Below are 72,089 nucleotides of genomic sequence, written 5' to 3'. Positions count from 1 at the left end.
GGCAGCAGGCGGGGGTCCGGCCGGCATTGAGTGCGTTGAGGGCGGCGGCGTCGTAGGTCTGTCGGGTCGTCTTGCGTCGGTGGGGGCCAGGGGTCCTGGCACTGGGCATGGTCCAGGCGCGGACAGGCGCAGACGGGCTTGCCTTTGGCACGCCTTTGGCGCGTAATCGGCGCGTCCGCGCGGTCGCCATTTATGGCGAAGTGGGAGGGCGGGAGGAGCAGCTGGGAGGCGGGAGCGGGGAGGGCACAGAAGGAAAGGGGGCGTGGCCGCTAGCACGGCGGCGGGAAGCGGGACGGGCAGGCACAGGGGGGGTGGAGAGACAGAACAACAGCACAGGTAATAACAAAAAAGCAAGAACAGCAAATGGGAAACAAAAACAAGATTAACAAGATGCAGGAAAAACAAAAAGGAAACAAAATATAATCTACAGTACACGCAAATGCGGCGGGGGCGGGATCGGCGAGGCAGGCTCAGCGGGGCTGCGGGCAGCAGCAGGGCGAGTTGCACACACAACAGCTGGTGGCCGTGCGGCGCGGGGGTGTCCTGAGAACAGGTCACACTCACCTGCGCCGCGCGGTCGCCATTTATGGCGAAGTGGGAGGGCGGGAGGAGCAGCTGGGAGGCGGGAGCGGGGAGGGCACAGAAGGAAAAGGGGGCGTGGCCGCTAGCACGGTGGCGGGAAGCGGGGCGGGCAGGCACAGGGGGGCGGAGAGACAGAACAACAGCACAGGTAATAACAAAAAAGCAAGAACAGCAAATGGGAAACAAAAACAAGATTAACAAGATGCAGAAAAAACAAAAAGGAAACAAAATATAATCTACAGTACACGCAAATGCGGCGGGGGCGGGATCGGCGAGGCAGGCTCAGTGGGGCGAGTTGCACACACAACAGCTGGTGGCCGTGCGGCGTGGGGGTGTCCTGAGAACATATGTCAATATATGAGCATTTAATGCAACTTGAGCTATCGCTACCCATGATGTTTAAATAGTGAAATTTCTACGCTAAATTCACCAGAACACTAACTTAACAATATAAAATCAAGGTTTGTTTTCCCCAAATAAGGATGATCATTAGTTTGATCAGTTGAAGCCCAAATATAACTCTTATATCACATCTGCTAGCTAATTAGCTGGCAAAATGGCTAACGCGTAGGATCACCCCTCTGCCGACCAGGACAGACCAGGGAGACAGAATTCTGCTGATGCCTCCACCGGATCCAGATCAATTCATGGAGGGCATGTAATGCTCAGTTTGAGCTTTGTGCTCTGCCTGCTTAAACTGGGATCAGAGTTTGCTGCCACAGCTTCTGTACTCCCTGCGTGCAGAACCGGTGGTGATCCCATGACAACCCAGGTGTTTTGAGGTCTCCTCCTCCAACGTTTAGCTGCTGCAAATGGAAACCCCTCTGTTTATTGGGTTCGGGCTCCCACACCATGGCACTGCAACTCCTTCTTTGCTCGCCCAGTGCACCTTGCAGGATTGTGGAGGCAGAAGGGTGAAAAACTCTCATGGATCTCAAATCAGAAGACAGAGTTTGTTCCTCTTGTCCTCTCCACCACATTGCAATCTGCCCACAAGGTCCTTGATAATCTCTTCAAATCTTCTTGGCTCCACCACTCTACCACTCCACCACTCTACTTATAGACAAGGCTAAGGGCCTCATTATGAGGCTGGTGGTCTTGCGGTGTGTCTTCAGGCTGCCTCACTCCTTGTGGTCTGACCGCCACATTACGACCCTGGTGGTTGCACTACCAGAGGAGCGCCGCTACCATTAGGAACATGGTTCCCAGCAGCCTGGTAGCAGTCGGATGTGTGGCCAGCCGCGGTGGTCCTGAGTTCAGGACCGCCATGCTGATCACAAGTGCAGTTTCTGTCAGCCTTTTCATGGTGGGCACACCATCACTGTTGTGTGCGGCACCATCTACAGCACGAATGCCTGGCACAGAAAGAGATAAGATTACTTTTCACTTTGAACTGCACTCAGTTAGACTAGAAGGCCAGTGCTTAATTTGTGCTGGTGGCTTCTGGTGTGGAGCACCGGCTGGAACTAATTTTTCTGCCTCAAACATTTACTGTGAGCGAAAGACTCATATGGAAAGCCGGAGAAAGAGAAAAACGAAAAAGCATCACAAAGGGAAAAAGAAGAAAGCAGCAAGAGTGAGCTGAAGGGGCAGGAGGTGGCCGTAAATAGATTAAAGAGGCCCGAGATAGCCTCAGTAGACAGTGCTCGTGCATTTAATTGCAGCCACTTGTTTCAGAGCAGAGCTTGCGGCACCGGTACCTTTTTTTTCACAAATTCAGCATTGCATAGAAGGCAAATGTTACAGTCTCATCAATGCAGCACCCCAAAGTACAGCGTTTAAGAGACAGAACTTACCTCCCTCCCCTTTGAAGTGACCTCTTGTGTAAAATCAATGAAGGCTTTTCAAGGTCCATGCCCAGCTGTCCATTTGCAAACATGCAGGCGTGTCGGCACACACACCACACACATATTCAAATAAACACAACACAAGGCCTGCACTACACAACAAGGGCCCTCTTGTATTTGAGCAGTTTGCTTCACTGATGTCTACCTTTGGGCTCCATAGTCACCTGCGTCTACACTGGGTGCAACGTCCTCAGAAGCAAATCGTCAATGCACATAATACACTGAACAGGGAACCCAGACATGTACAGTGAAGCAAAGAGACAAAAGCTGACACAAGGAAGTGATAACTCGGTGAGAGGAAGATAAACACATGGGTTGAGGGAGCATATCAGTGTGGTGCAGAAGCAGTACAAACAAGCATTTGCAATGCAATGATCTTGCATTTGCTTGATTTAGAGCTATTGGCATTGTATATTCATAACTGGACTTTTCTTGCCACATAAATTGGTCATCCCTGCCTCATAATTTCGTCTTTTCCTGCCATATCATTCTGGTGGCCCTGCATATAACTAAAGAACTTCCAGTTACCTTCTTCTTCTATATGCAGCAAAAAATGAAAATGTTGCCATTTAGCATCCTAATTTATATCTGCAATGCTAATTCCAATAGAATACCACTTTCACCACCTCACCATCAGAGTTGCTTGCTGACTAACACAATTTGCCCAAAAAGACATAAGAGAGCCACAGAGGAGAAATAAACTAGAAGGGTCACCCAAACATATCAAGAGTGTTCAAAAACTCACAGTGAGTATAAGGATATTAGGTTGGCATGAATTATAGTCATAATTGTAATAAAGAGAGATTATTAAATCATATACAATTATAATTTAAACCTTTATCAGAATTCAACTTTTGGCATTAGACTGTAGACCTAGAGGGCCCCACAACAAAAATATCATTTGCAAGAAACATGGTCACGTAACCATATTGTTAGCCCCTAGAGAACATTTTGAAAGCTAGCAGGTCTATTGCAATGATATTACAAACAAGGCCTTTAAAACAAACATTCTCCTAGCTATAAAACAAAAGTTGTCGATATGAGAAAGCTTAAAAGACAATGGGCCTCATTATGACCTAAGCGGTCTTCAGAGAAGACCGCCGAGGTCCCGCCAGATCGATGACCGCCCGTGTTAACGGTCTTCCGCCAACCATATCATGACTGCTGGCGAACCTCCGCCATATTTTGGTCAGAGAGCCGCCAGAAGCCATACTGGCGGCCGGCGGTGCAGTGGAGGTTGCTCCTCCGTCATCGCCACATTATCAGAACACCGCCCACCGAATTATGTTTCAGTATTCGGTGTGGCGGTGTTCTGGTGACGGGGTGCTGGCGGCAGAGCAGCCCCCATGAAACCCGTTCCCTCCTGGACGAGCACAGAGTCAGGTAAGGTGATTGTCCGACAGGGGAGGGGGGTGAGGAGTGTTGTCTGGTGTGTACGTGAATGGGGGTGTGAGTGTTTAGAGGGGGGGTGTGAGTGCGTGTATGTATGCGGGGTGTGATGTTTATAGTGGAGATGTATTGTGTATGTATGTGTGCATGTGTGCATGTACGTGCGTGTGTATGTGTGTGAGTGGTGTGTGCGTGCATGAGTGGGAGTGTTGGGGGTATGTCTGGGGGGGGCCCATGGAGGTCGGGCAGGGGAGGGGAGGAGGCCCTACCACCTTTGGGAGTGGCAGGGGGTCGTGGCTGTTGGGGGAGGACTCTGGAGAGGGGGGCATGGGAGACCCATATCAGTGCAAGGGAAGGAATTCTCTGGCACTGATAGTGCCTACCGCCATGGTTTTTGTGGTGGAACAAAAACCTGAAAACCATGGCAGTATGCGGGTCAATATTCTGAAGGCGGTCTAGTGACGGCCGCCGGGCTGGAGACCTTTGTCTCCAGCCTGACGGTCATTACCGCCATGGCGGACGGTGTGGGACATTGGCGGTTTGGCATGTGCCAAACCGCCAATGTCATAATTTGGTGGTAATTACCGCCAGTCTGCTGGTGGTGCTACCTCCAACTTAACACCGTCTGCCAAGGTTGTAATGAGGGCCAATGTATGGTTGGAGGGGTTATTATTTTCGGTCCCCTCTAACAAAGTTTGAGGACATGGTGATGGTATAGGCAGAAAGAGCACATTGTGATAAATGTGTTGAAAGTGGTCCCATTATTCTAGGACCACCACAGGCTGAGTCATGATCAAAATAATGTTGTTAAAGTAATGCCCTGCACAGCATTATGGGGCAAGTTTCAGTGCCACAAATATATTTTAATATGTTGGTATGATTGTAATGATTAGTATAGCCCCTAGAGAACACCACAATGAAAATAGCATTTGTAAAAAACAGTCATGTAATTATATAGTTAGACTGTAACGGGCATAACCACACAAAATAAAAACAGCAATAAATAATGCAGAGGCCCTATATATTTCACCCCTAGAAGACATAGTACATTACATAATTTCAAAGGTAGCAGGCCTATAGCAATGGTATTACAAATAAGTCCCTTAAAACCCAAGCTATTCCCAGCTGAAAACAAAAAAGTTCCAGCCATGAAAATGCTTAAAAAGACACTAAATGGTGGGAGGGGCTGTTATTTTGGGGTCTCCACTAACTTAGTGTGTGGATCCAAAGATGACCTAGACAGTAAAAGAGTGTTGTGGTAAACATTTTGGTGGTGGTCCCATTGTCCTAGGACCACCACAGGCTGAGTTATGGGCAAAAATGTTGTGAGAAAGAATGCTGGCAAAGCATTATGGATCAAGTTTTCCCGAGTGCAGTAAATATTGTAATATTGGCTATCCCGCTGTGTCAGGAGAGCCACCTTTGCTTTGATGATTTCTGTTTTATGTAAAGCATTTACCAATTTCAAGTGTTTTAAGGGGAGAGCCACAAGAAATGACTCTGATTAGGTAATTGTGAAAAATATGACCTGCACTTCAATACAACTGATCGAGTTCAATATTTTGTGCCTGTTCGTGCTGTGAGCACCATGGCCGCCATGCAGCACAAAGGGGACAGACAAAAAAAATAGTTCACCCACGCTGAAGTATATTGGCAATCGGGCAATAGTCCATGTAACAGGGACTGTCTGCAAGGCGTGACAAAAACAGCCTCAAGGCAGAACAAACGTAAAGCAATTACTAATTACATTAAGTAATTTTTGTAAGGCAAGCCCATAAACGAGTGAAAGTGATGGGCGTGAGGTGGGCGTGGTTCTAAGCCCACATTACTTACAACAGGTCAAAGTTCTTGCACGCTCAACCTAAACATTTTATAATGTCTGTTTTTAATTTAATAAAACAAACATTATTATAAAAAATTTCAAATATTTGTAAGTCAGTTACTTAGAAAAAAAAGACCAAGGTGAAACCGATTGGCTTTGTCAATACTTGTTCCCCTTATCACAGTTTTCTTTTTCTCCTTTTTCTCCCTTTTCTGCCTTTCCCTTTTGCCCTTCGAATTCATGGCCCTGATTTCGAGTATGTCAGAATTCAGGTGTTTTTTTATTGCACCAGATAAATAACGATATCCAGAGGTACATTATTGATAGAGTGCGATCAATTGCACCTATTACGTCTTTCTGGAGATTTACATGCAGATTTTGGTGCTTACTGCAGTAAAATACACATAGCAAGGAAAATACCGTACTCTACTCCCCTGTTAAATTCCAGCAGGAGTGATCTGCCGAAATGCAAAGAAGGGTGAGATATTGAATGCATCCTGTAATGACCAAATGCTGTAAATAGCACACAACTCGTTATTTTGGCCCCTCGCAAGTGGGTTCACTCAGGATTTTAAAAAAACAGGCCCACTCGTAATCAGGGCCAAAGTGTGATGAAAATAAAGGTTCTGGACTTCAAAAGAGAGGTGTCTATGCCCACCACATGTAATTACCAGCACAAATTAATACCTTTGTGAACCTCCATGTCACACTCAGCCTCTTTTAGTAGTTCCTTGAGTGACATCTACCGCAATGATGTTTATTGATTTCAAAATGCGCGCAAAGGTTGCAAGGTGCTCTGATGTACTTAGGAACTACCTCAACCTAATGTAAAAATGTCAATAAAAAATACATTTGGGAGACAACTCAGTAGGAGAAGGGGCAGGTGCAACCTTTCACCCATTTAATTTTAAAAAGTGGACAAAATCAAAATGACTGCCTCACAGTATGTGTGTGTGGTCTCAAGCTCTTTTAGAAAGGGTCAGCCTTGCTCACTAACAGTACATTATGACAAAAAGATTAGCAATTACTATATGTGGTCTCGAACGAGCCGAGCTCTCAGTCAGCATATTTGTGTGACCTTGGGCACAGAAAGAGAAAGGATGTTCATCTTGCAGCTCTCTTCTGTATATAGGACCATACCCCCCACCCACATCTCTTTCTCTGGCTCAGACTGTCTCCGCTTCCTTGTAATTTCCAGACTTGTGCAATGCACCTTCCCACCCTCCTCTGCTCCGGACAGGCTGACGTGAACCGTGGTACCACTGCCAGTCACGGGGCCGGTGAGTCACACTTCACCCTGGAAGCGCTGCTTAGTCTGGAGATAGCTTCACCATGAGTCGATGATGGGCGTGGAAACGGGGAAGGGCAGGCGGCATGGAGAACTGGCAAAGAAAGGGAGGGCAAAAAGTAGCTGGGGTTGAGAAAAGCCAGCCACAAAAAAAAAGGCATTTGGAATGGAATGGCCTTGTGTTTGCTCTAGTTAGAGCTCTTAGCGTTTTAAATTACTGACTGGACTTTTCTTGCCACACAGACTGAAAATAACAAGAGAAAGAGCGAGCGCAAGCTGGCACTGGAAAAGCCCCCCTCTGCTGTTGGTTTATGTTTACAGAGGGAGCTGGTGAGAAGGAGGGACTGAACACACACCCACAGTATAAGACAAATAGGCAAATACCAAAATAAAAGTCCCTTACAGAAGAGACAAACAGGATATAGTGTAATTCTACAGTACTTTGTGCTGCTCCAAAAGAGAAAAAGGGAGGACAGCCCTACACAATGTCTGTTTTCTGTTCTGAACAAAACATGGACAACTGGTGTTTCAATGTGGAGAAGACATAAAGTTCAACATCAATAATCATGATACATTAATATTGCATCAATAAAATAAAGAAGCACAATAGACAAACAAACGCTGGTGCGTAGTATTTACTATTACATAGAGTGCTCAGTGTTCAAGGGATCGCACAGTGAAAAGATAAGAAACTGAACAATGTGTATGTTTAAAAAAGGGAAAAGGAACTATTATGACTGATAAATGATTGACACTGCATATATGACTAATAAAACAGTGAGTGGAATAATCCAGGAGTGCTCCTATTGCCCAGTTAGTCGCCAGCACTCCTAACCTTAAGGATTAATTGGTCATCATCAGGAGTGTGAGAGTTTGATGAAGCATGGAGCCATGTACTATAAAAAATAGAGATACAGGTGGCTACAATGATATGTAGCTTAGTGGTGTTTATCAGAAAAGTTTAAAATTGTGTGCTACAAGGGCTTCTTACTGATGATGATGTAGGACTCACCAAGGAGGAGAAAAGTTGAAGAAGGTAGTGAGCACCACCTCCTTAAAACAAAACGTGATTTACTTGCAGAGTGACAATAGTGGGAGCCTGAGTATGCATAAATTATAAGATCTGGAGATGCAAAAAACATTTAAAGATACATTATACTCACAAATGCTGAAACGCCTTTTATCTTTTCACTCTGTTATCACTTGAGCACTTTATACACTTTATGGAGCAGTAGATATATACACCAGTATTTGCTATTCTACTGATGTAATATCAATATATCCTAACCATTGTTTGTAGATGAAAAGTATTTCTTCTCCTCGTGGAACCCCTATTCTCCACATGGGATTTCAGTTTTAAGCAGCAAACTGCAGCCAGTGAGGGTTTTTTTTTATTTGCACTTTGAGATGGACCCAAAATACAGGGAGTGCAGAATTATTAGGCAAGTTGTATTTTTGAGGATTAATTTTATTATTGAACAACAACCATGTTCTCAATGAACCCAAAAAACTCATTAATATCAAAGCTGAATATTTTTGGAAGTAGTTTTTAGTTTGTTTTTAGTTTTAGCTATGTTAGGGGGATATCTGTGTGCGCAGGTGACTATTACTGTGCATAATTATTAGGCAACTTAACAAAAAAAAAAAAAATACCCATTTCAATTATTTATTATTACCAGTGAAACCAATATAACATCTCAACATTCACAAATATACATTTCTGACATTCAAAAACAAAACAAAAACAAATCAGTGACCAATATAGCCACCTTTCTTTGCAAGGACACTCAAAAGCCTGCCATCCATGGATTCTGTCAGTGTTTTGATCTGTTCACCATCAACATTGCGTGCAGCAGCAACCACAGCCTCCCAGACACTGTTCAGAGAGGTGTACTGTTTTCCCTCCTTGTAAATCTCACATTTGATGATGGACCACAGGTTCTCAATGGGGTTCAGATCAGGTGAACAAGGAGGCCATGTCATTAGATTTCCTTCTTTTATACCCTTTCTTGCCAGCCACGCTGTGGAGTACTTGGACGCGTGTGATGGAGCATTGTCCTGCATGAAAATCATGTTTTTCTTGAAGGATGCAGACTTCTTCCTGTACCACTGCTTGAAGAAGGTGTCTTCCAGGAACTGGCAGTAGGACTGGGAGTTGAGCTTGACTCCATCCTCAACCCGAAAAGGCCCCACAAGCTCATCTTTGATGATACCAGCCCAAACCAGTACTCCACCTCCACCTTGCTGGCGTCTGAGTCGGACTGGAGCTCTCTGCCCTTTACCAATCCAGCCAGGGGCCCATCCATCTGGCCCATCAAGATTCACTCTCATTTCATCAGTCCATAAAACCTTAGAAAAATCAGTCTTGAGATATTTACTGGCCCAGTCTTGACGTTTCAGCTTGTGTGTCTTGTTCAGTGGTGGTCGTCTTTCAGCCTTTCTTACCTTGGCCATGTCTCTGAGTATTGCACACCTTGTGCTTTTGGGCACTCCAGTGATGTTGCAGCTCTGAAATATGGCCAAACTGGTGGCAAGTGGCATCGTGGCAGCTGCACGCTTGACTTTTCTCAGTTCATGGGCAGTTATTTTGCGCCTTGGTTTTTCCACACGCTTCTTGCGACCCTGTTGACTATTTTGAATGAAACGCTTGATTGTTCGATGATCACGCTTCAGAAGCTTTGCAATTTTAAGAGTGCTGCATCCCTCTGCAAGATATCTCACTATTTTTGACTTTTCGGAGCCTGTCAAGTCCTTCTTTTGACCCATTTTGCCAAAGGAAAGGAAGTTGCCTAATAATTATGCACACCTGATATAGGGTGTTGATGTCTTAGACCACACCCCTTCTGATTACAGAGATGCACATCACCTAATATGCTTAATTGGTAGTAGGCTTTCGAGCCTATACAGCTTGGAGTAAGACAACATGCATAAAGAGGATGATGTGGTCAAAATACTCATTTGCCTAATAATTCTGCACTCCCTGTAGAGGCCTGATTTAAAGTGACATTTTTCCAAGTTTCAACTTTCCTTGGTGCTATCTAGAGCTTAATACCTGGAGACTAATAGGTGCAAATTAGTGGTGTTTGAAACTTGACTAATTTTCTTCCACGTTACTATGGGAAACTTTGACAAAACTATGTAAAATTACATGAAATAATGCTAATGTCAAATCCATATTTTAGTGCTACATTTTAATATGAAATTTGTTCTTGCGTAAAATGTTCATGCATGGATGCATTGCACATTACAAATATAGTTCAACACAGGTGGCGCGAGCAATAGCCACTCGCTTTCTGGGAATTTGTGGTGTTCCCATGCACTCCCTGTGAACCTCGGCCACGAACAGCTCAGAATTACAAGATGCAGCATAATTACAGGAATTTTATGTAAGATCAGTCATATTTCGTCTTTACTGTTAATAATACAGGGACGAGGGAAACACAAAGTCTGGTTTTAAAACATACCACAACATTTGGGGTTGTCTGTACTAATAGGACTTTGCTGCTACCCAAAGGAACCATTTGCACCAGAGTGGCAAAAAAACAGTAAGGTTGTAAACTCATGTCTTTCAACTTGGAGGTCATTAAAGGACCTCTTTGTCAAGAGCAGTAACCCAGTTACCTATCTACATAAAACACAAATCGGTGATCTACATGTTACCCTATGTGCTCTTCAGAAGGCCCATTCATTTTCTATACTACTCAAGTTACAACTCTGACTAGACAAAACACGGATCTCTCCAGCAGGTGAATTTACTACCAGAGTTATTTTAAGATTATCGTTATCCCCTGAAATGTACTGAGAACACAAAAATCTCTGCAGCAGACCTGATAACCTATAAATATATTTCAATTTTGATGAGAGGGAGGACCTTTGAGGGGGAGAGGTACCTAAGAGGCATTCTGCTGCCCACCAGTTTCCCCACCTCCTCCAAAATGAATTAAAACAAAGGGTGGCTGAAGCTGTCGCCAATGTCCTGGGGTGTTTTCACACCCCTTTGTGTACATCGGCTGCTTATAGCCTCCAAAGGCAAGTTACAAGGTGGTGACTCTCAGTCACTATTTTTCGTTGTGCATAACATATATATTAATTTGCACCACATAATACAAACATATAAAGTGTGATGTTCACATTAAGATCCACAGTTAATGTATGCCTCAATTTAAATGACTCATGGCAACATGAAAATGTACTTTTGGTTACTGCGTTCTTTCTCTCTTTCTCTTGTTTCAAGAGCCGAGCTGCAGAAGTTTGAGTTTATTAAAAAGTTACAAATGTTTTGGTTTTTATGAGAATTGTTTATCTATATGCCTTCCTTAGAGAGTGAATAGTGAATTTCCAGACCTGTACCTGGAACAAGCTGATTGGGATCATCCTGCTATGAGATATCTCTTGTTGGTCATGCAGCAGAAAACTTCCATTGTACAGTGTCTGGAAATAGGACCAAAATGTCCTATCCAGAAATGTTCGATCCTGACTAGTCTCCACTTTTTGAGAAACATGGTAAGTGCTGCTTACAGTCCAAGCATCAGGTAAATGTATTTGGATTTGGCCTTTATTGAGGCCAGGTTCAATACCTAGCTGAGGAATGTTTTCCTACCAATGTAAAGAACAAATCATTTGCAAGATTGATTGGGAAACCTACTACAAAAAAGCATGCAACAACCCTAACATGGGTGGAGGCCTAGGACATATGGCAGCATGTGCCTTTTACTGTCCAGTAGGCAATATTGCATCTTAGACTACTGCTTTAGCACCTGCACTATGCCTGTGCTAAATTTTAACTACGCCAGAGTAATAAGAGCTATTTTGGTAACTTCACATTACTATTTTCATGCACACTTACAGAACATTATGCTTTTATGCCCATTTGCATGATTGTGAGTAGCACAACAATTCTACCGCAGGAGCACAGGAACAATGAGCATAAGTGGCTGCTGTCTGCCGCTGTGCATGTTCTGTTGCATTTAGCATTCGTTTCTCAGTGAAAAATGCATAATTGGGTCAATTTTTGATGCAGGGTGCATTTTGCGCATAGAAAATATGCAACCTTGCCTAGGTGTCCTCTAATTACACTACAGCAAATTATGAAAATGAAACCCACACACAATCTGCACAAGTATTGGGCTCTATCCTATCAGAACATAGACCACATGACTCCAGTTACAATGTGTATGAAATCGGGTTGCTGGTTGACTGCAACCACAGTCCTTGTGAGGGAGAGGCACAAGCTAACCCTAATTTAACCGGTGCTCAACCCTCTGGGAGTTTGGCACAAAGCAGTCAGGCTTAATTTAAAGACAACGTGTGTAGTGTTTGTGCAGCACTTCAAACAGTAATAAAGTGAAATACATCACTGGGAAAGAATCCAACACCAAGTTAGAACATAGAGCTATTGTTAATATATAAAACAAGACTAAAATGACAAAAATCCAATTAGTAGAATCAGAGCTATGCATGTTTGAGGTTTTAAATGAAAATAGTGCCAAAAAGCACAAAACGCTAAAGGTGGATATTTAGTCGCAACAAACTAGGATAAAGTCACAAGTTCAGACATACCATGGTGAAGCCTGGGCAACTACAGGGACCCAGTTAGGCCCACTGAACAAAGTACCCTAAATCCTGTTTTTCAGAGCTTTGTGATGGTCCACTTCAACGATGAGTTGACACAGCCTAATAAATGTGTTGATTCTGAGATGCGGCAGGGCTGTGTTGTGAGGTCCTGCATCGTCATTGAGGAACCCATAAATGTGGACTTGAGATGCGAAGTTTGACATCAAGGATGTGTCACACAGTGGGGCGATGCTGCGATGCAGAGTCTGGCATCGTCAAGACTGCTATCAATGAGGGATGCAAGGGCCTGTACCAACAATGCATCTTGCAGCAGTGGTTCAAATGAGTCGAGGGGTTCGATGTGATCCAGGACTTTGTAATGGAGGAGATCCACTTAGCATTGACAATGCATTGGTTCTGCATGGGGTTGTGCCACGCAGCAGATAAAGTGCGTCCATTCAATTGGATGCACAGACGCTGGCAAAGCAACTTAGGCCCACTTACAAGGGAAAAGGACTGGGGTGGCACCACTTGGCAGGGTAGACTCACAGATGGCAGAGTCCAGGTTCTGGGGTCGAGGTTGTTGGAGCCTTCTGTCCCTGAGGCTCAAGTCAGGAGGCCAGCCAACAAGACCTTGGAATCACTCAAGGTTCCTAGGTTCAACAGATGAAGGTCCAGGCCTTCTAACAGATGCAAGAGGGCAGCAGGCAGCAGGTCAGCACAGCAGGGTAGCTCTCCCTTCAGAGCAGCAGTCCAACAGAGTGGCAGTCCTATCAGCACCAGAGCAGTCCTTTTTCCTGGGACAATATCCACAGGTCCAGAAGGGTCGCTGAAGAGCTGGTGTTGGAGGTCCAGTCTCTATTCCTAGTTGTGCCTTTGAAATCAGTAGAAGCTTCTAGAGGCAGGCCTTTGAAGTGCACAGGTACCCTGCTTTCCTGGTCCTGGCTCCAGACCAACTACAGGGGGTACGGATCCCTTTGTGTGGAGGCAGGACACAGCCTAATCAAGTGTAAGTGGGATTGTGCCCAGCTCCTCCCTTCCACCTTGCCAGTGATGGCCCAACCTGGTACACCTAAACTCCCAATTGTGTGTAGCTGTCTAGGAGGCAATACAAAGAGCCCAACTGTCAACCACGTCCAGACATGTGACCCACAGACAGCAGGCAATTTAACATCCAACTTCACCACAAGTTGGGATTTTTCATTACAATTCCAAAGACACCAAACATAAACTGCTTATCTTCCCCTTTTTTGGAAATTACAGCATATTAAATGTAATAAGGTCACTTCAATGCTATCCTAAGGGAGAGGTAGGCTGTGTAATACAGAAAAACAACTGTAAGAGTTTTTCATCACCAGGACATGTAAAACTGAAAAAAACATGCTCCACTTTTTAAGTATGATGCACCCTTCCCTCTGGGCTATCCAGGGCCTAACCTAGGAGTGACTTACGTGTATTAAAAAGGAGGGTGTTGGCCCTGGTGAAAGGTTTATTTAGCCAGTTTTAAATTGCAGTTTAAGAAGTGCACACAAGAGCTGCAACGACGGACCTGAGACATGTTTAAAGTGCTAGTTGTGTGTGTGTCACAATCAGAGATGCAGGCCCACTAGTAGCTTTTAATTTACAGGTTCTGGGCACAGGTAGTATCCTTTTACTAGGGACTTACAAGTAAATTAAATATGCCAGCCAGTTGGGTATAAGATAATTCTACCACGCTTTAGGAAGAGAGCAGAATCACTTTAGCAGTGGTTAGCATAGTTCTAAATGCCAACAAAAACGGGTTCCGAAAACAGGACGGTGAAGGTTGAAGGCAAAAAGACTGGGGATGACCCTGCAGAAAGGGCAAAGTCTGACACAGTAGATGTCAGGAAGATACTTGAATGGTGGTTCATTTGGGACAGTTTATCCAAGAGAGTACATCTGCAACCAGAACCACCACTGGTGAGAAGATGGATCCTAGCGCCATAGGTTGGGGTGTGATCATGGAGAACCTACCAGTGAAGAGAAAATTGGACTGTGATGGAAGCAAAAAAATCTTTTAATTAGCGAGAGCTGACAGCAGTATTCAAAGCCCACTCCACTTTTAACTATATTTCTCCCATGTCTTGATGAGGACAGACAACTCAGTAGATGTGGCCTATATCAACCATTATGCATTCTCAATCCCTGAACGAGATTGCGTGTCCCTAGGGCTCTGGACGACGAAGCATCTTCTGTCAGTAGCTGTAATTCACATAAAGAAGCTAGGTAATGTGTAAACAAATAATTTAAGGGTGTTGTTTGCATCCTCTCAGGATTGGAGGCTACGAGGTCAACATTTCAGCACGTATGCATTAAATTTGGTGTTCCATTTATGGGCCTCCTTGTATTTAGGGCAATGCTGTCCTGACGACATTCTGTCCCAGATTTCTAGAGAAAGAAGCCTGGGAAGTGGATGCATTACGTCTGAGATGGCTGAAGAGGTTCTTTGCATCCCTCCATTTCCACTGATAGGTAGAGATGAGGAAGATTACTGGTAAGCAATCTGGTCAATACAATACACATATAAGATTAAACTGCAGCATGCATGGTGATGAACGCCATAAGCATTTGTGAATCACCAAAAAGTGATATGGAGGCTTACTTTTTGCATGCCACAATTTACATACATGCTTATCCTTTTTATTTTGAAATTCATCTTCTGACAGAGGACAAAAATCTCATATGCGGGTTTTTCCTTGTCAACGAGAGAGATATGGTCTGGGGCACACGAGATTTGAGGAGGTCGCAGGTGGTTCTGATAACCGTATTTACATATGCTCAACTCAGAGCCCGGTTTCTCCGTGGAGTAAATTCAGTCAAACCAGCCACTAGGTCATCTCAGTATGAACCTAGCCGTTAGAATCTACCCAGTCAGTATATGACTGCTCCACACTGCCTGGTGAACCAAGAGAGTACATTTTATTTTCACCTTGTGGATAGCGAAATATGCCAAAATCCTACAACAAATATTCTGCATGACCGAAAAGGCCAAATTCGCAGAGGCCTGTGCAGCGGTCCTTCACCCAGAGCCCAATCCTGATGCAGCTGCAAATAGTCAGTCGGGTGGAGGGGGCCGGAAGGGGGGGGGGGGTGAGGAGGTTGTTAATGTAGCAGTCGCACGCACCATCTCCATTCCTATCGCAGTCTCCTGCCAAGAGGCTAATCTCGCATGCGGCAGAATCAATATTCCTCACACAGAATCATTTGGAATCTATTAGGAGGCCCAAATGTATAAACAAGGAAACCATATTCTGGGTAAACACTAGAATAAAATGGAATAGGCCTGGAGATGATCTTGTTTTGAAGCTCCGGGAAAGATCTTGCGTGCGTGAGTGCTTGCTTGTAGGTTTATTTCCTCAACAATTAAACTTCCTCATTAATTTGTTCAACCTGCTGTTATTTTGTAAGGATGTGAATACAAACACAAAGACTCCTGTGCAGCCGTATTGGGAGGAAAGTCCCCTTTCCTAGACCACTTGAAGCTCATCCTTATACATAGAACTGCAATCCTAATAAAAGAAAAATGCCTTTTAAGACAATAATAGATATATGGAACAGAGAAAATAATTTGATCAAACCTAGTGTAGAAAAGTGGACAGTTTGTGGTTAAGCTTTTGATTTTAATTTCATATTCTTTGTTGACATGATGAATTTTAGATTTTTCGTACATTTTTGTTTTTTTGTTCCCCAGTTACCAAACTTAATCAATCAACTGTTACGTCTGCACTCCAAAAAGTGATTGTAGTGCAATAAGCTGACAGGCTAGTTAGGAGAAGCAGACAAATGACTTTTTCTTCTAGTACCAATGAGATACCTATACATGTGAAACTCATAGTGCCTCCATTTATCTTATAAGATGTTCACTATCACTAAAAGCACAAAGGAGCAGAGAAAGGAGGTGGAACAGGATATCCATTAAATAAATCACAATTTTGTAAGTGTGCAAAAATTTCTGCAGGGCCAGTGGGTAAGGAGAAATAAATGTCAAGGTAATAGATCAAGCCAGCAAACCAGAAGCATTTTCCAAAGTTGAATCCAGTGTCAGTGCATATTCTCATCCAGCATCAAGCTAGGGGAGTGAGCAGAAGAGAGGTTTGAGAGTGCTCTGCTATAAGAGAATGCCTAAACCCGGCAGTAATTCTGAGAAGTTAAGGGAGGTGTTAGATAGGCAGCATCGAAGGTCCGAGCCAAGCACAATGTGGTGAATTTAGGAAAGAGTGTTTTACTGTTCAAATGTCTAACAGTGCTCAAACCTACAAGAAGACAGAGGAGTGCTCCAAAGAGAGACCCACAAGTGTTCCAGACTCGCCTACTATGCGACCAGGGAGGGGACTAAAATTTGTCAAATATGTTCTTTGTCATGTAGCATCTGTACCGATCCCCAATCTCAATAGAAATCTGTGGATAGCCAGCATCAAAGCCCTGCCCAAGGAGTGAAGCAGAAACCGTTTCAAGAACCTCCGGGGTAAGCAAGTGCCAGAACTAAGAACGAGTCCCAGATACAGTGCGCGATGCTGAGCCAAAATTAGCAACGCAGCACAACATAATTTTCACAATGCAGTGGTTCGACGTATTTACTAGAATATATTGCACCCCTGTGTTGTTCCCTGCGCCGACGTAAATTTGCTGCCGAATGCAACACAGGCCCCCTTGCACCATGGTGCAAGGATGGCTGCGTTGAGGGGGAGATTGTTTTTGTGCAGGGACACCTTCCTACACAAACACATTTTTAAATGGCGATTTGCTCTTTCTATGTGTGCAACCTTGCCTCATATTTAAACTATGACGCCTGACCCCGTGGACGTCAAAAAACCTCTGTGTGCATCATGTTTTGGATGCAGGAATCCGCCTCGTGTTAATGACATGCAAGGTAGGTGTTCCCGTCCAAAAAATTACTTTAAGGCCTTTGTGCCTTATTTATACTCCTGCGTCATTTTTACGCACAGGAGGGGGCGGGCCTTAAAAAATGGCGCACAGCCTGATGTGCGCTGTTTTTTAACGCCTGGGTTACGGCAGGCGTTAAGGGACCTGTGGGCTCACTTCCATGGTCTCAGACCATGGAAGCAGTCCAGAGGTGCCCTTCCCTGCCCCCAGAGACACCCCCTGCAACCCTCGCCCACTCCTGGAGGACACCCATGGATGGGTGGACTCATCCCAGGCAAGTACAGGTAAGTTGAGGTAAGTATTATTATTTATTTTTTTAAGTAGCATGGGGGACCTAATTTGGGACCCCATTGGGCAAGGGGGCATGACTCCTGTCTTTGCTAAGACATCAAAAAATGGCGCAAGTCCGGTTTGAGCCATGATTTTTTACTCAAACCTGACTTGCACCATTTTTTGACGCACAACCCCCATTTTCCCCTACGCCAGCGCTGCCTAGTTTGAGTATTTTTGTTTACTCTGACCAGCCCACAGCGCCGGCTAACGTCAATCCTTAAATGAGGCGCCCGCATGGCATGTAGGAATGGAGTTAGCCTGCGGTAAATTTTTTGACGCAAACCGTCAAAAAGTATAAATATGGGCCTACATGCTTCCAAGAGGCTGCTTCAGATCACACGACTGGGGATCCTGCAGAAATATGTTGGTGGTGTATGCTACAGTGTTTACCACTCGCTGACGTTTTATTAAAGTGCACAGATCTCAAAGGGTGTAGTGGATAAGTGGCATTTTTATAAGTTTCAAATTACTGGCTGCTAAGAACACTTAAATGCTAGTTTGAGGCCTGTCGATTTACCTTATGAGTTATCAGCGCCAGTTAATCTATTACATTGTGATCTAACATATCTGATTTGTAAAGTGGAAAGTGACACATTCGCCGAAGCTTAAGGAAAAAGAAACATGGAATGACACCCTCCAGCAGGTCATAGGGTATTCCTGTCAGTCAGTCCATGAGCTGCCTGTTTGAGCAGTAGGCTGGAGATTAGCCCCCTCAAGAAATCAGTAGTTTGACTATTCTACAAACTGCTTGAGAGGTCATAGTTTTTTTTTTTTATTCAGTTAAAAAATGGAGAGCAGTGTATGAAAAACGTGGTTATAAAAAAGCAAATTCATGTTGACAAAAATAAATGGAAACTGATGTGCTCTGATTTATTTCCATGACAACAGAGGTCAGATTTTGTCCTGCGGAACACAGGATGTACACGAGATACTGGTCGCCAGAGAACGCTGTGAGTGCACTACCTTATCTTGCATTTCTCTTACATGCAAATAAAATCAGTTTTAAACAACAAAACAAAATACATTTTGATTTTTAATCATCCTTTGGAGATGATAATATTTGGGAAGTCACTTGTAAAACTAGCACGAAGATCTATCACTATATACTATATGCAACTGTTGTATATCAATCACAGGTTAAATTATCATAGTTTTATTCAGTCAGTCAACTTGTGTGAACAAAATATAGATACGTTTAAAGCACTGGGCACATAGCAAGAAGGAGAGATTTTGAGGGTGCAACATGTGACGTGATAGGTGCACGGGCCGAGTTGTATCAGACAGGTCAGTTGGATCAGACAGAGTAGAGTAGTCATGTTGACATTACCCCATTAGTTGTCAGAAGTGGGAGGTCTCCTCCTATCTAGCTAGATTTTCCCCAAACTGCTTATATGGATCATTTGTTAGGTTTCATCTACAGGCAGCTTTTAGCCGTTTATTGCTGAAAGACTTCTTGAGCACAATACTAAGACTTACAGTGAACTTAGAGACTGTGCATTTCTTGCTATTGGTTGGCTTTCCTCTTTCCTGTCACTCATTTGTTTGCTTATTAGATGGCCTTTCTGCCCCATTTTGTTTGTCCTTCTCCTGGATCATAGCTTGCTTACCATCCTTTTGATTGGATGATTTGCATCCTTCCACTGCTCACATTCAAGGAACTACTGTTTTCAAATAAAAAGTCATGAGAATGCATGTCTTTTCTTGCTCTCTCCCTTGTAAGCTGCTTTACACCTCAAATATCACCTCTTCTCCCCTCACGCTCTGTGTTCCTCCCTCCCCCCTTAACCCCCAGGGTCTCTATTGCATGCTTCACATTGTTTTCCCCACTTCATTTTTTTCGGTCCAGCACGCAAGTGCTTTGACCTGTTGTAAGAATCTCACGCCCAGCACTTTCACTAGTTTGTGGGCTTGCGTTTTAAAAATCACTTGTTATCATTGGTAAATACTTTACCTTTGTAGCGCCTTGGCCCAGTTTTTCTACTGCCTTGCAGACTGACCCTGTTATATGGATAATTGCACAATTGCCAATACTTTAGACTGTGAGCGAATTTCTTTTTCCTTTTGTGTCTCTCCTTCGTGCTCATGCTCATGGCGGCCGTGGTGCTTAGAATCAGCTTGCTAATGTCAACTAATGTTTTACACTTAATTTTAAGTTTGTGTGGCAAGAAAATTCCAGTTAGGAATTTACAACGCCAATAGCTCTATTGCATTGCATATGCTTGTTTATTTACCATTTAGGGCCAGATGTAGCAAAGGTTTTTACCCATTCTGTGTCTATGGGAAAAAGTGTTCGTACATATGGCCCTTAGCTTTTTATTTTTTACCCCAACTCAAGTTGAGCTATTGCTGCCCTGCCTACTCCTTGTTGTTCCGCCTCTTCCTTCGCTTGTCCTCTACCCACTAATCCCTCTCACTCCTCCATTGTGCTCCACTTCTATTAATGCAGACCCTAAAAAATGCACCTTTTCTAGGACTACAAGCAGCTTTCATTTGCTGTCAGCCACTCAATTTTTTTTAAAATGGTTTTTGCTTCTCATTAACTACTTTATTTTTTAATTTACCACTCCAAATGGCATCCACCATCTTGGGAAGGTAAATAATTAATAGTGGCTGTATCATGTTGTATGTGCAAACATGCATGGTCATGGCATGTATGCGCGTGCACATGCAATAGCACGCTATTTTCATGTTTTTCTTTTTACTGATGCTTCATAAAACCAGCAACAACATTGGCAAAGTCAATAGGTTGAAAAGGTGTGGCCTATTGGCTTAACCAATGCTTTTTTTAGGTCTTGACACTGGCCTCTCCCTCTCATTCATCCCTTCCATCTTCCCTAGTTTGGCAATTAGTCCCATTTTTTGTGGACTTTTCCCTGTTTGGGGGTTTGTCTCACTGCCTGCAGTGAGCTGGTGAGGGGCACAAGATGTCCCTCATTTTCCTCCTTCCGAGACAAGAAAGTTAAAAGCTCATCTGGATGTTTAGCGACACTCCACAAACTGCCTGGCAAAGTCTTGCTTTCTCGCCTGTCAACCCTGTATGTTTGCGCTGTTAAGAGGTACGTTTCTGCAGCAAGAACAGAATAGTTGCAACACACGAGGGGTCCTACACAACTCAACTTCAGGAACACATTGACTTTTAGAGATGCTAACAGGGAAAGTGGACTGTTGGACTTTTTTCCTTAGGCAGGGTCATCCCCAAGCTTTTTGCCTCATGCCTCCTATTTTTTCTGACCTGTTGCTGTTGGCTTTTGAACTCTGAGCACTTTACTACTGCTAACCAGTGCTAAAGTGCATATGCTCTCTGTGTAAATTGTATTGTTGATTGGTTTATCCATGATTGGCATATTTGGTTTACTAGTACATCCCTAGTAAAGTGCACTGGAGGTGCCAGGGCCTGTAAATCAAATGTTACTAGTGGGCCTGCAGCACTGGTGGTGCCACCCACATAAGTAGCTCTGTAATCATGTCTCAGACCTGCCATTGCAGTGTCTGTGTGTGCAGTTTTAACTGTAAATTCGACTTGGCAAGTGTACCCACTTGCCAGGCCTAAACCTTCCCTTTTCCTACATGTCAGACACCCCTAAGGTAGGGCCTAGGTAGCCACAAAGGCAGGGTGCAGTGTATGGTTAAGGTAGTACATATACTGATGTGTTTTATATGTCCTTACAGTGAAATATTGCTGAATACGTTTTTCACTGTTGCAAGGCCTGTCCCTCTCATAGGTTAACATGGGGGCTACCTTTAAATCTGATTAAAGTGTAGATTCCCTTTGGGAGCGGATGGACATGTGGAGTTTGGGGTCTCTGAGCTCACAATTTAAAAATACATCTTTTAGTAAAGTTGATTTTAAGATTGTGTGTATGAAAATGCCACTTTTAGAAAGTGAGCATTTTCTTGCTTATACCGTTTCTGTGACTGTGCCTGTTTGTGGATTCCCTGTCTGGGTCAGTTTGACAGTTGGGCTGGTTGTACCTCACACTAGACAGTGACACAAAGGGAGCTGCAGTATAGTCTGCATTTCCTGATGAGCCATCTGTGCTCGGAGGGAGGAGTGGAGTGATCACTTATACCTGAAAGGGATGTGCCTGTCCTCACACAATGCTGTCTCCAACCCCCTGGTGAGAGTCTGGGGCCTGGCCTGGGCATGGCAGGATTTCATATTCACAAGAGACTTTGCTTTGAAGAAGGCCTACTTCAAATGAGAAATTGGGTATAAGAAGAACACCCAAAACCAAGACTTTAGATCACTTCTGGACATCAAGAGTAATCTCTGCCTGGAGAAGAGCTGAAGAGCTGAGGAGAAGTGCTGCCCTGCCTGTGACTGTGCTTTGTGTAACTATCCTGCAGTTGCTGCTTCTGCCAGAGTAAGAGGGCAAAGACTGGACTTTGTGTGCCTTCTATCTTGTGAAGAAATCTCCAAGGGCTTGATTTAGAGCTTGCCTCCTGTTGTTTGATGTCTCAGGGACAGCAGAGACTTCTTTCTGCCAGCGCCTGGAGTCTCTGGAGAGACTCCTGCTCTGACAAGTGGTTCCCTATCCAGTCCCTGGGCCCTTGAAAGGAAAGCTGGTGGAAACCAAGGAAATCGACTTCGGATGACTTCGGACCGACGCCGCTGCTGAATCCGGTGACGCCGCCTGCAACTGACTCCGTGATCTTCGCTGGAACGCGATGACCTTCGCAGGCCCAACGCCGCTGCAGCCCGACTGAACTCCCCGACTCTGTGGAAGTCGCCGCACCACGTCGTGAACGACGCCGCTAGAAGTGCTTGGATTCAACGTTTCGCACAGACGCTGCGATCCCTGACTTCGCGCATCGACTTGTTTTCACTCTTCACCAAAGGTACTGTACTTGGGGGTCTATGTGACTCCGTGTCCGGCACCGCTGGTGTCGGCTTGTTGGGAACGACTTCGTCAAGACGCAGTGTTAACATCTCATTGAAGCATTTTGTTTTTCTAAGCACAATTTTTTAGTTTAATCTTTAAAAATGTATAACTTGACTTGTAAATGTCAGATTTTTGTCATTTTGGTCTTTTTTTGTTTAGATAAAGATTTCCCATTTTGCTAAACTGGTGTTGTGTCATTTTGTAATGGTTTCATTAAGTTACAGTGTGTGTTGGTACAAATACTTTACACCTAGCACTCTGAAGTTAAGTCTACTGCTCTGCCAAGCTACCAAGGGGGTAAGCAGGGGTTAGCTGAGGGTGATTGTCTTTTACCCTGACTAGAGTGAGGGTCCTTGCTTTAACAGGGGGTAACCTGACAGTCAACCAAAGACCCCATTTCTAACATGGACACATACAGTTAAAAGGTCATAAAGGTGTGAATGAAAATCATGCTGCTGTCTTGCAAGGGGAATATGCCCTTGAGTTTATTTCTTCTATTCAACCTGATTTAAAGTGTTCAGTTATTTCCAGCTTAGAACAGTGAAAGAATATGATTCGCCCAACATTGAACATTTTGGAAAAGTAGGAGACCTAAGACTGCAACACAGTACTACGTGCTGGAAAGGATATAACTATACCAATGTGTTACGATTTGGTGAAGTTTGGCAAATAGCTTATGAAAATAGCTGCAGTTAAGCAACCTAGGGCCATCTGTATGAAAAAATGGCCTTGCGAATCGCAAATATCGATTTTTAAGAAATCGCTATTTCCGAGTCGCAATTGGCCATGTAACAAAATTGCGATTCGGAATTAGCTATTTGTGGTTTGCGAGGCCCATTTACCGAATCGCAATTTGCATTTTCGCAAATTGCAATTTTTTTGCGATTCTGTAAAAAATCGCAAATTGTGAGAAATTTTGAGAAAGCACACTTGGAGGAGCCTGATGACGTCACAAGCAGGAAATTAGTCATCCCAGGCAGTTTCAGGTGCCACACCAAAACCAGCATCCTGAGAAAGAGCAGCCCAGCCGCACAGAGCAGCACTCAGAAGGATCCAGCACACCTGAGCAAGGATGGACACCCCAGGCCAAGCACAGGAGAAGGGAGAAAGAAAGCGCAAGCTAAAATTCAGCGAGCAGGAGCTTGAGGTGCTGACTGAGGAGGTGGTCAGGAGCCATGACCGCCTTTTTGGAAAAAGCTCACTCCAGGTGCCTGAGAGTGAGAAAAGGAGACTATGGGCGGATATACAATAAAAAATCTGCGCAATTGGAGTGGCACAGCGCTCCGTAGAGGAAATCAAGAAGAGGTGGTATGACCTGCGGTCCCATGCGAAGGAGAGGGTGGCAAGGAGACTGCAGGAGGCCAGGGGCACAGGAGGCAGTCCACCCACAGAGGCACCATCTACACCATTGGAGGACCTAGTCGAGTCCACACTCCTCCCTGAAGCTGTGACAGGGGTCACAGAGATCGACACCTCCGGCACGCCAAGTACCAGCCAAGGTAAGTGCAATATTGATTTGTAACCCCATATGTGTATGCACAAAAGCCCCTTAAGAATTAGCAAGTAATGTTAAACAATGTGAGAAGTAGTCCAGTCCACATCTTAGAAGCAGCACAACAATGCATTATGGGAGTGGCAGTCCACAACCCAGAGCTGAAAGTAGCACATGCAATGTATTTAAGAAGAGTGACACCCAGAGGAACACAACACAGTGTAGAGAAGTACCTGTACCTTTATTACCATTGTCTGACCGTAAATGTAACAAACATAACTGACATGCTGCAAATTGTCATTGCAGGTGGGCCAGGCCCAGCAGCCACAGCATCAGCAAGGGTAGGCGAGACTGACACCCATCTGGCCTCCGATTCAAACACCAGTGGCTCTCTCAACATTGCGACTGTCTGGCGCAGGCCCAGGGCACTGCCACTGCCAGAGCTCAGCAACGACTCAGATGAGCAGCAGGAAGGGCCAATTTCCCCATCAGCAACAGGCAGGCACAGCCAGATGCAGGAGGTCAGGTGTCAGCAGAACACAGCACCACGCAGGATGGCGACAAATTCCGGGGCACAGCAGCATGAGGCAGGTGAGGGTCCCTCCCTATTTGTTGGGCTGGAAGCTGCTATGTTGCAGCAGCAGCGCCTACAAAAGAAGAGGATCCTGGGATTAGAAAATAATTTGCTCAAACATAACCGCAACATGGTGGGCCTGCATCGCCAACTTGACTCCCTCAATCACAACATAGAACAGCTGCGTGAGGGACAGGTGCAGGCATCACAGGACACCAGAGACCTCACAAGTGCTGTCCGTGAACTCTGCCAGGAGCTGCGCCATGAGAGGGTGAGCCAGCGCAGATAGGAGCGCAGATTTAGGAACATGTTTGGCAGCTTCTGTCGTTCTTCTAACAGGGTGGCAAATTCAACTGCACTGATTGCCCGTCGTGCAGTTGCTGCGCAAGTGGAGGCAGCACACAGCAGCAGGGATGTTGTGAATGGACTGGTGCAGATCACCAATGTGATCGAATACATTATCGGTCCGAGGTCAGCCACTCCGAGTGAGCTTGCACTGGGGGACACTGAGGACAGTTCCAGTCTGAGGCAGTGTAGCTGTACTAGCATTGGACACCAGACGGCGCAGTGCCAGGCACAGCACTACCACTGAGGCTGACAATAGAGGTGCCAGTGAGGTAACAGTTGTCAGAGGATTTGTGTCATTTATACTCACGTCTGAAATGGTTGTGTGTGATGTCGGAACGCCTTTGCCTTCCCTTTGCTGCACTGGTCCTGTCTGCTGGATCTAGGGGTGGTATGGGATCATCATCCTCATCAGATTCAGTATCACATATTTCTACAGGTATGCCCCTGGTGGTAGCTATATTGTGCAAGATAGCACAAGTAGCCACTATTCTACATGTCGTCTCTGGACTGTACTGTAGTGCCCCTCCACTTTTGTGGAGGCACCGGAAGCAACTCTTCAGCAGTCCAAATGTGCGCTCCACCACATTGCGGGTTGCCCTGTGTGCTGCATTGTATCTCCGTTCAGCTGGTGTTGCAGGATTGAGGTAGGGCGTCATCATGTAGGTGTGCATTGCGCAAGCACTGTCTCCTGGAAGGGACAGAGGGTATGATAAGAAGTGGGCCATCTGACATCAGCACACCATCAATGCGCCATTGTATAGAGGGACAATACCTAGTAGATATTCTTCACCAAACTCCCCAGCTGGCAGTCTTGTGTGAATCCCGCTGTGGTGAAAGATGTACGAATCATGTGTGCTCCCTGGGTACCTCGCCACGAGATCAGTAAGGATGTAGGAGGCATTTCATATCACCTGTATATTCTTTGAATGTTGGTATTTCCTGTTGCGGTACACATACTCTGTGGCGGATGGTGGACAGATTGCCACATGTGTCCTATATATGACACCTACGACGTGGGGGAACTGTGCTATCTGGTAAAATTCAATTTATGTCTGCTGTATTTCCTGTGGGGTGTGAGGGAATCTGATGTACTGGTGTAGTTTGCTCAGCATGGCGTTGATAAATGCATTGAAAAATCGGGAGAGGGTACTCTGTGAGACCCCTCCAGCTGCTGCTATGACCCCTTGATAGCTCCCTGAGGCGAGTAGGTGGAGGGAGCATAATACCTGCACATGGGTGGGTATGCTGTGAGTCCTTAGTGTTCTGCGCTGCAGTATGGGTTGTAGCTCAGCTATCAGATCAAGTATCATGGCTGAGTTCAGCCTATACCTCTCATATATTTCCTCCTCTGTCAGGTTAAAAAGTGTAATGCGCACTCTGAAAATGCGCTCCTGTCTCCTCCTCCCTCTCCTCAAACCTGCTAAGATCCTCATCCTCCTCGCCATGACGTAGAGTGCAGCCATTGTGGAAAAGAGTCTGAGGCATTCTGGGCCTCTTTATATAGGTTGCACCTGGTTACCACCTGGTTTCAGTTAGTGGTATTTTGCATGTGCAAAATGCCATTCTGCAAAAAATCGCAATTTGCGATTTTTTTATGCATCTTTTTGCAACTTCGATTTTGCGACTCACAATTTGCACCTCGCAATTTCCTACTGGAAATACCGAATCGCAAATTGCGACTTGCAAAACCAAGTCGCAACGCAAAAAATCGCAATGTTTGCGATTTTGTTATTTTTGGTCTGCGAATGCCTTTCATGCATCGAAGACCACTTTTTTGCACTCGCAAACAGCCAAATTTTGCGATTCGCACCGTTTGCGAGTGCAAAAAAGGTTTCATACATCTGGCCCCTAGTCACTTCCACGTGGGGTAGTAGCAAATCTAGATTTTTTGTAACCATACACTTGATATAAGCATTTAGATTAATTCTTTAGTGCCCCAAACTTAGCAAAAAAATTAGAGCAGCAGTGTAAATGCAAAATGTGATTGATAACTAACAAGCAATTTGCCAAATGGGGAGGTCAGGTTTTAAAAACCGTAGATCCTGCATCCACAGTTTCTATGTAGACTACAAGACCATTAGGGGGGTGGCACTGATTCTCTTTTTCTTTGGGTTCTGAGGTAGTAGGTTGTTGGTGCCAAAATGCATGGTGAATACTGTTCTTTACCACTGTTGGTTCACTGAGGACTGTTTACTTCTATCTGCATAGCAGTTGTTCATTTTGAAAACTGTTTACCCCAGATGCAGCAATAGCAAACAGGCTAGAAGATTATTGAAGGAATGGAACTTAAAGGCAGTATGACTCAATAATCACACCCAAAGAGCTCAAAAGGTGGCTCAGTTGTGAATTTTACAAGGACCTGATTTAGAGAAAATAATCATGCAATAAAACCCCAAACACCCTGCAATCCATTGTCACCCTCACACCCCATATGCAAAGAGTTCTGCTAAGTGATAATAAAAAGTTGGCCATCCTCTCCTTCCATCTCTCTGTGGATACATCGAAGCTTTGAAGCTCCCAGCAAATCCTCATCAGTGCCACAGACAGAGAATTTATTTTTCTCTTTCTTGAGTCAATGACAAGGGAACCCCTTTTTACCCTTTTTACATCCTGGCAGGACTATGATGAGGATCCCTTGGAATTTCGTCATAATCATTTCACAGAAATGCAAGTCAATCTATATTGATGTCTCATTCAAATACATTTCAATCCCCTCATCATAGTCCTTCATTCATATCTACATCACAATAAAAACACAACATAAAATCACTTAAAAGAAGGATTGTAATAAAGATTCTCTTGTCATCTGTACCTCCTTTTTACATAGAAACAAACACAGTACTGTAATGAAGTCAAGTAAGCATTCAATATAGCCCAACTTTCATTTCTTGTATTTCTATGGCTTTAATATGCTAACATTGGGCGTCATCATGACTTTGGCAGTCTTTTCGGAAGACCGCCGTGGTGGCAGCCGCCAAAAGACTGCCGTATTAAGAGTCACACAGTGAAGACCGCCTAAAAGCAGCCAAAAATCTGAGAACGCCAGGACACTGGAGGGCAGGAAGGGGCAGGTCCACCACCAGCACCGCCAGCCCAACAAAAATCCACCCACCAGATTACGAGCCACAAATCCAGCACAGGAGTTCTTCCATTGCGGAAAACCATTGGTGGTGCGAACCGCCGCGGTCAAATCTTACATCACTCAGAACACTACATTAGATAGTTTGAACACCCCAGACCTGACACACATCCACACACCCGACACACCTACTCACAGAACTATCTTCACAGGTAACCCAGCCATTGCCACCACGGAGAGGATACCAGACACCGCCAGTCCCCCTTAGGATGATGGCCCCAGTGAGGACAACACGCCTGGATGTCTGGACAACGATGAACAACCTGGCCCATCAGGGACACCTGGTCAGTCAACGACTCCCAGGCTCATCCTGCCCACATCAACACCCCTCACCCCTGGTGCAACGACATCACATGCAACCAATCTCCTCCCAACCTGTGTCCCAAGGCCAGTTCAATCAATTGTGTGCCCCACAGAACAGGGACCTGAGTCGAACCTTGACATCCCTGACATGGAAGGCCCTGTTACCCCTGGGAGTGGGCACACTCTGCCAGGGGCACAGGCAGCTGGAGGTAGGGTGCTGTGGGATGCTGTGGGCCAGAGAGTGGGGCCTCAAAGGGACTCCATTGATCAGGAAACCATCTCCCAAGTCCTGGGAGCATACCAAAGTTCCCAGGACAGAATAGGCCAAATTATGATCAGGTTGGGGAAGAATCAAAGGCTGCAGAGGGAATACTTCAAGGAATTCATGCAGCAGTGGCAGGCACATAATGCCACCATGGCTATCATTGCAGGGGTGCTGAGGGGCATCAAACCCACCCTCATAGGTTCCTCAGCACACCGTCAGGCCTCTTCCACTAGCAACGTAACATCTGCCCTATCTACATCTGCGGCAGCTAGTGAAATGGAGAACCGGCCAGGGGATCCACACGCCTCAGTCACCCCTCCCTCTGTAGCTGAAGAACACCCCCCCCCCACACAAACGGGTACGTCCACCCAGACATCCAGCTGGAGCAGATGCCAAGACCAAACCTCTGCTAGGAAGTGAACCTCGCCTGATATGTCACTTTTGTGTGCCACTGAGACACACTGTAGACTGTGTTGAGACATGACTAAATTTTCACATGGTAAAAGGGCATCGGACCTGTGTGACCAACTGGTGTAGTTGCTACTCTGATGAATCCATCTACCATGACCTAACTCATCATCCCTTTTTTCATTTTTAGGCTTTAATTTTGACCTTATTCATCATGATATGCACAATAAATCACAATTGAGCACAGCTACTGAATATGTGTCTTTATTAATACCTCAACAATTGCCATGCTTTCCAACTGTGGTGAGGTCATGCCCACCTACATCAAACAGTCTAACAGTCATCAAGCGGAGCCTCCCTCAGCATGAGACATAATAAAATAGAGATGTCACAGGACAGGTGTCAGAGAGGAAGCAATCCAGGCCTACACCATAGTATAGTCAGTATTCCAATCTGCAAATCAAGCATGGCAGAGAGTACTGTGAGGATGGAAGGTATGGTGGCACACAATGTACAAATACAGGTAATGTATGTCATGGCCATGGTGACCCACCTACAATGCAGGGGCACACAGAAAGAAATATTTTATCATCAGGTACAGACTCTTCACATACACATAACATAGCTACATGATGACATATCCCATGGAACTTACATATGACTTCACTGAGGACCCAGTACAAACAGAAACATAGGTGCTGTACCTGGAGTATTGTTCATACTGATTTGTCACTTTACGGTCATCTCCACCTTGTATAGCAATGTCAGAATACAAGCACAGCTAGGCCCCATGGTCATCACAAACTATTCCACCTACTGTGTGGCCATAACCCATGATCCATTCTTCACACAAGTGCCACATAATTCAACTGACATGAAAAAGACCACTTCACGTTCCCCCAACCTAATGGTAACAGGAAATGACAGAGTTGTCACATTTCCACGTATATGAATGGAGTACACCAATTAATATCCCACTGTAACTATATCCAATTTACCTGCTACCTATTATTAACAAGTTAAAAGACACTTGAACATGTGTAAAAAGGACAATTTAAGAATGTTAACTGTGGCATTAAAAAGGCCGAATTTCAAAAGTCAGAGTTATTTTGGAAGTTGCCAATTTAATCCAGGATAAATGAAGATAGGAACTCTTCCACTTCAGCAGGAGGTAAAGTAGGAATTTCATAGCTAAGGAAAACCAAGGAGCATTTGTGTTCCAAAGCCTAAGCTTCAGCCATGGCAGCAGCATTCCGTGTTTTGCCCAACAATGAGTATAGAGCTGCATCATCAACAAAGGGAAACTCATAGGCAGCTTCCCGTAGCAAACACACCCTCAACGCGCATGTCTGGTAATGAGCCCTCAGCGAGAACATCAAAGGATCAGCGTCCTATGAAAGCAAGCTCTGTGTAGGAAGACAAACTTTCAGCGCATGTCGAAACGAGCACCAGAGGCACCAAACCACTGTCTACATGCAATGCAAAACCACTCTGAATGATATAGACCTGTCAAACTCCAATTGTTCCATGAGTGATACTCCAAAGTACTGCATCATGCATTCACGACACAGCTGCGCTGGTGGAAGCAGTTTCAGTCCTCCTTGTTGTGGCGGGACAGCCATTGCGCAGAAAAAGTAGCAATAGCAAATTGTCACCTATCATAGCCAAAGTTATCGGAAATCCTCTGAAAATACTGGAAGGTATTAAGCCGAATATAGAGGCGAAGGTATGAATAAAACCAGTACCAACAGCTTTAAATAAATTTACGATTCCAGTAGTACTGGATGCATTAAATATTCGCTCCACAAGCTCACCAAAGTGTCTCGGAAAGTTAGTACTTAAAAGAGACTGTATCTCTGCTGACCAGCAGCACATAGGTCTAGTGTGCAGATGTGAGCGCCACATGTTTTTGAAACAATAAAGCGTTTAGTCTGCTCAACTTGTCAAAATTCCTATTTGAAGTAGTCATATGGGGCTAAATCTCAGCTAATTCCCTCAGTCTTGTAGGAGGAAAAAGTAAGTTCCCGCAGCATGTAACAATCTTAGAGACCAAAACAACATAAACTATTATTGCTTGCATCCCACAACAGTTTTCATTATTGAGGAGGACATAGCTGCCATTCGAGAGCACCTGGAACGCAGATCTAAACAAGGGGACTAGAACTCCCTTCAGATAACAAGACAAGTTGGCTGCCGAAGCGTTACACACCCCATGCAAGGACAGCTGTTTACAAACCATTGAATGGCTGACAGAAGTCTTGCATTCACCACCGCTAAGAAAGACCTCTTTCATGCCACTGAGACATTTGTACGAGAAGGGCAGCTCCCACACCTCATGGATGTGACTATCTCCTAGCCTTTCATATCTGTCCACTAGAATATGTTTTAAGCAGGACGTGAATTGAAGTGTGGAAATAGGCAGATTAATGACCCCGCATATTAACCACTGAGCAGATGGTATTTCAGCCACAGTAAAAGGCCACTTCTCTAAATTTTCAATATTTAATATGACATAATTTGCTTCTTTCTTAGCCATTCGTTGTTGTTGTCACGTCAGTCTAAATGTGGAAATATGTCCCTTGCGCTAACGTGTTGCCAGGGAACGTGACCTGATTTAAGTGTTTGTAGTGTCCAACCTAACTGCATAATGGACCTTAGTTGGATCTGTCCATGGTGTAAAAAAGACACATCATTTTGTATTATGTCTATTGCTGGAGAAACAGTGTTGTTTAGGTGTACATTCAGTCGGACAGGGTATTAATCCCATTATCTACAACAGTTAATGCTTTCTGTAAATTTTCCTGATCTATTTGCCTTAACCTGGCAGCAGCTTCTTGTTGAGCAAGCTTCCAAATTTCATTATAAACTGCGTATAAGAAGCACTTTCTGAGATGTTTTCTGGGGCCTAACAGGAAATCCTGTAAGTCAGTATTATTAGAAAGGAGACTGAGGTGATCTCTAACAGCATCTAGTGAGGAACTCGTCTATCATTTCTGGCATAGTTTCCCTACACTCTATGTTGTTACTATACCCGCATGTTCAGATGACACATAGCGAAGGCCTGGCCTACTTGTTCCAAAATCCCCAGTGGAGTTCATAAAACATTTATGACACCCATTAGTATCTTTAGCCACAATAACCACCCGCCAGGACGTGAAAGTGAAGCATTAAATGTGCCATTCTGGACCCATTCATCGAGCTGATCTCAGTTGTATTTAATGTAAAATTTAGCAGGGACAGTAATACTGGGCGCATTAAATTCCTTAATTTTTGCTCAGCCTAAACAGCTTGTCTGTTGTACAGTTTCATTTAAAAATATAATTTGAACAGGTATCAGGCATGCTCTAAATAAACCTTCCTTCCCCCTTATTTGCCAATTTTTTGTTCCCCACACACTTTTTAAGTCAATTGACTTCAGCCAATATTGATAATCTTCTATCGCCAACCAGGAAACATAGGAATCCGAATAAATTAATTTTTTGTCTTTCAACAATATGTGTACATTGTCCATCAATTGCAAGTTGAAATAATATGACTCAGCATTTTTAACATTGTGCCCAGAAAAATATGCACATTTTTACAAATATGTTTTAGAACTCCCTTGTGGTGGAGTTGGACAAAGTTCCCATTGTGTGTAATTAAAAATAGTCTTTGGGCTACTTGCTCTGTGAATGAAATGGTGTCCATAATAATTATAGCAAAACATGTCAGCATAATTCTCTTTAGATTGATAAGCATCCTCACTTTCAAATACAGTAAAATACTGCAATTCACTCATCATGGAATCAACTGTTTTCATATCCCAGTCATCAGAAACAACTCTGGGATATTATTATATCGTTCATAGAAAGTTTAAACACATATGGTATTTGAATGACCTCTGTGGGGCCGTATATATCAAATTGTCCCAAACAATCTCATCAGGAATTGGTATAACAGAAATGTTCACAAAGGACAAGTCTCTGCGGACCTTGTGAGAAGAAAAATTAAGTTTTAGGACCTCATCCACCAATTCAACTGTCGATCTTTCAGGAAGGTAATGACCATGTATCAATAGAAAGAATGTTATGACAAAGCCAATCCAAAGGAGGAAAGCTAATATAATCAAGGAAAGCCACAGATAGTTTCATGGGAAAATAAAGTAATTTGTTTTCAGCCAGTTTATCAACTTACGTTTTTTTGGCAGTTCAGATGTAGAAGAGGCAAATGAGTCCGAGAAAGTGTTGTTGATGTCAGCCAAGTATCCAGAAACAGTTTGTGCAAACGCTAGAGCTGTATTTGTAGGTGGAGAACTGGTAGGGGTCTCCCGTGGTGGTTCACAGTAAATGATGCCATCTGCCTGTTCAGAAGTTGTGTCAAATTGATCAGTAATTTCTATATCGTTTGTTTAACAGATGTTAGTGGAACTAAAGCAAGATCACTTTCCACCCTCTACAAGCTCAGAGAGGTGTCAGCCTTGCTGCTCAAAACTTGTAGACAGACATCTTGGCCAGTAGTGAGTGGGATTAAGGAACTGCTGGCTGCTCCTCTTGGCCTGCTGTGCAGGATCAGCCACATGGTGTAACTTGACTTTGTCGATAGATACTGTAGTGTAGCCATTTTTAATGTAGTTTTATGCACGTTTGCTTAGGCCTCTGTGCACTTTGCCCTAGATGCATTTTATTTAGCCTCGCACTGGTATTTTACAATAACCAGTTTCACGGTCTTGTTTTATTTCCTTCTATCACACTGTTTAGCTTACTTCAGCGCTGTGTTCGCAAACAATACATTCTTGCTCACTCTGTGCTTCAGTCAAGGATACAGTCTGGTACATTGCCGATAGACGTGGTAGAAGTTTAGTCTTTATGGTTCGTAGACAGTACACATTGTTACGCAGGAACATCGGGGCGTTAGTTCACATCAATAGTATAAAAACACTTTCTAGTCCCAGTACACGTAAGAGGGAGATTCCGACCAGGAACCCACAACTAGATGCTGACTGCCCTGTTGCAGATGCTGATCCAGATCGCAGGCTTTTACTCAGGTATGAGGGTTGATGTCCTCCCGGGGGAACCTGAAAGGCAGGCTTAGAGCTTAACATGTTGTGCTCAAAATATAACTTAGAGAGAGAATGTAACCTAGTTGCAATATGATAGCATTATTCTTATATTTCACTCTCCTCGTTACTATTTCAATCCTACTGTGTTATATGGCTCTGGTTATTGTGGCTCACGCCTTGTTATCTAAAATGCAGTAGTTTTATTAAACCAATCTTTAAAACTCAAACTGCCTTTGTCATTTATATATGAGACCGCACTGTGTATGAGAGAACTGGTTGTGACCTGAGTGACCACGACTTCCCTGGGAAGCACTAAGATGTCATTCGCTCGGCTGCCTAATTGTCTCTTCCCTTTGGAAAAGATAAGGCATTGCTAGTTAGCCGGAGCTTACCCAGGATTTGGGGTGACAATGGTCCTTCGGCGTGGGTCAGACTTAGTCCCCCACACTGTGAACGATCTTGCTGCCCAAAAATCCAGTAGTCTCATTAGGATAATGAGAGCCTACGCGACAATACAAAGTGTTTTTTTTTTTAGTGCCTCGCAACTGTGGTAGAATGACAGTTCTGGTACAGTGTATTTCCAGGAATTGGACTAGTGCACAATAAGAAGGACCAAACTCCTTTTTCACAGCAACATTTTCACATACTAGATCCCCAACCTTTGGAATCCAGCTCGTGGATGTTATATGTACATCCTTAAATCCTGCGGAGGCAGCACTGGCAGAAGCGTTGTCGTCACAGAACTGTTGTAATTCCTGCAAGACAGTGACATGTTCATTTATGTCAAAAGGTGTTTCTGCCACCTCCACGCCAGGCCCATCAAGATCTGGAACATACATTTGAGTTCCAAACAGGCACCCATATGAAGTACGACCCCCCTGGGACCTTCTTGGCAGATTATTAAGTGCTCCCTGGACTCCATACAGGTGATTTAGCCAACTACAACCCATACCTAGAACTCTAGCTGTCAAGGATTGCTTTAAATCACGGTTTCATCGATCCACTACACTATTTTCCTCAGGGTGAAATGGAGACGAGTAATGGTATTGGACCCCTAAAGAAGCAATGGAGTCCCTGAATGCCCTTGAGGCAAAAGCAGGTCCCTAGTCCGAGTGGAAAGCTGCAACTACATATGTGCTGATAAAGACTTGCAAATCTTTAATAACAGTCTGAGCATCAGCCGAGCATTGTGGCCACACCCATAGAAATCTGGAACAAGAGTCAACAGTGACACAGTGACTAAAACGTATTTGTGTGCAAAGTCCGGTGTTAGCGGACCACAATGGTCCAAGTACACACATTGTAAACGTTTGTTGGAAATTAGGAGGGGTGTCTGCGGTGGGTGTTTGATCGTGGCCTGTCATTTGTTGGTAGATGTCACAACCAAGGACATACTGCTTGGTCTGTTTGTATAGATCTGGCCACCAATAACGTGCTAGCAATAATTATATTGCAGCCATCACACCAGTATGGGCATATGCAACCACCACATGCACTGTTTTAACCAACTCTGTTCTTATGTCTTTATTGGGAGTTATTCACACTCCCATGCCTGGTATTTTTACTTCTGCGTCAAGAAAGCCTCCATTCGGTAGGATTATTTAGCAGGAAATGCTTTTGGATAGGGCGTGCCTTCAGCCGTGGCTTTCATGGCAGCCCATATGTCATCGTTCTATTGCTGATTTGGCTGCTTCATCAGCGAGTGTATTTCCAGCAACGTGTATTCCAACGCGCTGGTCCCCAAGTGTATGTACAACATGGACATTTCCTTCAGATCTGCTACTTTTCCTCACAGAAGTCTGTGTTTGATGGTGTTTCCTTTAGAATCTCTGAACCCATTCTGACACCAGTAATGCAAGTATTCATTGAAGGACTGGACACAATAGTTTGAATCACAAACAATCAGTGTTAGCTGTGAAGGATCCGTATTTTCCAGTGCCATCACCAGAGTCTTTATCTCTTCTAGTTGTGCTGTTCCATCCCCTAGGGTTTCCGTGAATGAATGTTGTGGACAAAAATTATTATCCTCCATGTAGCCACTTATGACTGTGCAAGCAGGGGAGTATTGATGCTTTGTGTCTATTGCTGGTATTGCTGAGCCATCAGTGTACATGACTCTTTGACATTGATCAGTAGGCAATGTATTTGACAGAACTGGGTATTTTAGTCCATATTGCAAAACTTCTTGAGTTTGTAACTTTGAGTCGAAGATATAGTCAACAACAGTGGCTGTCAAAGACGTTGCCCATTAAATCCAAGGTGGATGTAATGCTTTCAGCGCTTGGAACGCTGGCTTTGGTAACAGCCTCAAGGGCTGGAATTGAAGATACGACAATAATGCATTTCCCCTGGGCCCGTGGTCTTTCTTTAATGACAGCAATCTGAACAGCAGTGAGAATTTTCTCAGTGGGAGCAAAGCGTTATTCTGTTGCTGAATACAAATGTGATTAGTATGCAATCGGGACTGTCTCACCCTCATTGAAAGTTACATATGTGAAACCAATGTCACCAGCAATAATTCTGATGACCAGATGTTTTCTATTGTCCGTTGTGTGTAAGTGTTGTGCTGCAAGCATGTCTGTTTGCAAAGGTCTGAGAATATGTGTATGTTCAACTGTCCAAAATTTACTTGAAAAGCCAGGACATATTAAGTCATATAAGGGTTTTATGCGTGATGCATAATCTGGAATGTAAATTGTGCCAAAATGTAGGAAAGCCAATAGTGATTGGAGTTTTTTAATGGTATTTGGAGGTTGTAACTGTTCGCATTTTTCCAAGAATTGTGGTGCTAGGCGCTTTAGTTCACTTGATAGCTCGTATCCCACAAACAGGACGCTAAGGAAGGCTATTTTTGTTTTCTTGAAGTTGAATTAAAGCCAAATTCGGCACATACTACAACAATGCAGGCTACTCGTCTTAGATGTTGTAGTAGTTCCTCATCTGTGAGATAGATATCACCTACCTAGGCCAATGCTTCAGGGTCAATGTCGTCGCAATATTGAAGTCACACGAGCCGCAAACTGTCCTGGACCATTCTTGTACCCCTGTGGTAAACAACAGAATTTTCCACAGCTTCAACTTGTAAGAAGTCAGCAGTTGATTTCACCTCCAGATGCTCTTTAAGATTGCGGCAAACTATCGTGACGTCTGCCACACTGTCTAGCAGCGCTAAAGTCCACTTCTTGTTCTTCAATAGAGTCCTCTTCTTGAGTGGCATGACGAACTGCAACTGCCGCCACATTTTTCATTTTAAATTGGGGTTTTTGTTGGGGAAGTTTTTCTTCTTTTTTGCTCTTCTTTTTTTAACAGTAACTTTTAGAGGGTTGTGATTCCTGTCTTCGTTTCACATACTCAGTTCTTCGCTCTTACCACCTACCTCTCTCACTACGTTTTTCCAGTGAGGCCTGAAAGGAACGAGATTGACGTGTATTATTATATTCATATCTGCAGGCGTTTTTATATTATCTTTATTTCTGAGATTATGGTGGTCATTACAACCCTGGCGGTCGGTGTTAAAGCCTCGTGGCGGTAAAAAAAATAGAATCACGACCATGGCGGAAACCGGCAACATAGACAGCCACTTTAACACGCCGACCGCCATGGTGGTACAAACAAACAGCTTGGCGGTCACCGCCAACAGACAGGCGGAGGACAATGTACCGCCCACAGAATTACAACCCACCAATCCGCCACCTTTTCCGGGGCGGATTCACTGCAAACAAAAACACGGCAGAAACAGGACTTCGAAGTGAAAACGCTTACCTCTACACACCCCTCGAGGAACCAGGATGCCATTGAACCAGAGCTCCATATTTTTCCAGCCTTTATCTTCCTGCTCCTCTACCAGGAGCATGAACACCGGCGGCGAAGACCACGGTGAGTACTGCACCTATGACACAGGGGAAGGGGGAGGGAAAAAACAGTGACACACACACGCAACACCCCCACCCTCACCCACTACAACACACACGCTAAGACATCATGACACATCACAGTTACACCCCCAAGCCCCCCTGGAAGAATGTAAGGACAAAAGGAAATGAGTCGAATTATTGTGATATATTCAAAAACATGATTAAAAAATATTTACAAATATATACATATATACTATATACAATTAAATACACCAAGAACACAAGTCCAAGGTATTCCACCATCATAGTCCGTGAATCACTGGGCCCAAAAGGCATGTGCGAGGCCCACACAAGATACCCGAACAAGACGGAGAGAACACTGCAGGGGCATCAGATAGAAACAAAACAGTCACCTCAGGGGGAAGGGAAGGGGGGCACCTAAGCCGGTGGAGTGCACAACGCCAAATCCACGAGGGGGCCCCATGCCCACTGTTCAATCCTGGGGAGTGCAAAGCCACAGTCTCTCAAGTCTCTACAGTGGGTGGTTTGCCCACTGTTTAATCCTGGGGAGTGCAAAGCCACAGTCTCTCAAGTCTCTACAGTGGGTGGTTTGCCCACTCTTCAATCCTGGGGAGTGCAAAGCCACAGTCTCTCAAGTCTCTACAGTGGGTGGTTTGCCCACTCTTCAATCCTGGGGAGTGCAAAGCCACAGTCTCTCAAGTCTCTGCAGTGGGAGGTTAGTCCACTCTTCAATCCTGGGGAGTGCAAAGCCACAGTCTCTCAAGTGGATAACAGTCTCCACTGGTTCTGGAGGGGGCTTTGTGCCCAGAGTGCTTCATCCTGCCAAGGACTGAGGTTGTGGATGTGATACTCCACTGGTTCTGGAGGGGGCTTCGTGCCCAGAGTGCTTCATCCTGCTCGTGCCGGCCTCAGCAGCGTCAGAGCTTTTGGTGCTCATGGGCTAGCGGTGCTTGTGGCTGCGGTGTCCTTGGCAACGGTGCTTATGGCGGCAGTGTCCTTGGCAGCGGCACTTGTGGCGGCGCTGTCCTTGGCAGCGGTACTTGTGGCGGCGGTGTCCTTGGCAGCGGTTCAGCTGCTGGCGGTCCTGACTGTGGCAGTGGGGCTGCTGGCGGTTACCTCCTGGGCAGCGGTTCAGCTGCTGGCGGTTCTGTCTGTGGCAGTGGGGCTCCTGGCGGTCGCCTCCTGGAAAGCGGTTCAGCTGCTGGCGGTCCTGTCTGTGGCAGTGGGGCTGCTGGCGGTCGCCTCCTTGGCAGCAGGGCTGCTGCTGGAAGTTCTGTCTGTGGCAGTGGAGCTGCTGGCAGTCGCCTCCTGGGCAGAGGGGCAGCTGCTGGCAGTCCTGTCTGTGGCAGTGGGGCTGATGGCGGTCTTCTCCGCAGTGCTGATCTTCCCAGACTTGCCGATTTTCTTTTGCCCATTCCCCTCCTTGGAAGGTGTCGCAGCTAACTTCACCCTCCCAACTGTACCCCTGGGAGCAGCTTTGGTGGCTAGTGTCTTCCCCCTCTCCCGCCGGGCACTGGGCAACTTCTGATGCTTGACAGGTGGGGGACTGTCCGTACTGTGGCTCCTTGATATACTGGCTGCCCTGCTGCCTGGTGCACTCCAGAATCCGGTGACTACTGGCACCACTTGTCCCACCGATGTTGTGGCTGAGGTGCTAGGTTGGGACCTGGAGAGTCGGGCCCCAGGAGACTGACGGGGTGAGGGAGGTGAGGGAAAGAGGTCAAGGCTGGCCGGGAAAAGTTTCTTAGGAACACTGGGATGGGTAGATGGAGGGGGTTTGGGAGTGGAGGAAGAGGTAGTGGTCGTAGGAGGTGTACGTTTGGTGACTTTGGGTGAAGGTGCTTGGGGTGGAGGCTGTCGTGAGGTGGATGGCTGTTGGGTGGGTGTGTGGCTGCGTTTGTGTACCTTGGGAGGTGGGCTCACAGACACACTGGGAGAGGACACAGGGGATGTGTGATTGGTAGTGGGGGTGGTGACTGCACGTGAGCGGGGTGTGGTGGTGGGTGTGCTGGTGATGGACGTAGTGGCTGAAGATGCAGTGCATGCAGGTGTGAGTGGAGACGAGACAGGGAGGGAGGAGGGAAACGAGGAGGAGGGGGACACAGTGGAGGCAGTAGATGTTGGTATGTCTGCATGTGTTTGATGCTTGTGTGAGTGCCTGTGGGATGTGTGGTGCTTAAGTTTGCCTGAGCTTCCTTTGTGTGCTGAGGTGTGTGCATGCTGGTCTGATGATGTGCTTGGGATAGGCTGAGGTACAGGGGTGTGGGTCTGGGTGGAGGAAGTTGGAGGGGAGAGGCTAGAGACAGGGACAATGGCTGCCATCAGTGCTGAGGCCAGAGTCTGAAAAGCTTGCTGAAGGGCTGCCTGACCAGAATGAATGCCCTCCAGGAATGCATTGTTTTGTTGTAACTGCCTCTCTACACCCTGGATGGCATTCAAAATGGTAGACTGCCCAACAGTGAGGGACCTGAGGAGGTCAATGGCATCCTCACTGAGGGCAGCAGGGGTGACAGGGGCAGGGCCTGAGGTGCCTGGGGTGAAGGTGATGCCCACCCTCCTGGGTGAGCGGGCACGGGGCAAAGGCTGAGGGTCTGCTGGGAGGGCGGTGCTGGAGGGGGGGTGGCGGCTGTACCTGCAGATGCAGGGGGCATAGATGGGCCCGCCACCGCAAGGGAGCTCCCATCAGAGAAGGAGTCCGTATCGCTTGTGTCAGCTCCTGTCCCCGCCGTGGAGCTCCCCTCGCCCTCCGTCCAACTGGTGAATTCGGAGTCCGTAGTCTCGCCCTCCAGGGCCATGTGGGATGCAGCTCCCTCCTGCTCCGGTGCCACTGCTCCTCCGCCTGATGATGCTAATGCTAGACCACAAAAAGGGGGTGGGGAAGACAGAAGGAAGCCATGTTGAGTGCATGCAATACCGCTACAGTTGGCGGACACGACAGACACAGAAGCCCCCTGCACCACGCCGCTCACTTGGGGTCCACTATTCAATCCCTGGGACATGGCTTACAAGGCTATGGCTGATTTCTGCATACATGTGTTGTATTGTTTATGTTGTTGTCGGGCTCGCGCTAGTTAGCGCGAGCCGGAGAACAAAGGAATGTGAGGGAGGAATGTTGGGGAGTGCGAGGAGACGGTTGGAGAGCAGACCGGAGGCGAGGAAGTAACCGGTCTGTGTGCTGCGGCCGGGTTTTTTTTTTATGTATTAGAATAAATTGAATTTACCAGTTGAGACCACGCTGCTGGAGTCCGTTATTTCTCCTAAGAAGATTCACAACAAATTTGGCGACGAGTTGCGCAGCCCCGGCTTCCACGCGTATTGATGTTTCCTCTCCGCCTTGCTGAACTTGACTGCTGCTTTAGGACCTATCGAGGAGTATGTTGCAGTAACTATTAATCGGATTTTATTTTTTTTTCTCCGTGTTTCATTTTGTTTGGTGGTTCCTTGGCGAGCGGAGCGGCGCGAGCAAGGCGGCGCGAGCAAGGCAGCGCGAGCGTCCTTTAATCTACGGACGCGCATGCTCAATGTGCGTTTCCTCGTCAATGTCACGGAAGCGGAGCACCATGACGCGAGCGTCTCCAAGGAGACGGAGACGCTAGCCAGGTCATCTAGAGAGGTTCTCCGCACGCTGCGTAACACTGTGGATTTTGGTGGTACAGCGCATTTTGTATATAAAGTAAGACTGTGCTACAATGTCAGTGTAGAATCTCTGACAGCTATTCTGTCAAACTTCGGTTTTTTTGGATTTATACTTGTTTAAGTGACATAACATAATTACTTATGGCTTCAAGTAATTTGAATTTACCACCACCTCAACCTTTCATACCTGGATCTAGTGATAATTCCACAAAGTGGCAAGAATGGCGGGAATATTTTTTAAATTACATTTCTACGTGTGATGAAGAAAATTATTTTTCTGCTGATAAAAAGAAGAAAATTCTATTACATTGTCTGGGACCGCTTGGTTTGAAAACCTGCAATAGAATTGAAAAGAAACATAGAGAGCATGGTGATGTTTTTTGTCATGCTTTAGAAGATTTAGATAGATACTATGCTCCTACTGTTTGCGTAGGTATTGATCGTTACAAATTTTACCATAGGAAACAGGAGAAGGAAGAAACCATTGAGGAATATGTTTCAGCTTTAAAGAATTTGGCTTTAACATGTAGGTTTGGTGTCTTGCACGATGAACTTATAAGGGATCAGATTGTTATGCATGCAGCAAATCGGCATATACAGGATTGTTTATGGACTAAAGGAGAGTCGTCTTTACAGGAAGTCATCGATGTTGTTAAAAAAGCAGAACTGACTGGAAGATGTGCAAAAGCGGTTTTACAGGGGAGTAAAAAAAATGATGACACGTGTCCTGGATCTGACATTCTTGTAAACAATATTAGGGAGGTTAAGTATGGGTCTGACAAGTTTTCAAAGAAAGACTACACCAGTAAAAATAAAAAGCAAACCAAGAAGGATTTTAGTAAAAAGAATGTTACATGTTTTAGATGTGGTTTGATGGGTCATTATGCCAACGATAAAAACTGTCCTGCCAGGAACCAGAAATGTTCTGGTTGTGGCATCAGTGGTCATTTTGTTAAAGTTTGCAGGAGGAAAAAAGATTCGGCGATAAAACTTTTAGAGAGTGCAACGGACTCAGCTTCTTCCTCTGACAGTGACGACAGGAATATGTGGGTACTCAATGTAAAGGATCATGAATCTTCAACACTAGATTTTCCGCGGAAAAAAACGAAATGCGACATTTCTATTGGGGATATCACTATCACTTTCACTGCTGACTCTGGTTCGCCTTATACTATTGTAAATGAACTGGTTTGGTTAAAAAAATTTGAACATGTTATTGGTGGGGTTCTAGACAGTCCTGATATCTCTCCTAGAAGTTTTACTGGAGAGCCAATCCAGTTGATAGGGTACAAGAAATTGTTATTTTCTTTCAAAGACCGTAAGGCAGAATGCAAATTGTATGTTTCTAAGACTGGACCTTCGGTTTTAGGCTGGTGGGATCAGGGAGCGCTTGGAATAGTCCTAGATCCAAACAGCTTGGAACCAGTGTCCGTTATACAGGGTGGTGAGATGAGTGATGCAACTATTAGGGATTTGTTTCCACGAGTATTTTCGGGGACTATAGGCATGTTAAAAAAATTCCAACACAAAATCATACTTAAGGATAACGCTGTACCGGTAATACACAAGGCCAGGAATATTCCCATAAGTATTAGAGACGAAGTGTCTGGAGAATTAGACAAATTATTGCAAGCTGGTATTATTGAGCTGGTGGAATCATCCGATTGGATTTCGCCATTGGTTGTAGCGAGACGTTCCAATGGCAAGTTAAGATTGTGTGTGGATCTTAGGGACCTCAATAAAAATATTTTGGTAGATCAATTTCCATTACCTAAGATCAGCGAAGTGTTAGCACTTACTAAAGGTAACGAATGGTTTACCACAATCGACTTGACTTCAGCGTATCACCAGATTTCTTTGCATCCTGAAAGCCGTAGATTGACCGCGTTTATTACACCATTTGGGTGTTATCAATTTATTAGGGTGCCATTTGGGTTGGCATCTGCGGCTGCTATGTTTCAAAGGCTGATGTATAAATTATTTTGTAAGGTGCGTGATGTATTTTTTTTTCAAGATTACATATTAATTATGGGAGATACGAGAGATAATCACAATGCCAAAGTTAGAAAAGTTCTCCAGGTGTTGGAAGATAATGGACTTACTGCAGAATATAGCAAATGCAAAATTGCTAGGCGAAGTGTCACATATTTGGGACATGAAGTTAGTGGTAATGGCATCCAACCCAAAGCTAGTTTAATACAGGCCATTAAAAAATCACCTACACCTACAAACAAGGATGAAGTTAGGGCGTTTTTAGGCTTGGCAGAGTATTATGCCAAGTTTGTCCATAATTTTTCGCAAAAAACTTTTCCCATTAGGCAATTGCTTAAGAATAGGTGTGTATTCAAGTGGTCTGTGGAGTGTGAAAGGGCTTTTGAAATAATTAAAAGAGACATTATTCAGGCACCTGCTCTACAAGGATTTGACCCAAACTTGCAAAGCATTGTTACTACGGACGCTAGTAGTAAGGGGTTGGGAGCTGTACTCTCACAAATGAATGAGAATAATGAGGAATGTGTAATTGCATTTGCTTCCCGTTCGGTAACTGATGCTGAAGCAAAATATTCGGTCATAGAGAGGGAAGCTCTTGCATGTGTGTGGGGCTTGGAACATTTCAGGGCATTTGTTTGGGGTACTAATGTCATTTTGCGGAGTGACCATAAACCACTCACCAAGGTCTTAACGACTAAAGGTTTGTTCAAGGCTTCACCACGAATAGCTCGCTTATCTATAAGATTACTAGATTATAAGTATGAGGTATGTTATGTGCCAGGGGTCAAGAATAAAATTGCTGATTTCCTAAGTAGGATGCCCCTTGTTAATACGAAAGATAGTGTGGAGGGTTTGGAAGATTGTTGGGTAGCCAATATTGTACAAGATGTTCAGGGTATTACTGATGATGAATGGGATAAGGCTGTGGAGGAAGATCTAGTTTTAAACAATGTTCAAACCATGTTGTGTGAAGGATGGCCTCATAAAAAAAATTTGGATGAGAATTTCAGACGATTTTGGGAGGTGAAGGATGAATTGTCTGTTGAGGGGAACAAGTTAATGCGTAATGGGAAATTAATACCTCCTGAAGTACTTAGAAATAAGGTTTTAGATTTGTGTCATGACGGCCATCTAGGTATATCCAAAACAAAAAGTAAAATTAAACAATTGTATTGGTGGCCAGGAATAGATGTGGCTGTGGAAAGAATGGTAAGAGAATGTTTTTTATGCAATGATTCAGAGAAGACTTTATCAACATTTAGACCACCGCTAGTTCCTATTAGGTGTCCTGATATGTCTTGGGAAAAAATTGGTTTAGATATTGCTGGTCCTATACATGCAGATGGTGAGTGCAAATATATAGTGGTGATGTATGATCATTTTTCTAAATGGCCTGAAATCAGTATCATGACCAAGGTTGATTCTGGTTCCATTGTGAATTTTTTGGATATGGTTTTCCTGAGAGAAGGTTTCCCCAAAGCTGTAGTTACAGACAATGGACCGCAATTCATTTCTGATAAGTTTAAGAATTTTTTATCGAGGTGTGGCATTAAACACATTACTACGTCCAATTATCACCCGGCTGGTAACGGTGCTGTTGAGCGCTTTAACAGAGTGTTGAAGAACAGCGTACAGCTGGCAGTAAATGCAAAACTAAGTTGGGAAAAAGAAGTTTGGAGAACTGTTTGGTCATACAGGACCACACCTTGTAATTCTACGGGGCACTGTCCTTTCGAGATTATGAGGGGAAGAATTCCGTTATGGAAGGATAACATTGGTTGGATGAAGGATGGTAGGAAGAGTGGTTGGACTGTGGAAGGTGTTAGGAACAACATTAAAATGCCGCAGACGCGTTCAAAAGGAAACTATGATATAAAACACAAGTGCAAAATGGTGAATATACAAATAGGTGATTTGGTTAGGGTGAAAGTTCCAGGTTTAAAAAAATATGGAGCGGGTAAATACTATCCTCCTTTGAAAGTTTTGAAAATTTTGTGTAATGCAGTGCTACTTGAAGATGGAAAAGTGTGGCATTTAAGCAGGGTTTCCCCATATAAAGGAGAGGGGAAGAAGAGTATGATTGGAACTAAATGGTTTGTGGATGATGAGGTTAGTAATGACATGTCCTCACAATGTGAATTTGGAGTTCCAGTTCGACATGCCAATGAGACGCAGGTGGTTGGAGGCAACGGAGTTCCTATGCAAAGTGATGAGGTAACAGAAAAAAGAAAAAGGAATGTTCAAGAAGAAGGTATGACAAGCTTAGAGAGTAGGTTTAGTAGGTGTGGCAGGGAAATCACAAGACCGCGAAAGTTAAGAGAATATGTATGCAACTAAGTCCAAATTCATTGTAAAATTAAATAGTTAAGATAGGATTTTGTAGTCATTAGACATTGTGGGGTATTGTTGGAATAAGTAATGATGCTGTTTATACTTGATATATATGGAAAAAAAATATATATATATTTTTAGTGTAAGGGGAAAGATGTGTTGTATTGTTTATGTTGTTGTCGGGCTCGCGCTAGTTAGCGCGAGCCGGAGAACAAAGGAATGTGAGGGAGGAATGTTGGGGAGTGCGAGGAGACGGTTGGAGAGCAGACCGGAGGCGAGGAAGTAACCGGTCTGTGTGCTGCGGCCGGGTTTTTTTTTATGTATTAGAATAAATTGAATTTACCAGTTGAGACCACGCTGCTGGAGTCCGTTATTTCACCTAAGAAGATTCTCAACAACATGGATGTCACAGGAGCCTGACTAGGTGTAGTTGGCACTGTACCCAGTAGGGGTGGGGTGACACAGGGTCAGCCTGAAAAAGGGGACTTCACTAGCAAACTCGCCCTGGCCTAGGGGTACCCACAGCCCACCTCCCCCACCCAGACACCTACAATGCACTCTGAATCAGCTGAATGAGAGGGTACTCACCCCCTTGTTGCTGCTGTGCTGGCCTAAAGCGCCCATCCAACTCAGGGTACGCCACCACCAGGATCCTGAACATCAGGGGGGTCATGGTGCGACGGGCACTCCTTTCACGTTTGGAGGCCATCCCCAGCTGGGCCTCCGCCATATTCTTGCTCCAGCGGCGAATGTCCTCCCATCTTTTTTGGCAGTCGGTGCTCCGTCTGTGGTAGACCCCCAGGGTCCAGACATCCTTGGCGATGGCACGCCAAATATCCTTCTTCTGGTGGGCGCTGACCTACAGGAATCGTACAGGAGAAAAAGAGAAGTAATTACCAACTGCACCATCACAGTCATTGGCCCGCATCCCTAGCCTTGCCACGTGGCACATGCACTCACCGTCGTTTCATGAACGCCTCATTCTCCCCCCCCTATCTTTCATCCACCCCACTCCACACAGGCATTGCCCATACAGCATGCTCCCAGTGTACTTGCTTGCTTGTCTGGAGGACCGTAGAGTAGCGTGTCCTGGGGGAGGACCCCATCCACGATTTTCTCCAACTCCTCCATCCAATGTTAACCAATGCAGAATTGCGCCGTGGTCTTCGACTGCCTACCACGACGGTGTCCAATGCCAGCGCAGTTACCTCATATCCCATTGTCCCACTTTACAGGTCAGGCAGCCGCCATTTCAGGGGCCCACATGGCTTTATTTCTTACTGCGTCACACATACCTAGGCCTTGGCTCAACACTCATACAGGCAAATTTCGGTTTATGAATAGTTTTCTGAGTAAGCTGTGAGTACGTACCTCAGAGTTGGTTGACTCTCTGCTCGCTGTTCTCCTCTATAGGCACCGTCCGCTGGGGCATGTGAGGAGATGGCGGCATCCTCCGGTGTACAGATCGCTGGTTGACCAGTCGACAATGGAGGAAAGACATGTGATCATCACCTACAAGCTTGATCGTGCCACAATCCTGGAACTGTGCGCCCAGTTGGAGCCAGACCTGATGTCAGCCATCCGCCATCCCAGAGGAATCCCCCCTCAAGTGCAGGTGCTGTCAGTACTCCATTTCCTTGCAAGTGGGTCATTTCATACAACAGTGGCCATAGCATCAGGATGTCCCAGCCTATGTTTTCCAACGTGTTGTCCAGAGTGTTGTCTGCCCTGCTGAAACACATGCGCAGCTACATTGTTTTCCCTCAGGTGGAGGATTTGCCTACAGTGAAAGGTGACTTCTATGCCCTGGGACATATCCCCAACATCATAGGTGCCATTGATGGGACCCATGTGTCCGTGGTCCCCCCGCAGGAGTGAACAGGTGTACAGAAACCGGAAGAGTTATCATTTGATGAATGTGCAGATGGTTTGATTGGCAGACCAGTACATCTACCCATCTTAATGCCAAATTCCCTGGCTCAGTGCATGACGCTCACATCCTGCGGAATAGCAGCATCCCTTTTGTGATGGGGCAACTCCAGAGGCACCGTGTGTGGCTATTAGATGAGCACCTGGAATCAAATCAGTGGGAATAGTTGTCTGGGTCTGGGGATATTCCTAAGAGTTAGCGTGTGTCTAACAGTTGTCCCTCGCCATTTGCAGGTGACTCTGGTTACCCCAACCTATCATGGCTACTGACCCCAGTGAGGAATCTCAGGACAAGGGCAGAGGAATGCTACAATGAGGCCAATGGCCTTACTAGGAGGATTATAGAGCGGACCTTCGGCTTCCTGAAGGTCAGGTTCCGGTGCCTACATGTGACAGGTGGTTCCCTATTCTACTCACCAAAGAAGGTGTGTCAGATCATCGTGGCCTGCTGTATGCTTCACAACTTGGCTTTGAGACAACAGGTGCCTTTTCTGCAGGAGGATGGTCCAGATGGAGGTGTTGTGGCAGCTGTGGAGCCTGTGGACAGTGAAGATGAGGAAGCAGAAGAAGAGGACATCGACAACAGGAACTCAGTGATCCTGCAATACTTCCAGTGAGACACAGGTGAGAAGACAAAACTGCCTGCTACATGCACTTTAACACTACTACCTCTCTACTGTCTGTCCTTTTCACCCAGTGTATGGTCACTGAGTTGTCACTTTCCCTTACCATTTCATAGATGTGGGTCCCACTGTGTGACATCTGCTTTGTTTCCTCATGGACTAGAGCTGTGTGACATAGGTATGTTGACATTACATTTGAAAGTGCATTTTGTCACTGTAATTGCTAATACACTAATTCAAAATCACAGACAGACTCCAGATAGTTTTGTGCTTTAAGGGTGTTTATTTTAGTGCTCAATATTGGAGGGGGTTGTAAAATGGTGAGGGGTGATGGTGGAGGAATGTCCATGGCAGAGTCCAGTCTATTAGTCTCACAGGTGCATTGTCCAAAGGAGCATAGGAAGTGGAGCTGGGGCAGTTTGAAGATGGACAGGGTGACAAGGTGGGACAAAAGGATGACAATCAGGGTGGTCTCATTTCTTGGCGGGGGTCTTGGCATCGTTCTCTGTCTTTGTCCTGGATCTCAGGGACCGTTTGTGGGGTGGTTCTCCATCTGCAGGGGGTGGGGTGCTGGTGTGGTGCTGGTGTGCCACCTGTCCACTAGGCCTGGCGGAGGTGGTGGGCAGTTCATCATCGAGGCTAGTGTCAGGGGCCCCTTGTTGTACCACAATTTCCCTCCTGGTGTTGAGGACTTTCTTCAGTACCCCTACGATGGTGCCGAGGGTGGAATTGATGGATTTGAGTTCCTCCCTGAAGCCCAAATACTGTTCCTCCTGCAGCTGCTGGGTCTCCTGAAACTTGGCCAGTACCGTTGCCATCGTCTCCTGGAAATGATGGTAGGCTCCCATGATGTTGGAGAGGGCCTCGTGGAGAGTGGGTTCCCTGGACCTGTCCTCCCCCTGTCGCACAGCAGCCCTTCCAGTTCCCCTGTTTCCCTGGGCCTCTGTCCCCTGAACCGTGGGCCCACTGCCACTGCCTCCGGGTCCCTGTTGTTGTTGGGGTGGTGGGTTTGCCTGGGTTCCCTGTAGTGGTGGACACACTGCTGATTGACATGTCCTGGGGACAGAGGTATGGGCTCGCTGGGTGGGTGCTTTGCTGGTGTTTCCAGAGGGGGCAAGCTCTGTGGTGGCCTGTGACTGTGTCAGGGGAACCGTCAGTCCCGAGGTCTCAGATGGGCCGGGCTGGTCCTCTAGATCCAGTTGTACAGAGCTGCTGTCATCACTGTGGGCCTCTTCTGTTGGTGGTGTGGACATGTCTGGACCCTCCTGTCCGATGACGTTGGGTAGGGGTCCTGCAGGGGTGTAAAAGCATGATTATTGCATCTGTGTGTACCATGGTGTGCAATTGGTGGGTGACCGTGTACCCCAGTGCATGCATTCCTGTGTGGGACCTTGTGTGATGATGGTTTAGGGGGGTGTATGGGTATCCGCAGTGGCCATGCTTTCGTGATGGGTGTCCATGCTTTGTTGTTGCATGCAGGGATTGGTGTTGGGATGGGTGGTTTGTTATATTGGGACAGTTGTGAGGAGTTGGAGTGATGGGGGTGAGGGCGAGGGTGGGGGTATGTGATGGGATGCAGGTAGGGTGGGGGATATAGTAGTAAAGATTTGACATACCAGAGTCCATTCCTCCAGCTACTCCTGCGAGGCCTTCAGGATGCAGAATAGCCAAGACTTGCTCCTCCCATGTTGTTAGTTGTGGGGGAGGAGGTGGGGGTCCGCCGCCAGTCCTCTGAACCGCAGTGTGGTGTCTTGAGACCACGGAACGCACCTTCCCCCGTAGGTCGTTCCACCTCTTCCTGATGTCATCCCTATTTCTTGGGTGTTGTCCCACTGCGTTGACCCTGTCCACTATTCTTCGACATAGCTCCATCTTCCTAGCTATGGAGGTGTGCTGCACCTGTGATCCGAATAGCTGTGGCTCTACCCAGATGATTTCCTACATCATGACCCTGAGCTCTTCCTCAGAGAACCTGTGGTGTCTTTGCGGTGCCATAGGGTGGTGTGGGTGATGTGTGGGTTGGTGTGTGTTGTGATGTGTGGGGTGATATTTAGTGGTGTGTTGTGTGAGGTGCGTAGATGTTGTGTGAGTGATGGTGTTGAGTGCCTGTGGATGCTCGTTTGTAGATGGTGGTGTCTCTCTGTGGCCTTCAGTCACAGTTGTTGTCGTAGGGGTTGGTGGGTGATGTGGGTGTGTGTTTTATATTGTATTGGGTGTGTGGGAGTGGTATGTGTATGTGTATCAGGTGTGTGTATTTGAAATTGTCCAATGTGGATGTGTTTTGTAAGAGTGTGTGTATTTTGAGCGCGGCGGTGTGTACCGCCAATGGAATACCGCGGTTGAAAGACTGCTGTGTGGATTTGTGGGTCGTGATAATATGGGCGTATTCCTGTTGGCGTGACGATGGGGGTTTTGTTTTCACCAGTTTATCACTGTCCTTTTGGTGTGGCGGACTTGTGTGGGTGTCTAAATTTTGGCGGATTCCGAGTTGTGGGTCATAATGACTTTGGCGGAATTCCGCAGCGGTGTGTTGTCTTCTGCACGGCGGTAAGCGGCTTTTACCGCCAATGTTGTGATGACCACCTATATCTATTCTGTGGGGTCTCCATATGCGGAGATTCTCCCCTTTCTTTTTTAGGTGTTTGTTATTTTTTATCCCAGCGTTTTTTAGAACCCTCAGGAGCTTGCGTGGTAGAATCTTTATTAGATTTACCCTGAAACTGCACATGCTGGGTTTATATTTAATGTTTGCATTACAAACTGTACTACTCATCTGTATATTGCCATAGGCTCAGCATATAAGGAATGGACTTCAGCTACTGTTCGCTGCAGCAGAGTTGTATATGTGGCCAAAAAAGGCCAAGTAGGACCATCATTACTTGGAGGACCAAACTTAACATGTAGAATTGTATGGGGTAGGGTACCATCAAGCCAATTATTATGTTCTTGATAAGATAGAGGTAATTATAGCTATGCATATTCTCTGTATTGTGCAGGTGTGTTTGCAGGTGTGTGGTGAAGAGATGTATTTGTGTTCCCACCAGCTGCTGGAAATATGACCCGAGAATAAAAAGAATTCTGTTCTATAGGCTGGATGAGCCTCAACAACGAATGTAACAGGATCCCCCGGAGTCGTTAGGCCATGTGTCAATAAATGTGCAGTAAGGGGTGGTCTCATATTGACTGCAATTGCTACCTATTCTGTTGCGGGTTTGGGGGGTTGTGGGTTTGCGTGTTTGCCATAATGAATGGTTAATTTTGTTCAGAGATAAGCCCACCAAATGGGGATCATCCTTTTTAAGGGTTCACGCTTGAACAACCTACAGTGTTAGTTAGGTGCTCCCTACTTAGCTGAGGAGGAAAATCCTCAATACCACGGACGTCTCCGTATATAGTACTGGGGTATCTTTGTATGCAGTGAGACAGGGATACTCAGCAGGACCTGAAAATTAGAGCTTGACTAAACGTCATTATCCTACTGAAACTACTGGATTTGGGCGGCAGAATCACTTGCACTGTGGGGGTCTGAGTCTGAACCCACTACAGGTGACACCTGTTGGCCTAATCCATGTTTTGTTCCAGCTAACTAGCAGTGCCTCATCTCCACCCTAGAGTATGGATAATTAGGCAACCGAGCGCATGACACAATTGACTCCTCAGGGAAATCGTGGTCACTCAGATCTCATCCGTTTCTCTCAGTTACATTAGTCTCACATATACAAGGACAATCAGAGGCAGAATAGAGTTCAATAAGGTTTTATTGAAATAACTGTATTGATAATAAAGGGTGCACTGCAATAACCAGAACGATGAAGCATGACAAGACTAAAATTGTGACCAGGAGAGTGCTACTACCTAGGCTATGTTAGAGCACAGCATGTTAAGCTCTAATTCTGCCCTTCAGGTTCCCCTGGGAAGACATCATCCCTCATACCTGAGCAAGAGGCCTGTAGTATACATAAGCAGCTGCAGCGAAGTACTCAGCAATCAGCAATCAGCATACAGTTGTGGTCATCTGGCTGGAATCTCCCTCTAATGTACATGGGTCAAAGTAGTGTTCTTATGATAACGTCAGAGTGTGTATGTGTCTATGAACACTAGAGACAAAGCGTTACCACATTAGCCGGCAACCTATCTTACTGCAGCCTTGAGAAAAGCACAGAGTGAAAGAAATGTCTTGTTTAAGAACACGGGGCTGGCCTAGGCAAAGAACAGCTAGATAGAGAAAATAAAACAAGACCGCAAATGTGGCTATTGTTAAACTAATGAAACAACGCTGAATAAAATATATCTAGGTTAAAGTGCATAGCGGCAGGCCTAGTTTGCTAAAAGAGCGTGTATGAAGCTATACCTAAATAAGCTACACAACACATGGGTGTCATCAATGCCATCAATGGCTCCTACCACATGAGGAATGTGTCCCATCTCATAAAAGTCTGCCTTCACATAGGTCAATTCCGCTCTTTGGGTTAACCTGATGCAGCTGTCCAGGTGCTTCAACAAGGCACAAAGTACATTCTTCAACACCAGACTGATCATGGGGCTGAGACATCCCTGATGTTAAAGCGACAGTATTCTGAAAGGACCCTGTGACAAGGAAGTGTAGATCCATGATGGTATGACGATTCAGGCGATATGTCTTGATGACATGCCTGTCCTCCATGGTTGCCGGGCCAATAGTGGAGGGCACACTGGTGGTTGTCTCAGTCTCCTCTTGGCTGGATAACTAGGTTGAGAGGAGAGAATGTAGAATGTGTTATACAGTATGCACACATCACCAACACATTGTTAATTACCTGACAACTAACATCTGCAGAGGTGGTGTGGGACTGCTGACATACATAACACAGAACAGAGATATGTACCTAACTCACCCTCATTGTTGCACACTGGCTTACATGTAAATAGGAATGTTCATATGAAACATATGTAATTGTACATGTGTGGGCAACTTTGCTGCCATGGACACATTACACATATGTTCTGGTATCTATCTAAATCTAACCGTGGCCTATGTACCAAAGAGTCGCTTTACATAGTTCTCAACATGTAGAGACACATCAATGTGTAAAGATTGTCACACTATGTTGCACAACCATGATGGCCCAACATACGGTTACACTTAAAATAGTGGGAGTAAGTGACTGATGTAGATTAATTTTGCACACCCATCGATTACATGTGCCCAAAATAGCAGGTGCCTGACCTACTGTAGTGGACAGTTGGAAGGGGCCTAAGTCTGTTGGCGGAAGTCATCATGGCGATATGCAGTTGCAACCGCCGTGCAATTTGTCATTGGTTAACATTGGTGCCTTTGGAGGACTGAGCCAATGGGCATGGCCGCCAGCTGTGATGGTCCTGTACGTGGCGGCCGTGACTGCCATTTTCTGCAGTTTTGCTCACTTGACTCCTGACACTGTTGCCAGCAATACTGCCATGACGTGAGCTGCTGTGTACTGCCTCTGGGAGCCATTGTGTTGTGTCCTACAGGTGACAGGGCACCTACCTTCACCCCTAAAGTGATTGATAAACTAGTGGAGGAGGTCCTACCCCTGTATGAACAGGCCTATGGGGCACCTATGGGGCACCAGAGGAGCAGGCGAGTTCATTGGCCCAGCCATGTGTGATAGGTGTTGTGTGTGATGTTTATTCCGGCATGTGGACTGGTGAGGGTGTAGATGTATGCTGATGCCATATTGTGAAATCATGTGTGCTGAGAGGATGGGTATGTGTGCCTACTTGCAGGGACAGATGTGTTGTGACCACTCCTATTGGTATGGTACATGTATACATTACTTTCATTTTCTTCTTTGTCATCCATGTAGGTGAACACCCATCAGAAGAAGGAGGTCTGGTGTGCCATTGCCAAGCAAGTGCAGACCCTGTTGGTCCAAAGCCGGCAGAGCACCCATTGTCACAAGTGGTGGGAGGATCTGAGATACGGGGCCCGCAAGATCATGGTGGCCCTACTGGGGATCTCCTCCCAACGAGGGAGAGATGCTCTTCTGACTCTGACCCCCCTAATGGCCCGCATTTTGGCAGTGGCCTACCCTGAGGTAGATGGGCGTTTGAGGGCAGCACAGCAGCCACAAGGGGTAAGTACTGTCTAGATCTTTGTACTTGGCTCTGGTTGTATGGTGTTTGCAGTCACACTGTAGCAGTTGTGGTAATTTTGTAGGTGCTACATGGATGTAGATTAGTGGGAATACATAGGGCCATATTTATACTTTTTGACGCAAAACTGCGCTAACGCAGTTTAGCGTCAAAAAATTTAGCGCCGTCTAACGCCATTCTGAAGCGCCATGCGGGCGCCGTATTTATTGAATGGCGTTAGCCGGCGCTACCAGACCGGCGCTGCCTGGTGTGCGTGGAAAAAAACCACGTACACCAGACAGCGCCGGCGTAGGGGGAAAATGGCGTATGGGCGTCTTAAAATGGGGCAAGTCAGGTTGAGGCAAAAAAATCGTCTTAACCCGACTTGCGCCATTTTTTAACGACGCCCATCCCCCATCAACATGACTCCTATCATTGTAAAGATAGGAGTCATGCCCCCTTGCCCAATGGCCATGCCCAGGGGACTTCTGTCCCCTGGGCATGGTCATTGGGCATAGTGGCATGTAGGGGGGCACAAATCAGGCCCCCCTATGCCACAAAAAAAAAAATACTTACCTGAACTTACCTTAATGTCCATGGGATGGGTCCCTCCGTCCTTGGGTGTCCTCCTGGGGTGGGCAAGGGTGGCAGGGGGGGTCCCTGGGGGCAGGGGAGGGCACTCTGGGCTCATTTTGAGCCCACTTGTCCCTTAACGCCATGCCTGACCCAGGCGTTAAAAAGCGGCGCAAAAGCGCCGTTTTTGGCCACGCCCACTCCCGGGCGTCATTTTTGCCCGGGAGTATAAATACCACGTAAAGGCCTGGGAGTCATTTTTTAAGACGGGAACGCCTCCCTTGCATATCATTAACGCAAGGAAGGGGTTCACGCTAAAAAATGACGCACACTCCGGGAACTTTGGCACCCGAACCGTCTAACGCCATAGTATAAATATGGCGTTAGTTTGCGTTAGTTTAGCGTCGAATTTGCGTCGAAAAAAACGACGCAAATTCGGCGCAACCAGAGTATAAATACGGCCCATAGTACTCACATTGCCCGACTTTTTGGTGTAGATCTGGCATTCATGGTTTGCTACATGTACTTTTATTTAACCTGTGTCATGACATATCTATGGCTGCATGTGGAGATGCTTAGATGATAATACCACATGTGACTCCACCTACCTATTTTTACGGTTGCAAGCTGTTGTGTCATCCTACCCATAGAGTATGTCCTCGTCCATCCTTCAGTATAAGTGATCTACTAGCTCTAAGGTGTCTGAGCACTCCCATCTGTCTTGATCACCTGTATTTGGAACTGGGTGTCTGACATATTTTGTACAGGGGCTATGTAACATTCGTCCTGGTACAGGTAATGACTCCATGTGAGACGGGCCTCTCAATCGCTACACAGATATAGCCAGGGTAGGACAGTACATATGGGTCTCTAGATGTATCATCATTGTCCCATCATCTACATATTATGGGGTATGAAGGTAGTAAGGGAAGGCTATTCTACTTTGGGTGTCTGAATTAGTCTAATAGTCCTTTGCATGCATTTCCATGGCATTGACATATGGGAAAATCACATTTATTCCAATATCTTTGTTCTATAGGTGGTAAGTGCTAGGCAGAGCTACCCTTTTACAATATGCAATGTCCATGCTATGTGTGCCAATGTCCTACCAATTACAGTGACACATATTTTATTATCTGTCTACATCTCAATGGTTACTTGGTCACATGCAATAGAGGGGGTTAATCATTGCTACCCTCTGCCTAGCTGAAGTGGGGATTTTGGACATGAGTTTTCATTGAATGCCTTCTAATTTCATGGTTTAATGGTTTAGCTAGACTACAATATCACTAATAGAGGTGTTGGCTGTGAGATATGTTGTCAGTGCAACGATAATTGTATAGTTCCATGTGTACATCATGTGTACACATCTCTTCAGGGGCATATGTGTGTTATCTGGACTGGCTAATGTTGAGGATGACTTACACTGGACTCAGTGATTGTCAGTGGATGTCTCATGCATGCTATGTAGCTGCACATGCATGTATGAAGTGAAGTGGTGTATCTTTGTTCAGTGTCTGCAAAGGTTCCTCTGGAATTTGGTACATGTAGTGACATGGCTATTCTCCAGACATATATTCTACAGATCAGGTGTCACCTGTATGGTGGTGCTTCATGTTGTGGCTACATCAGTGATTGTTTCCATTATGACATATATGTACAGAGGGTTGAGTGCAGAATGTGATTAGAATGGAAGGTACTGTGTGGTCTGTTACTTGAGTTTCTTAACTATCATGCAACATTACATATGGACATGGACTGGTTGGGTGTAGATTCAGAACATGCATGTTATGTTGTGATCAGTCAACTGGTTTTCCTTAAGGTTATAGGAGCATGGAGAGTTTTGATCCAGATTAGGACATATTTTCTGCTTCAACCAAGGCATGATGAGCATACTGACATAGCTTTACCTATGATTTCTAGGAATGCTCCATTCGTGCTACCGCAATTGAATTATGATGCGGGTGGGAGCGAAGACATAAAGGGTTAGATAGGAGTAACATGTTGTGACATGATGTAGGGTATGTGGTTTACTAGATGATATAGCCTAGCCAGGAGATGTGTACCTACAGTTGTCATTGTTCTTATGTGTGTATGTGAAGAATGTGATGACTCTCTCTCTCCCTCGCTAACTCTCCCTCCCTCTCTCTCCATTTGTGTGCATCAGCAGGTGAAAGAGATGGGGCACAGGTGAGTGGGGATGCTGCTGGCCACGGGACCGGAGTTGTGATACCACCAATTTTGAGGGACACAGTGGCCTGGAGGGTGCGGGAAGTGCCATGGGGGGAGAACGGATCTTCTGCTTCTTTATCTTTGGAATCCTCTTCCAGTGGACACTCCCTGGTGGTGGTGGAGGACCCTTCTGCGATCACCCCAGCACCATTTTTGTCCGCCATCCCCCTTACCACCACAACCCTCCCTGTAAGTCCCCACCCAGTTGTCCGTGCCCACCTATCCAGGATGGTGGGTGTCTCCTCCGCTGCAGGCACCTCTTCCCCTGCCCCTGTCAGTCCTGCTGCCCTCAGTGAGGAGGCTAATTGACCTCCTGAGGTCGATGTCTGTGGGTCAGTCGACCATCATGAATGCCATCCAGAGACCGGCAGCTCAAGTTTAGCAGAGTAATGCATTACAGAGATCCTTTAGGGCTCTGGCCTCCACACTGATGGGAGCCTGTCACCCTTTTCTTCCGTCCCCCCTCCACCTTCCTCTTACCAATCCCATTCTGCTCTTCCCCATCCCAGCCAAAGCACACAGACAGACAAGCATGCATCCACCTCAACATCCAGGGGTACTGCTGACAGACACAAACATCCCAAGACTCACCACAGGCATGCACACAGACAACACCCACCTGCAGACACACCAACACTCACTACCTGCACTGACTCCTCATCCACCCTCACCTTCACAGACACTACACTGGACACACCTGCAGACACCACACCAACATTCACCTATACAGTCACAACTCCCATCCTACCCACAGTCACCACAATAGCAGACCCGCAGACATCTACCCAGTCACCACAACCGCAACCACCACAACCACAGACATGCCTACATGCAGCACATCCACCATACATGCAGTCACCACCCCAACAGAAAGTCACCCATCCACCACGGCATCTCCCAGCACCTCCACACCTCCTCCTCCCAAAGCACATAAACGCACACACTGACCCACCCAGCACTCACAAGCATACCTCGCACACACATGCTCCCAAGAGATCCACCAAAACACCTCACACAACCACTTCCTCTCCCTCCTTTCCCAGACCCTTTTGCCATGACCGTCCCAGTGTGTCGAAGAAATTTTTCCTTTCGGATTTGAACTTTTTCCCTACTCCTCTCCCACCCCATGTGACCATCAGAAGATCTGTGTCCCTTCCCAAGCCCAGCCTTTCCACCTCCAAGTCCTCCCCTGGCCCCCCTGCCGGTGACCATGCCCCACCCTGCCAGGAAGCTGACCCTTCCGAAGAGTTCCCAGTCCTCCCTTAAGCCTCCACCTCCCAAACCTAAACCGAAACTGCCCCTCCACCCCCCATTCCTGAAGTGCCTGCCTGCCCTCTTGATGGCCCTACCTGTAGCGGTTCTATGGCAGTCAAGATTCAAGTAGGGATACTGGAATGTGCCATATGTGCCTGCAGCACATACGTTTTTGGACTGGCCCATGGCCATTTATCATGTACATAGTTGTATTTTTATATTTATTTATTTATTATTATGCATCTGGGCTAACCAGTTGTTGGTTCCAAGGTTACATCTCTGTCCTGCCTTTCATTCTTTATGGCTGTTTTGGTCTTGGCTGCTTTTGTTTATGTGTGAGTACGTTTTGTGTATGTGGTGGTTGTGCTACCAGTTGTGTCTGGTCAGCATGTGTGGTTGTGTGCAATGCAATTGTCCCGCTGTGATGGCTGTGTATTGTGTGATGGGCATGTATGAATTTTGGACATGGATTAATGTTGATATTGTGTGTGGTGATTGTGTTGACATGTGTTATTTCGAGTGTTGTGTGGTTGTACTGTATGTGTTGATTGTTATGTCAGATTTTGTGATGTGTGTTGCCGAAATATGATGTACCGTATTTATCGGCGTATAACACGCACTTTTTCTCCCTGAAAATAGGGGGCAAATGATGTGTGCGTGTTATACGCCGATATAATGTTAAGGACCCATAGTACATACCGAAATTTAAGTTTATGAGGTGCGTGTTATACGCCGGTGCGTGTTATACGCCGATAAATACGGTATGCCTTGTTGTATGGATGTGTGATTGTGTGTGTTGCTTCTCTGGTGTTGTTAGGGAAGTTGTGTATGTATGCTTTGTCAAGTGGGGGGTTGTATTGTGGATGAATGACGGTGCTTTTGAGCTGTTGTGGTTGTGGTGTTGTTGTGTCATTTGGGTGTGTTCTGGTGTTTAACTGTGCCGGTGCTGTGTATTTGGGTGCTGGTGTTGTTTTGGAAGTGTGTGTGTTTGCCCTAGTGTGTGTACTATGTATGTGCGTGTGTGGCTTTGTGTGGGTGTGCGTGTCAGTGTGAGGATACATGTGTGTGTCGACATTGCCACCCGTTCAGGATGTGTATTTTGTGTGTGCGTAGATATATTTGCATTGTGCAACAGTGACAGGTAAGTGTGCAGACTCCCGGTTGTTGTCGTTGACGCTGGTTCCAGAGTCGTTGGGTGAGCAACGAGAAGAAGTGTACCTGAGGTTCCATGGCAGCTCAAGATGGGTATGTGTTTCTGAAGATGAGTGATTCCTTTTGTAGAATTGGTTTCTGCTGGCGTTTCAGTGGTGGTGTTCAGCAGGAACATGCTCTCTGCCACCCTGGAGGTGGCTGCCATCGTCTGTGACAGCCTGACCGCACTGGCGGTGCTGGCTGTGGATTGACTGTATTCTGTTGGGAAGACAGCCATGGTCATGAATTGTTTCATTACTTAAGATGTTGAATGGAGAAGGGTACTGTGCGATGCGTTTTATGCCAGCCAAGTTTTGCAAAACGTTGTAAAGTACCCTTTTTCACACTCAGTGAAGTTTGTAACATTCACCCCGAGTTTGGTGGTTAATTTCTGAAATTGAAAAGAGAATGGTGAGTGAGACGCTTCAACATGGTGTTCTGCTAGGCCTTTAGTAGTGACAAAAGTACAGCCACTAAACAGATGAATGCTCTTTCGGCCCAAAAGATAGGCATGAATCTCTCAAAAGACGGGTGATCCACCCTGTTGTCAGTGAATCATAACACCAGTGCACAATTTACCGGTTATTCCACTACTTGCCCAAACTAGTTCTGGGCCATATTCAGATAAATGAGAAGCATCGCACATCTTTACTAACAAATTAGGCAAAAGAGGCTCTGAAGTCCTTAACAAGAGGATCTGGATGAAGTTGCTTCTCTTTTGACGGTTGTCCATGTGTGGTTGGAAAATATCCATGTGAAGAGATATGAATCTCAATAGCTCTTTGTAGATCAGAGTACTGCCCCACACAAGAATTTTTGGATTGTAATGTCCTGATTCCTTACTGCATCCTACCAGTTGCTTAGGGCCTGATTACAAGGCTGGCAGTCCGACAGCCACATTACGACTCCGGAAAACAGAATGTGTGGAGTACTGCCATTACTGCCTGGATCAGTGATCCCGACAGGCTGACGGTGATAGAAGTCAGAATCAGCCAGAACGGCATTGCAAAAAACGCCGCCCTGCTGATTATGAACTGGTTCTCCAACAGCCTTTTCAAGGCAGTATCAACGCCATGAAAAGGCTGGTGGAGAACAGGTGCAGGGGACCACAGGGGGCCCATGCACTGCCCATGCACTTGGCATGGGCAGTGCAAGAGTCCCCCTGCCCAGCACCCACACCATGCAGACAGTGAGTATAGCGAGGGTGCTGGTGCCCCCTACGGTGGCAGCATAATCGAGCCGGCATCAATGCTGCCACCACATTCCCACTGAGCTGATGGGCAGAAACTTTGATTTCCACCCGTCAGCCCAGTGGGAAAGTCGTAATGGGCCCGACAAGGAGGTAGCCAGCAAGGCGGCAACCTCCCTGTTGGAAGTTCAGCAGACGGGTCTTCCCATCTGCCGAACTCATAATGAGGCCCTGACTCTGAGTCCAGCCTTCATCACCATAGTCCTAACATGTGAAGTGAGCCATTACTTTTAGAGACAGGCTGTTTATTTGTCCGGTCTGAAATAACCTGTTTGTTTGTTTTTAGTGTCCATATCTAAATACCAAGTATAATTTCCTGCTTGGATACAGGACTTCTTGTAAATATTAACCAGGAGAACCTAGGAGGCTAAGCCGAGGAAATGTAGAAAGGAAGGCCAGTTTCAGAGTAAAGATTACTGGTTAGGGTTAGGGTCATTACCACTTCATCCATCACAGTCATAATATATGAGGATGTAATAGTAGTCAACCTGCCCTGCAAGGAGACAAGACAAATGAAAGCCACATGTCTGCAACACCTGAATGGTTTATTGAGAAACAGTAACTGTAATCTAAAGCAGCAGAGCCCCTTGGCATCAAAATATAGTACACCATAGAGGTTTCAAGGGGGGCATACCAGCACAAACAAACGTCAGACAAACCCACTAAACACAGTTCATCCTGGAATGTAATCATGCGACCAGAGGAATGGCCTTCAATAGGACAATGCTAGTCCATAAGGAACCAAGAGTATAAACAGCACCGAAGAAAGATGCCAGGAAACAGTTACAAAAAGATACGTAGATTGTGCTCTGCAAACATCAGCACAATGCAAAAGGGACTGCTCCAGCATAATAGAGTCCACATGTGCAAAATAGCAAAGCCAGATTTGGGCTAGAGTAAAAGACTAGGGACATCTCTTGGGGAACAGTGTGACAAGGAGGTTGGGCAAATCTTTTCAGGAAAAAAGCAAAGATATGGCACACAACACAAAAAAATCACTCAACTCCCCCAGCCGTCTAGCCAAGGCCCTGAGTTAAATAACCTTAGCCATGAGAAGGAGGAGAGGAATGTCAGACTGATTCTTAAAAGGGGCAATATGAAAAGTCAAAGCACCTGCTAAAAATTGCTAATACTGAAAGGCAAATCCATGATCAGCTAACAGTTAGGAAAAGTAAGAAAGCCAAAGAGAAAAGGCTGGGCAAAACCAGCCTCACCTTTTGAAATACTCAAGTCATCGCACACGAAACGCAGAGCATATAACCTGCCAATCATCGCTGGAGGCCACCATTTAAGAAATCAATGACACACAGAGGATCACAGCAGTTGGGATGGAAGCCCACGTAGGAACACAAAAAGGAAAATTGAACCACTACCATCAGTGAATGACACAACTACTCATTCAAAAATATTGTATTACTTAAATATAATTTAAAAAATATCATAGTTATAAAAATACAGAGGAACAGAATATAGAAGGGAAGAATACAATTTTTATGTATATGATTTTGTTTTAAAACATATTATTGTATAGGAAATAGTTTCACATTGTTGTATTTAACATAATGTTAAATAATTCACTATATATTAGTTATTATTTTATTTTAGGTGTTAATATTATTGCCTTAAACATTTTTTATGTAATCTGCAATATTTAATGTGCATTGTTTTTTTACATTAAATTAGTCATTTATTATGTAATATCGGGTTGTTTGTAGGGGATAAGAGTGGCATAATATTTAAGTTATTGTTTTTCATTTTCTATTAATTGCTATATTAACTAAATATTGATTTCATGATTATTTACATAAATTGTTTAATTTGTTACTTTTAATTATTTAAGTGTATTTTGTGATTTTAATGTTTATTTTATGTGTCCATTATTTAATTACGACCACTTGACTTCCGAACCCTTTTGGAATATGATTACTGTTCCATCGGACAAGAAATGATGGGCCTCATTACAACCCTGGGGTTTGCACCCCCAACAGGCTGGCGGTACAAACTCGGGGATTACGACCACGGCGGAAGCGCCGCGGTCGCACCGACGGGACCGGCAGTTTCCTGCCACGTTGGTCCCGGCGGTTGTAATCCTCCTGGGCAGCGCTGCTTGCAGAGCTGCCCAGGGGATTACGAGTCCCCCTCCTGCCTGCCTTTTCATGGTGGTAGGAACTGCCATAAAAAGGCTGGCTGAAAGGGGAGTTGCGGGGCCCCTGGCCCTTTGGCATGGGCAGTGCAGGAGCCACCTGCCATGGCCCCATGGAGCTTTTCATTGTCTGCATACTGCACCCGTCGCACCGCCGCAACACAGCCGGCTCCATTTGGTTTCCGCCCGCCGGCCCCGCTGGGATGTCTTAATGGCCACCACAGGAGTGTGGCCGCATCGGCGGCCGCACGGCGGATACAAAGTTGTAATGAGGGCCTATATTTCCATTTCAGGGTCAGCTCACTCTCCCTGACGTCATTCACCAGTAAATGGGCCTCAAAGGAATCAGTCTTATGTCCAAGGTGTGGTAACACAGTGGCAACTTCCTCTCATGTATTTTTTGGTTGCCCTGTATATGTATCCCCTCCTCTGGCTTCGTTAAAACCTTTGTGCAAGCAGCTGGGCATACAGAATTATTGCATTGCGCTCACAACTTTAAGATCTAATGCTTGCTCTTTGTATGCTTGTACTGTGGTAAAATTTCTTGAGTGAGCTTGGGACAGAAAAAGAAAAGTGTTATTGACAAAGGGCAAAAGCTGTTTTAGGATTGTCCCCCAAAATTCTTGAACTTGGTTTGTAGGGATTTTTATTTTCTGTACTGCAGAATCACTTAAAGAAATTTATCAATAAACATGAGATATTTTAAATGTTTTAATGATTTGAGATGACTAACGGGGTCATTCCAAGCTTGGCGGGCGGCGGGAGCCACCCGCCAAGCGGGAACCGCCAGAAGACCGTACCGCGGTCAAAAGACCGCAGCGGTCATTCTGGGTTTCCCACTGGGCTGGCGGCCGACCGCCAAAAGGCCGCCCGCCAGCCCAGTGGGAAACACCCTTCTACGAGGAAGCCGGCTCCGAATGGAGCCGGCGGAGTGGAAGGTGTGCGACGGGTGCAGTAGCACCCGTCGCGAATTTCAGTGTCTGCTGAGCAGACACTGAAATTCAAAGTGGGGCCCTCTTACGGGGGCCCCTGCAGTGCCCATGCCATTAGCATGGGCACTGCAGGGGCCCCCAGGGGCCCCACAACACCCCTCACCGCCATCCTGTTCCTGGCGGTCGAAACCGCCAGGAACAGGATGGCGGTGAGGGGGTCGGAATCCCCCATGGCGGCGCAGCAAGCTGCGCCGCCATGGAGGATTCCCCTGGGCAGCGGAAAGTCGGCGGTACACCGCCGACTTTCCGTTTCTGGCCGCGGCTGTACCGCCGCGGTCAGAATGCCCAAAGGAGCACCGCCAGCCTGTTGGGGGTGCTCCCGCGGACCCCGGCCCTAGCGGTATTTACCGCCAGGGTCGGAATCACCCCCTAAATGTGGTCCATTTTATGGTTTTGCAGTGGTTTGTACCTTTATGGCATTATTTTTGGAAATAAAGTTTTGAATTAAACTTTTGTTGCAGGTGGTTGAGTTTGTAGGGCTATAGTGATGAGTGTTATTTAAATTATGCATTTGCTTTTATGCAAAGTAATTTATTGTCAATTAAATATTTATTTGGTAATCAATTATGTAAACATTTTAATTAATTATTTGTTATGTACATTATTTGTTATATACATAATTTGGGATGTTTTTATTCATTTTGTATTGATAAATAATACATTTAGTAAAATGTATTTTATATTTATTATTGTCTATAATTTTATTTGTTTCATTGAATTACTATTCTAATGTTATCAACGTTTTATTTATAATGTATTTACATGTTTGGGGTGGCTAGTGTGTTTGTTTGGGTAGTAGGGAAGGGAGTATATTTTTTCACTTTTATATTTTGGCTTTTACAATCTTTTTGTTTACATTTAATTGTATCTATTTATTTATAGTATAGTATGTATATTTTTTATTTTTAATATGTTTTACAAAGTTAGGTTATTGGCTTTTAAATGTTTGCTTAACAATAATTAGGATAAAGAACAGTATAGATCACCCCTCAAAAGACCAGCCCTTTCTCTGCTTTTGCTTACACTGCAGTGTAAATAGTCAATATAATACCTTCACAGTCCAACACTGTTCTTGCTGATACTTACATTGGTGTGAGAATAGTAAATATAAACCCTCCAAGGTAGGTCCAACAGTTTCCCTTCTTTTGCTTACAATATAGTGGGAAATACCAAACTTAACACCTCCAAAGTCTACACTTTCCCTACTGTTGTTTAGGTTGTAGACGGAATTATAAATCTAATGCGTTCAAAGTCTAATTGTTTCCTTGCTTACGCTTAATGGGCATGGAAATACCAAATGTAATACCTCCAAAGTCCAACACTTTCTTTACTTCTTTTTTAGATTGAAGTGGGAATACTAAATGTAATCTCTCCAAAGTCCAACACTCACCTTTATTTTCTTTACATTGGAGTGGAAATAGTAAATCGAAACCCTCCAAATCCAACACTTTCCCTGATTATCCACACATTGGTGTGGGGATAGTAAATGTAACCCTTTCAAAGTCCATAGTTTTCCCTCCTATTGCTGAGGTTAGTGTGGCAATAGTAAATATAAACTGTCCAAAGTGCAACACTTTCCCTGCTTTTACTTACGTTGGAGTAGTAAATCTAACCCCTCCAAAATCTGACCTGTTTCCTACTTGGAACTACATCGGAGTTAGATTACTTAATCGGAGTAGTTTGACGTCCAAGGCTTTGCTAGTTTTGTTTATCTTTTATTGTATTTTGTAATATTTCAGATGGTTTAATTTAAAATTAATGTTAATTTAATTGTTTTACTTTCCATGTGACAAACCAGGGGCAACTGTATGACCCATGAAGTTTTATACTGTAAGAAATATCTTTGGGTTAGTCAGTATATATATGTATCACATGTACAGGTATGTATCTGTCACAATGTGCATTTTAACTAACTTTTTATCTACTTTCAACTGAACTGCCTTATAGTCAGCAACTGCAGGTCATGACCCGATTTCCCCATCCTGACACGGAGGCCGAAAAAAGGTACAACCAGACTTTGACCAGGAGTTGCAATGTTGTGGAACGACCGTTTGGCATTTGGAAATCATGGTTTCCCTGCCTGGACATGTCTGGGGGGGAGATTGCTCTACCTACCCCCTATGGTGTGCAAGATTATCTTGTTATATTTCATATTACACAACATTTGAGTCCCGACAAATGTGCCAGGGGACTTTGATCCAGAGGAAAGTGCGCTAATCCATGAGAAGGAGGACAGTGTTGGAGACCTCCAACACAGGATGTCAGCATTGTGATATTATTATGTTGAATTTCTTCTCCTAATCATTTTCTACAATGGACAGAATGTCTGACAAAATCTTCAATGTTCAACATGAAAGTGAATGTTTGAACTCATTCATTGCATTGTTTGTATGTCACAGTCAATGTAAACATAAAGTTGGTCACATCTTCTCAACTAGGAGTAGGCCTAAACATGTATCAATCATGTTGTCAGACCAGTTAAGCAACTTAGGGCCATGCCTCCAAATATTCCGTCAAACAACGAACAATGCAATGTGATGCAATGCCAGGCCAGGTTTGCCACGTATCCACATCTAAATAGTATATTTCTGTCCTCATTCTCTTCATCAGAGTAGTGCTGCACAGATAGCAGTCTTGATGTGTTCTGTAGCAGCAAAGTGTGTTTTAAGGGACTCATTGAGTGTTGCAACACAAATCTCTCAATATGTCCATAATGTTGACAAACCACTCAGTGTAGTGTGCCTTACCAATGTGCTAGCATGCAGAATGGCAGAACATTGCAGGAGCAAATGTTGTAGCACATACCTTCACATATCAGTCAGTTGTCATGGACTAAGGGCATGTATGATGTGTACACCTAATTTGTTTATAGACCACATACCCATTCCAATAGCAGTATGACATACCTAAATCAGAATTGTGGAAACATGAACGACAGTGTCAGCAATGTAGCAATCATAATCTAATCAATTTTGAATATGATAGTGGCAGCAAATATTTTTGTGATGCACAAACTATTTCATAAATTACGTATTTGGCTCATGATAGATAACAAATGACATGGCAACGTCCGTGTGCTTTTACATTATCATATGGACACATGGATCTTCAATTACTTAGCCTACCACAAGGTATGGCTGTTTTAATTCCTCAGAGTCATGGTTCAAGGATCTCTGCATTAAATGCAGCAATGTTCTTGGTCAGATGAGTACTGCGATCAGCATACACAAACTACTGAGAAGCATTATCAAATTTATAATGTGTGCAGCTGGATGCAACCTTGGGATGATGTGTGCACATAAGCATGCTTAAGTTGACTCACCGTGTTTTTCGCTACAAGTGTGAACCAGAAGCTATGTGTCACATTTCCGTGCAAAATATTTGTAATGTATCTCAGTCATGTTCTGCGGGAGATACATAATAACCCCCAATCCATGTAATGGCTCTCTGACACAGAGTAAATGAATCCAGCAATGTGTGATACCTCATGTTACTCCATATGGGGTATACAACACAAAACTACACTGTGTATCATCTTAACCACTTTCACTTATGTTGACGGGCAAGGGTCAACCTATTTGCATGATGCAATTCTAAAACCCAAATATTTAAAATCTAGAGACCATGTGTGCAATTTAAACTATGGACAACATCATGAGTGTGAACCATTGTTTAGTAGCATATGGTTGTAATCTCAGTGTGACTACAGATACATTTTGTGCACCTAGATAGATTGCACCTAACTCAGTTTTCCTTGCTCAAGTATGGGATGTCTATGTACTAACAGCATATTGTCCATATGTCCATCAATATTTCTGGAGTTGATCTAGTCAGGCACGTATGATTGTGTTACAATGTCAACTGTGGCATTTGTTGCTACGTGTATGACTAAGACATTTCCTTTCTCATTTCCACACTGAATAGCATCTGATGGTTGGACACATTGACTCCACATGCATACAAGCAGATTTGAGAAAACGCGTCTTGTGATGTTCACACAGTGGGACAACTACAATAGTAAGAGCCAATTCACACACATTGACACATGGGCATTGAGTTACTGTATTGATTTGCATAGCCTTGCTATCCTCTCTTGGCGCAAAACATGCCCAAACAGGGTAATACCTAATTGTATTCCACACGTTTGGCCATCTATTGTGTCAACGAATAGTTGAAATCCGGTATAACAACTAGAGGATCATGGTCTGCAGTAGTATGATCTGTCACATGTGCCGAAACAACGGAATGCACAATGTTGGTGAAATCAGCCTATCTCTGTATGGTCACACCTGTCATCTACTGTTACAAATGAGAAATTACCCAAACCCAGTCAAAGACAGAAATGTTGACGCATACGTGTCAAAAAAGATGCACATGTGTCAAAAGATTACGCATATGTGTCGAAAAATGACACTCATTGCCATGATACATCCATTGGCCCTGAGTGGTAATTCCCACACTGTACCCCATGAAATTGGTTAAGTATGAAACATATTTGAAAATATGGATGCAGGGTTATTCCTAAGCATGTGCGTCCAAATAAATGATGCACAGACTGTAAGCGTTATAATATTTTGACGCATAAGAAAAAAAATGCCCCTGCACTTGAGGCAGGAAGTGATGTAATAGAATATCCTGTTTACAGAATTGGTACAGTGGGTGTACTTTCACTTTCACTTTGCAGTCTGTGATATTTCCTGACTGTGTGGCTGTGTTTTGACTTGTCTCTCTGTGCATTTTGTGATTTTGTCCCCTGTGTGGTCTTTAAATTGTCTTTTTGTGTTTCCTAAGTGTCTGTGGTATCCTGTGTAAGTGCATTTTTTGTCATTTCTGGTGTATAAATTTGTCTTTGTACTGTGGGAGTCTGTTTTGGGTAGTGTGAGTTTGGAGATAGTTGGGCTGTTTTCTGTTATTTTTTTTTCATTTCCCTCTCCTACTTTCCCTTAATTCTCCTCTGTACCCCTCTATCCCCCTTTTTTTGTGAAAGCATGTTGGGTAGGCCTTGTCTTGGCAGGATGGGAGAGGAGGAGCTGGGGGATTTATTTGGCTGGAATGCCACTTCCAACCCTTAATGATCGAAGCAGGTGATACGGGGGTTTCACATAGAGGCAAGGATGCTCCGGTGGGCAAAGGTCCTGTACCATCTCAAGCGAATCTACAACACACTGCGCAACGACCACCAGCTGAAACACCGTTGGGGTGACCTGGTTGCCTGGGAGCAAGACCTGCTGGACCCCCTGGGGATTGTGATTGGTGGCCCTGATGGTGAGTACAAATCAGAGTAATGTGCACATTTAAATGCTCTGTAGTGACAGTAGCATATTTGTTCATATGCTGCAGGCAATGTTTTTGGACATGTGAAATGCAAGTTAAACATACAGTTGCCTGTGAGTTATACAATAATTCCTGCACATTACCATCATTTGTTGACGCAACAGCTGCACTAACTTACAAAACACAACAGGAGCCTGTAAAGTAGTGCTGCCTTCACATCAATAGATGATGCAAATGTGGCTATAACATATGTTTAATGCATGGTCTGTGAGTGTACCAGGAAAGACATGTTTTAAATCCACATATTTTCAAGAAATAATGTGTCCCTCAATTTTTTTGAGGTACATGTCTGAACTGGATTCTGACACATACGTAACAAGTTATAGCTGACCTCAGGTAACATCTTAGAATGATATTTGGACTTTGTTGTGCCACAATTAAATTAGGGATGGATGCCAAACGCAATGCACACGGGTTCATATCTCAATGTTTGGTGCAACTTACCATAGCTGTGGCACACAAAATGAAGCAAATGATACAAATTGAGGGGTAACAACTGTCCCTGACCCTCTGTGCATACTTCTGCCACACTGTTGATCTTGTCAACAATTTGTTGCCATATTGCCTCTCTCCTACTAATTGGCAACTTTGAGGTGACAAAAAATTGGTGCTGGTGTTCCCTCACCTCTTTCACCAGAATTTCCTGCTCCTCTGCACTGAAGCAACACTTTCTTTTCTTTTCTCCCTGGGTCTTGTGTGGGTCCTCCTGGCTGGTTCCTGGTCTGTTGTCATCTTCCTGGGGTCTGTGCAAGCATATGGGATGCATTTTGGCTCTCCTTAGGACATTTTGCTGTGTTTGTGCCGCTTTTTTACGCAATTCCGTAAAAAAATGGCACATTTCCGGTTTGTGACGTCGTTTGTGATGTCGTAAACCGGCTCACAGTCATTTTCGCAGTGTTAACGTAATTTTTCTTTACGATGTGACACATTGGTTTGAGTAAAAAAAAAATGACTCACACCTGTGGTTTGCGCCACCGTGCGTCAAATTATAAATTTGATGCCCGCACGGCGCAAAGAAATGGCATTAGCCGGCACAGTTTTGCGTCAAAAAGTAGAAATATGTCCCTGCATGTTTAAGTTATTTCTTGCACAATTCATATCTTTATTACTGTATGTTGGATTTTTCTAATTTTTGTCTTGTTTTACACAGATAAGTATTGATTATTTTTCTAAAACTGGTGTGGTGTCCTTTTGTAGTGTTTTCACTGTATTACTGTGTGTTATGTGCAAATGCTTTACACATTGCTTCTGAGATAAGCCTGACTGCTCATGCCAAGCTACCAAGGGGGTGAGTAGGGTTTGTCTGAGCTGGGTATCTCCCTTATCCTGACTACAGTGAAGGTCCCTACTTGGATAGGGTGCTAATCAACTACCAACTAGAGACCCCATTTCTAACACTGCCCAAAACAATCATTCAAAAATGACGCTTTGGTACTTGTATGTATGCTGTAATCTGCAGCACACATAGAAGTGCCAAATTGCCATGGTAGATTTTTTATGTGGAGGAAGGGATACCTTGCTGCACATAAACAATCACTCCCCTCAATGTAGACACCCTTGCAGCTTAATTTAGCGCCGGTGCTGGGGGAAATGCCTGGGTTGTGTTGTATTCTTGTAAATACAGCAAAGCCCTGCATTTCAAAATTGCTGCAGTGCTGCGCTGCTGATTTTGGCACAGCATCCCACTGCACCAGTTTTGTGTAAATCTGGTTCTCAGTGTGCTGCAGAATGCAGCACACATAGAAGTGCCAAATCGCCATAGTGGGTTGTTTCTGTGCAGGAAGGGAAATCTTCCTGCAAATGAACAATGATTCTCTTCAACGCCGACACCCTTGCACTTTGATGCCTGCATTTGCAGTTAAATTTAGCACCAGCACTAGAGGAAATGCAGACGCGCGCTGTATTTTTGGAAATACGGCTCAGCCCTGCGTTTCAAAAGTGACGCAGGGTGGCAGTGACAATTTTGACATGGCACAGCGCTGTGCTGCGCCAGTTCCTTGTAAATCTGCCCCTAGCTGTCTGGAACATTCTGAATAATGGTATATTAGTTAATTACCACGGGTGCTTTTATGGGGATGCTACTTCATTTTAGTCTGTGACATAGAGCGATTCCCTAGCTGCAGTGGACTCAGCTGGCACCAGGTATTGCATAGTATTTTATTAAATTGCTTCTCCATAATCCAGTTCCGATCCACCACGAAGAGATATTTCGTCGTGGAAAATCTATGGTAAGGAGTAGAGCAAAGTAGATTCTGTAAACAACTTTTTCTTGTTTCCATAAGTCATGCACAATTATGTCAAAGTGTCCTCGTGGGGAGATGGAAGCATTACATAAAGGCAAATACAAGATCATGCAATGGTAATGACAGTGCTGTGGAGGGTTTTTTCAGAGAACTTGGGTCACATGAACCAAAATTACTGGTTTCGATTAATGACCCCCAATGGTAACCAAAATGGCAATAAAAAGTACTGG

Source organism: Pleurodeles waltl, chromosome 3_1 (genome assembly GCF_031143425.1).
Source record: "Pleurodeles waltl isolate 20211129_DDA chromosome 3_1, aPleWal1.hap1.20221129, whole genome shotgun sequence".
In the NCBI taxonomy this organism is placed as follows: Eukaryota; Metazoa; Chordata; class Amphibia; order Caudata; family Salamandridae; genus Pleurodeles; species Pleurodeles waltl.
Note: the sequence above shows the minus strand (reverse complement) of the source record.